Source organism: Staurois parvus, unplaced genomic scaffold, assembly GCF_062004578.1.
Source record: "Staurois parvus isolate SC_StPar_1 unplaced genomic scaffold, SC_StPar_1.0 ptg000063l, whole genome shotgun sequence".
Classification (NCBI taxonomy): domain Eukaryota; kingdom Metazoa; phylum Chordata; class Amphibia; order Anura; family Ranidae; genus Staurois; species Staurois parvus.
In genome coordinates this window covers 2394402-2466490 of record NW_028317859.1, presented here as the reverse complement: position 1 = coordinate 2466490, position 72089 = coordinate 2394402, and the positions used below count along the sequence as shown (strand labels likewise).

Here is a 72089-nt window from a genome sequence, read left to right as displayed (position 1 = left end):
AAAAAAAAAAAAAAAAAAACCCTCTGTGCATATTGCTCCTGTGATGCTTTGAGTCCTCTGGAATTTTCTGTAGGCAGATTTTCTGTTACCACACTTGGGAAATGTGTATGCATGGACACAGGTATCTGTAACCCACAAAAGTCTGTGGATTAACCTGGAACTTGTACATATCTTTTTGCTCCTTCTAAACTTAGACTGCTGAGTGGAGCAGATCACTGGAAACAGACTTCCATTATGACCAACCAGATAAGTGGACGAATTTCTACACCATTGGTCTGCATACACTTCCTGTTTGCCCATCCCATTCACTGACTTCTTGCAACTTTCTGGTCTCTAAAGGAGATGCTGGTGAACTCTGGAATCGCAGCATGAACATTCGCGTTTAATGACATTCTGTGAAGATCTGTATATCTAAATGGTTGGTCTTCTCTCCATTAGGAAAAGGGGGGGTTCCATTGCTGCTTTCAGGAGGGATTTGAAAGGGGGAGCCTGAGCAATGTAGACCGTCAATACTGATTACAGTCACCAATGTAATATACTAGTAGTAGCATTTCTTAATGTAATCCAGCACTGCTTTTATTGTAGATGAAACAAAGGAACTGTACATTCCTTCTAAAGTGTTCACTGTCACCATTACCGAAAGTAAATTTAAGCGCATTCAGAGGATCACAGCTGTCATACCTAAGGGCCCTTTCACACTGGCAGACCGATTGGGTCTGCCTATCTATTTTTCAGGTGGACCAGCTATTGTTCTCTATGGGGAGGTCTATTGAATGGACATGTTTCCGTTTACACCCGCCTGCATCTGATCCACTAAAAACAGAAGGATGGGGATCTGATCCCCATCCGTCAATCGGATGACAGTCGAATGTAAACATACAGGCAGTCCATTTATATCTGACTGCTCCATACAGCAGGCTGTCTCCATGTCTGCTCTGCACAAGCTGAGCGGACACAACCCTGTCATCCACCTGCTCAGCGAGGGTCCGTGGACAGATCTGATTGGCGGAGTCTGCCCATGTGAAAGGCTCCTTGGGTATATCTATCAAAATGCTAAAAAAGGGAAAGGTTAGAACAGCTGTCCATGTCTTTATTGCAAGCTGTATCTCTAATTAGAGTATACATTTTAATTGTCCTGCTAAAAATTAGACAGAAATAGAGAGTATTGGACTCGGTTCACAAAGCTAACACAAAAGCTTAGGGATAAGGTTCTTTGGGGTTAGAGCCATTAGATTTGAAAATTACAATCACATGGGTGAAATAAAAAGATCCCTATCCTGGTATTAAAGCTTTGTGAATTGAACCTAATGTGTGTCGATGAGTAAGGCCTCTTGCACATGGAAATTAAAGGGAAAAAAATGCCCTTTTTTTTTTTTTTTTTTTTTAAACTGATCTGAATTCTGGTTCATTGGTATCTATGGAACAAAGCACACAGCTGCATAAAGATCAGTAGTAATACAGTGATGCGTACAGAGCCATTAAATAGAACATTTTATGTTTGAGTGCAGTGATTTCCGTGTGTAAATTGCAACATAGGCAGCTATATGAGGATGAAGAATTTTACACGTGTACACATCCGCACATTTACACAGCTATACGCAGGATCTTTATGGAACATTGTACTCGGAATCTTTCTGTCAACAAGATCCTGAATATAAACGTCAGTAAATTACTATGTCTGTATGCAAGAGGCCTAACTGCTTTTAGTTTGTTTTTTGTTTTACCTACCTTACCTAAAGGAAACTTTGTTCCATCAAATTGATACGAGATGCAGATCATCAGCAGCATAATAAATTACAATTACAGATGCTTAAATAACATCTTTCAAGGCAAATGTGTATGAGCTTTATAATGTTTTGAGGTCGTGCTCATCTGGTAAATGGTCTACATTAATTTCGGGTGCTGGTGGCAGAGAACCCTTTGGAAAAAAAACACTGTTACGTTGTGTCATATACTGTGAAAGGAGGAACCCTCTCTATTGCTACATGGAGCAAATGGTGTTATGTGCAGTTCCATTTCATCATTTTCCAACCTAATCCGTATAACTAAATATGTATTCCAATTGGTATTAGAAGAGTTATTTCACTTTTTACATCACTGTCCTTGATTTTGGCATGGTGGAAAAATGATAAAACTTAACCAGGTTCTCTGTTTATCTGGCTTAGACTTTTTGTTTGTTAAAGAAAAAAAAAAAAAAAAAAAAAGATTAAACATTGTAATTGCATTGGCTGCAAAAAAGTAAAGCAACACACAAACGTATTTGTACATTAAGATTCTATCTGTTGGAGAGTTTTAGTAGTTAAATGTCAAAACTGGCAGTTGGATTACAGCTTCAGGAAAATAAATGCTGCTAAAGGACCACTAAACCTAAAACACAAGTTGCCATAAAATATATACCGCAGAACTGTAAAGGAAGACTCTCAAATGCCTAAGTTGAGCATGATTTTTTTCAAATGTTATTTACATTTTTCTGTGCAACTAATTTGTACGTATTTCAGACATTTCAAGATTAGTGAGGCTAGAGGACATGTCCTATGGGCTCACGCAACAGCATGTGTTCTATGTGTAGTAAAAGATTCCTCCATTATTTACATATAGCATTCTCTCAGAATCAGCTTTCATAAGCTCATGGAGTGTTTACACACATATCTGTAAATGACACTGCTATCTTTTATATAAATCTAGATTTGTTTTAGGTTTACTGGTCCTTTAATGCTTACCATAAAGCATCTTTTTGTCTGTCCATTAAAAGCATCTGAAGTGAAAAGTAGCCTTTGTAAATATGAAGTATTTCAATAAACCCATTTAAACCGTAGCACTGCCTTGTGAATGTGGTTTTGCCCAGTGTATAATATGCAGTGCACCCAAGCAATACAGTAAAAGTAAAGTCAAAGAATGATGCATTTTGTGGGCTGAACCATTTTGCCAATTAAAGAGGACTTGAAAATCCTAAAAACAACATTTTCAAAGAGTTCAAAAAGGTTTTCATGATTCAGGATAAGAGAATAAGAAGAGTTCAAAGGATGTTTATTGCTGTCTAATGAGAAGCATGTTTATGTGCAGAATCACAGTATATAAATAAACCCAAAAGGCATAAACTGGTATTATACCCAAAACCAAATAATAGGTTGCAGTTTACCAATCCTTAGATGGGGTGGTTGCATTTTTTTTAAGGCTTTTCCCCCCCCCTCTGGTTTCACCTGATGATCTGGCCAGTAACACACCTCCTGTATAAAACTAGCCATAGATAGATTGCATCTCTGCCGGTTCAGCTGGGACAGGCTGTGTTGTACTGAAGTAGATCCATTGATTTACTTGGGTACAACCAGCCTGTTGGATTGTTAGCATGCAATTACTGCCTGTGACTCTACCCGCTAGCTGTACTTATTGTGTTCTGCCAGCCGGGAAGGTTTCCCCCAGCAGCAGAACACAATAGAGCTGCAGGAGATATTCCCCCATCAACACTAACTGTGTTGATGGGTGAACTGATTAATTTTTCTTTCTTCCCACCCTTGGTGGAAGGACAGAAAATCAATTAATCTATGATGGCTTGCCTTAGAGTATCCTACACTCCGGATGAAGGAGCAACAGAGACATCATTGCACAGCAGCATTGGTAATCTGGGGAAGGGGGGCGGGGATGTTAGATGTTCTAGCAGATTTAGATTCACTCAATGTGTACTGAGAAACATTGACAACAGTACAATAAAAAAAATCTGTACTGAAGATGACCTAAGTTTACTGAAATATTAAAGTCAAGATGAACCTTAACACTTGTTCTCCTAGTTTAAGTATGTACACTGCTCAAAAAAAAATTAAAGGAACACTCTTTAATCTGAGTATAGCATAAAGTCAAACTCGTGGGATATTGATTTGGTCAGTTAAGTAGCAGAGGGGGTTGTTAACTTCATTAACATTAAGCAGCTAACAAACTGAACTTAACAGGTGCACTAGATGGGCAAGAAGGAGACGACCCCGAAAACAGGAATGGTTTTACAGGTGGAAGCCACTGACATGTTTTTCCCTACTCATCTTTTCTGACGGTTTTTCACTAGTTTTGCATTTGGCTAGGGTCAGTGTCACTACTGGTAGCATGAGGAGATACCTGGACCCTACAGAAGTTGCATAGGCAGTCCAACTCCTCCACGATGGCACATCAATACGTGTCATTGCCAGAAGGTTTGCTGTGTCTCCCAGCACAGTCTTGAGCATGGAGGAAATTCCAGGAAACAGGCAGTTACTGTAGGAGAGCTGGACAGGGCCGTAGAAGGTCCCTAACCCAGCAGGACTGGTATCTCCTTTGTGCAAGGAGGAACAGGATGGGCACTGCCAGAGCCCTACAAAATGACCTCCAGCAGGCCACTGGTATGAATGTCTCTGACCAAACAATCAGAAACAGACTATATGAGGGTTGCCTGAGGGCCCGACTTCCTTTAGTGGGCCCTGTGCACACTGCCTGGCACCATAGAGCTCGATTGGCATTTGCCATTGAACACCAGAATTGGCAGGTCCGGCACTGGCGCCCTGTGCTTTTCAAAGATGAGAGCAGGTTCACCCTGAGCACGTTATTGACGTGAAAGGGTCTGGAGAATCTGTGAGAATGTTATGCTGCCTGTAACATCGTTCAGCATGACCGGTTTGGTGGTGGGTCAGTGATGGTCTGGGGAGGCATATCCATGGAGGGATGCACAGACCTCTACAGGCTAGACAATGGCACCCTGACTGCCATTAGGTATGAGGATGAATTCCTTGGACCCATTGTCAGACCCTACGCTGGTGCAGTGGCTCCTGGGTTCCTCCTAGTGCTCGACAATGCTTGACCACATGTGGCGAGAGTATGCAGGCAGTTCTTGGAGGATGAAGAAATTGCTACCATTGAATGGCCCCCACACTCGTCTGACCTAAATCCAATAGAACACCTCTGGGATATCCCGTTTCTGTCCATCCGACGCCGTCAGGTTGCACCTCAGACTGTCCAGGAGCTTAGTGATGCCCTGGCCCAGATCAGGGAGGAAATACCCCAAGACACCATGCGTTGTCTCATTAGGAGCATGCCCTGATGTTATCAGGCATGCATACAAGCACGTGGAGGCCATACAAACTACTGCGTACCATTTTGAGTTGCTGCAATGAAATTTCAGCAAAATGGCTAGCCTGCTGCAGCATTTTTTTACTTTGATTTTAGGGGTGTCTGAATTCAGTCCTCTGTAGGTTGATAATTTCCATTTCCATCAAATGAAGGGGCATCCTTACGTTCCTAACACATTACCCAGTCCATATCAGTATAGATATCCAGCATGAGATTTTTCCCCATTGACATCTGATGTGTTTTCAAAGTGTTCCTTTAATTTTTTTTTTTGAGCAGTGTATTACTACTACTAGTTATGCTGGACTATGTTTCTGAATTAATGAAAATGATTGAGTTTTCGCTTAAATAAAATGAGTCAGCAACTACTCAAATTATTTTAGGATGCAGTTTGGAAAGTGACGAAAATAGGGAAAGTAATTTACAATAACTATCTTTTACAGGTTTATGTCAAAAACAAAAAACATTCTGGCCAGGGGCATGGCTGGCCATGGATCTGTGGGGACAGATGAGCTGGAGCTCTGTACCAGAAAAGAGTGTAATCCCAGATTATGCAAAAGGACGAACCCCGGTTAAATCTATACATGTCCAAAAGCAGGAAATCAGAGACTGTCTAGTGACACTTTGGAAGCAGATAGTCAAAACTATTTACTACAATTGCTAGAAGAGAGAAAACAGCAGGTCCCAAGATGATGCAGACTCCAAACAAAGTATACCAACCTCACGTAGAGAAAGACTAGGGAGTTTATTCTGGGTTGAGGGCACCCAATTCTCTCTCACTCTTGGAGGGTTCAGACATGCTGCATGAGACCTACCCATCGCCTTGCAAACATAGTTCGGGAAGATTGAGTTGCTACGTACCAAAGCAGGCTTAGACTGTCTACACTCTTTACCCACCAAGAAAACCCTAAAGCAGAAAATTGAGAATCCGTCAGGCTTTTGATCTCAAATCAAAGGTCACTGACCTTGAGTCTACATCCAACACCTTTGAGACTTGGGTGGCAACATTAGAGCACACTTCCCTAATGAATAAGTGAAAAGACACCACATCAGTGTTAACGTGTAGTGAACCAATGGATTAATCATAAGACAGAAGGATTGGTTGGCTCCTTGTTATAGTACACTTTCCAGATAGACTTTAGGCCTTGCTGACCTCTTCAGACTGGGGCAAAGGAAAGACATTCAGGGCCCGTTAATGGTCCTTCACATCCTAGGGGGTCTGCCTGGCATTGGGTGAAGGTGGTGGGGGAGATCCCAGAACGCTGCAGACCAGACCAGAAGTCTCTGTAACCAGCATGAACCACAAGCCTGGGTGGACATGACGTCACAAGGAGGAGAAGAGTGGTGTGCTGAGGAGAGGTATGGCTGCACGATTGGAATTAGCTGCACTTTCCAAAGGCCTGGAGGTGAAGTGCCACAAGCCCTTCATATATAGAGAGGAAGAGGACCAAGTAAGGGATAATGATAGTGATACTTACTAATATGTCCCATTGACTCCCCCCATGGATCACTGTGGTCCTTTTCAGCAAAAGAAAAAATATATATTTTCCTTCCAGAAGACCTTATGGGTCCCCTACAAAGCTGAAGTTAAAATAAATAAATAAATACCAAAACATAGAGCAAACATATGCAGAAGGAGTGGGGACAAATGGGAAGGATTATAATCCCTATTGATGCAGAAAAAAGGGGGAGGGGGGAGACTACTATTTTATTATAAAGCTAAAATAGAGTATGGATTTCCAGTTCTTTGTTAAGGCCTCCCGGGTTCAGAGTCCCCAAAATGTAGATCCAGAAGGTCTCACAGTGGCACAACCGCTTGAAGCATTCTTCCATAAGGTGAGCCTTGGGAATAGATTCTATGACCCAGACAGATAACCCTGTGGTGGATTTGAAATGGTTGAGAAAGTGTTTGGGGACACTATGTTGGTCATCTCCATCCTCAGTGAGGCGTCTGTGTTCCCCAATCGCTTTCTAAAGGTTCTAATAGTCCTGCTGGCGGTAGACTGCATAACCAGATGAACAGTTCCAGAACTGTTTACATTTATAGGGAACCCTTAAGGTCTTCTGGAAGGAAAATATATATTTTTTCGTGAAAAGGGCCACAGTGGTCCATGGGGGAGTCACTGGAACATATTAGTAAGTATCACTATCATGTTTTTTAATTAATTATATTTTATGATAGTTTATTACCCACCCTATACATGGACTCCATTAATCTCGCAACTTGGTATGTCCAGTCTTTATCTTGTAACTGTTTGGTATCACCATACCCACCTCCAAATTTATAACCTGAGAAAGTATGCTGAAAGAAACTGGACTGTCTGCTGTTAGAACTTTTGTTCAGAAACCATGAAAATTGAATATAACGTACAAAATGGCTTCCAGCATGTTCATGTAGAGATAAGTTCAGGCCTTCCAGTTTAATTCTGTGAGCCTAGAACAGTTCCAACAGTGGCACACAGTCTATGCTTACCATTCGTCCCCATCTTCCAGGTACAGCCCCCATTGTGAGTGGTCTGTTGCTAGAAAAGGATCATCTCTGGCAAAAGTGCCATACTTAAGTGGGTCCCCCCTTTCTGACTGCAACTCCCATACAATACCCTATGCCTGTCAGGAGAGGGGGCATGTCTAGTCAGAGCTTGTAGCATGGGAAAAAAGGTAAGGTTAAAGTAAAATCTTACACAATGGCTAAAAAGATTGGAGCGATATAGTCGTCATTGTTTAAGGACCATAAATGTAGCGGATGACTATAAAAATGGTGTATTGCAAACAAGAAATACATGTAGAATTTAAAGACGACCAGCACGACTATCAGCTCAGATCTGGCAGAAACCACAAGGATCCTGCTATACTCCTTTACATTCCTGAGAAGTCTGTTCAGTAGTGCTCTTCATGGATTGGCACCAAAAAGTCATTACTTTGAGGTGGAAACAAAGCCAAATGACTTACCCTTGCACTAAAACACTTAAAATGAATTGAATGCAGAAAAATTTGAAATGTAGAGCATTTACAAAAGGTAGTTTGTCATTTGCCTGAGGAATGGTACATGGATGAATATCAGTAGTCAACAGTAAAGCACATTGGAAGTTCTCTGCAGCTTTGGACCTGCCTTTCTGCAAATAGTTTTGGAGCTGCATTTCTGAAAATGCAGTTGGAGATTAAATCAAAATTGTTTGCACCCTCACTGCTGAGAAGTACTGGAAGATTCTAATCCATTGTCAGTTACCATTTGGGAAGTATCTGATTGGTCTCAACTTCATTGTGCAGCATGGAAATTACCCTAAATAGATGAACAAAATAATTTTAAAAAACGTTTACCCCCTTCGTCTTTCAGGACAGCACCTTGAGAGACTTCGGCTCCTCCCCACCTGAGGAAACACCTCCACCCTAAACAAAAAGCACTATCAGACATCTGGAGGAAGCCTCTCAGGTGCTGTCGGGATGGCAGAGCCTGAGTTCCAGAAGTGGTCCTGCTCCCCAAGGGCCCTCACGTTTAAAACTGTATTTTTGGTGGCAGTCACCACAGCAAGGAGGATGTGTGAACTGGAAGCCCTGTCGGTCAGGGCGCCTTATTTGCAAATTTTTCCGGATAGGGTGGTGTTCATGACTGACCTATCCTTTGTTCCTAAAGTGGCCATAAATTTTCATAGAAAACAGGATATAGTTTTGCCTTCGTTCTACCATAATCCATTGGGAGGAAACAAGAAATTTAATTTGTTAGATGTAAGAAGGTGTGTGCTCCTTTACCTAGATAGGACTAAGGAATTTCGAAGCACAGATTCATTTTTTATTTCTTTTGCGGGGGCCAGAAAAGGGCAAAAAGCCTTCAGGCGCACAGTACCTAGATGGTTAAAGCTAGCAATTGAGCAGGCATACCGGACCGAGGGTCTAGAAGTCCCAGAGGGAATCAGGGCTCATTCTACATGGGCCATGGCGGCAACTCAAGCGGAACTGGCAGGAGCCTCCCCCGGACAGATTTGTAGGGCCGCAACCTGGTCCAGTTACGGGATGTTTGTGAGGCATTACAGACTTGACCTGGTCTCGGTGCAGGAGCAGGCCTTCGGACGTAAGGTACTGCAAGCAGTGAGCCCACCCAAAGGGTAAGTACTTGCTTATCCTCTCGAGGTGCTGTCCTGAAAGACGAAGGGGGAAAATCAAAGTTACACTCACGGTAACGCCTTTTCCAGTAGTCTTTCAGGACAGCACCGGTTACCCGCCCTTTGTTGCAGAATTGTGTGAGATGTCTTATGGTTATGTTCTGGTGTCTCATATTATGTCTCCCCAGGTGACCAGAGGTAAGATTCCAGGAACTGAGGTCACAGGGGAGTGATAGTGCTTTTGTGTAGGGTGGAGGTGTTTCCTCAGGTAGGGAGGAGCCGAGGTCTCTCAAGGTGCTATCCTGAAAGACTACTGGAAAAGTCGTTACCGTATGTGTAACTTTGAAAAGCACAAGGAATGGTGCAACAGATGGTATGGTCCCCACAGAGCCATGATCTCAACATCATCCAGCCAATTTGTCATTACTTGCGGAGACAGGAGCAGCAAGAAAGCCACAGTCTACAGCTGAACTGGGGCAAGTTCTCGGGGATACTTAGATAAACCTACAACATTAGCACTTTCAAAAACTGTATGTAAGTGTATTTACCACTTCAAGGCTTTGAAAGTAGGAGATATGACCTAAAAACCACATGACCTCCAGAAAGTTTTACCCCATTTATGACAAGGCCATTTTTTTTTTGCTATTCAGCACTGTGCTACTTTAACTGGCTATTGTGTGCTGCTAATAATAATCTAAAAGTGCTAAAAACAATGGTAAAAAACAATTGAGAGTAAAGTCCACCATAAATGTCCATGCTCAAATTAAATCCAAAATACAACATGCTTCTAATCATGAAAGGGAGGAAAAGAAAACCCATACATCCGGGACCGGAATAAGAAGTGACACATCAGAGTTCCTGGTGACAACAAAAAGTGTGCGGGAGCTCTTACCAGAGCTGTTGGGCTTTCAAATTAATGAAAAGCCAACAGCGCTTTAGGGGTTACCCCAAACCAATCTACGATGGATGACATTGCAGGTCCACACTTGCAGGTCCACTCGACCTTCACTTCCCACCAAATGAGGGCATGTAAAATATAAATACTAATAGTGCAGTATGTTCATATGTAAACATTTATTAGAAAATATATTGCACTTACAATTTAATAAAATCAGAAAAGACATCATAAACAGTCCCGGGCCTGCAACGTTTGTAATGCAGAGTAACACTTGTTCATACTGCACTATAGTATTTACATTTTCATATATTTATTTTGTATCATTTGGTTTTACACAAATAGAGCTTTCTTTTGCTATATAAACAAAAAAAAAATAAATTTCCTACTTTCTGTTCTAAAACATATCCAATAAAATCACATTTGTCATACATTCAGGTCAAAATGTATTCTGCTACATGTCTAAGAAAAAAAATTAAAAAAAAATCCAATAAGTGTATAATAACCACTTGCCCTCCAGAGGATTTACCCCCTTCCTGACCAGGCCATTTTTTGCTATACAGTGCTGCGTTATTTCATCTGATAATTGCGCGGTCATGCAATGCTGTACCCAAACAAAATGTATGTCCTTTTTTTTCACATAAATAGAGCTTTCTTTTGGTGGTATTTGATCACCTCTGGGTTTTGAAAAAAAAAAATATTTTTTACTTTTGTTATAAAAAATACAGTGGGGCAAAAAAGTATTTAGTTAGCCACCAATTGTGCAAGTTCTCCCACTTAAAAAGATGAGAGAGGCCTGTAATTGGCATCATAGGTAGACCAACTATGAGAGACAAAATGAGAAAAAAATCCAGACAATCACATTGGCTGATTTGGAAAGAATTTATTTGCAAATTATGGTGGAAAATAAGTATTTGGTCACCTACAAGCAAGCAAGATTTCTGGCTCTCACAGACCTGTACCTTCTTCTTTAAGAGGCTCCTCTGTCCTGCACTCATTACCTGTATTAATAGCACCTGTTTGAGGTTGTGGACAGGTGTCTTTTATACTGATAACAAGTTCAAACAGTCACACTCCAAACTCCACTATGGTGAAGACCAAAGAGCTGTCGAAGGACACCAGAAACAAAATTGTAGACCTGCACCAGGCTGGGAAGACTGAATCTGCAATAGGCAAGCATCTTGGTGTGAACAAATCAACTGTGGGAGCAATAATTAGAAAATGGAAGACATACAAGACCACTGATAATCTCCCTCGATCTGGGGCTCCATGCAAGATCTCACCCTGTGGGGTCAAAATGATCACAAGAACGGTGAGCGAAAATCCCAGGACCACACGGGGGGACCTAGTGAATGACCTGCAGAGAGCTGGGACCAATGTAACAAAGGCTACCATCAGTAACACACTACACCGCCAGGGACTCAGATCCTGCAGTGCCAGACGTGTCCCCCTGCTTAAGCCAGTACATGTCCTGGCCCGTCTGAAGTTTGCTAGAGAGCATTTGGATGATCCAGAAGAGGATTGGGAGAATGTCATATGGTCAGATGAAACCAAAATAGAACTGTTTGGTAGAAACACAACTCGTCGTGTTTGGAGGAGAGAGAATGCTGAGTTGCATCCAAAGAACACCATACCTACTGTGAAGCATGGGAGTGGCAACATCGTGCTTTGGGGCTGTTTCTCTGCAAAGGGACCAGAACGACTGATCCATGAACAGGACAGAATGAATGGGGCCATGTATCGTGAGATTTTGAGTGCAAACCTCCTTCCATCAGCAAGGGCATTGAAGAGGAAACATGGCTGGATCTTCCAACATGACAATGATCCCAAACATACCGCCCGGATAACGAAGGAGTGGCTTCGTAAGAAGCATTTCAAGGTCCTGGAGTGGCCAAGCCAGTCTCCAGATCTCAACCCCATAGAAAACCTTTGGAGGGAGTTGAAAGTCCGTGTTGCCCAGTGACAGCCCCAAAACATCACTGCTCTAGAGGAGATCTGCATGGAGGAATGGACCAACATACCAGCAACAGTGAGTGCCAACCTTGTGAAGACTTACAGGAAACGTTTGACCTCTGTCATTGCCAACAAAGGATATATAACAAAGTATTGAGATGAACTTTTGATATTGACCAAATACTTATTTTCCACCATAAATTGCAAATAAATTCTTTCCAAATCAGCCAATGTGATTGTCTGGATTTTTTTTCTCATTTTGTCTCTCATAGTTGAGGTCTACCTATGATGCCAATTAAAGGCCTCTCTCATCTTTTTAAGTGGGAGAACTTGCACAATTGGTGGCTGACTAAATACTTTTTTCCCCACTGTATATAGTAAACTCAAATTTCATCATACATTTAGGCCAAAATGTATTCTACATGTCTTTGGTAGAAAAAAAATTCCAATAAGTGTATATTAATTGCTTTGTGTGAAAGTTATAGCGTCTACAAACTATGGTATAGATCAGGGGTATTGGATTAAAATACAAGGATGTCCGGTCACTAAAATCCTCTTCTGGCTGAGGTCCGAATAGGGTGTGTCCCTCAGTGTGCCCCCTTACATTACGTGTCCCCATCAGAGTGTAACTTTACATCATGTATTCCGATCACATCAGGTGTGCCCATCAGAGTGCCCCTTTACATCAGGTTTCCTTATCACATTGTCACTTTACATCAGGTATTCCCATCAGAGTGCCCCCTTACACTCAAAGTACCCCTTTCCATCACATTTCCCCATCAGAGTGCCCCTTTATGTCATATTCCCCATCAGAGTGCCCCTTCCTATCATGTGCCTATCAGAGTGCCCCCTTAACATAAAATGTGCCCATCAGAGTGCCCCTTAACATAAAATAAGGGGCATGCTGATGTGCACATTTTATGATAAGGGACACTCTGATGGGCACATTTATATTAAGGGGCACTATGATGGATACATTTTATGTTAAGGGGCACTCTGATGGATACATTTTATGTTAAGGGGCACTCTGATGGACACATTCTATGTTGTGCCCATCAGAGTGCCCTTAACATTAAATGTGCCTGTCAGAGTGCCCCTTAACATAAATTAAGGGGTATGCTGATGAGCACATTTTATTTTAAGGGGCACTCAAATGGGCACATGTTATATTAAGGGGCACTCTGATGGGAACATTCTATGTTGTGCCCATCAGAGTGCCCCTTAACATTCAATGTGCCCATCAGAGTGCCCCTGCAAGACTACAGCCTACCTTGAGGTAGACAGGAGCTGTGTCGGGATCCTTGCTGGCTGCTTGTGTACAGCAGGGAGCGGGAGCCGGAGAGAAAGTGAGCTGAAAGGGGCGGGGCGCACACGTGATGTCATGTTGCCATGATGACCACCCTGCTCAGTGGTGAATCTGTCATTGCAGGCTGGCGGTCTGGTTGGCAGCGCTGCTGGGGCCGTTCGTGGACCGCGGTCCGCCATTTAGTGACCGCTGGTATAGATACTGCAATTTATGCCATTTTTTGGTGGTATTTGATCACCTCTGGGGGGGTTGCGCTATAAACAAAAATAGACCGAAAATGTAGAAAAAAAACAATATTTTCTCATTTCTGTCATAAAAAATATGCAATAAACTCAAATTTCACCATAAATTTAGACCAAAATTTATTTTGCTATATGTCTTTGGTAAAAAAAAATCCCAATAGGTGTATATTAATTGGTTTGTGTGAAAGTTATAGCGTCTACAAATGGCAGTATAAATATTGGAATTTACACCATATTTTTCTATACGGCGCTTCGATAGTTTAAATGAAATTTATGGTTTTTTTTCACACAAATAGAGCTTCTTTTGGTGGTATTTGATCGTCTCGGGGTTTTTTGGGGTTTTTTTGCGCTATAAGCAAAAATGTCCAACAATTTTGAAAAAAGTCTCTCACATGTGGTATCCCCATACTCGGGAGGAGTAGCAAAATGTATTTTGGGGTAGAATTACACATACAGTATACCCATGGCTTGTGTGAGCAATATATCATTCAAGTGACAACTTTGTGGAAAAAAATTTTTTTTTCTCATTTTCCAAAAACTTGTGGTAAAAAATAAATTCTTCTATTGACTCAACATGCCTCTCAGCAAATAGTCTGGGATGTCTGCTTTCCAAAAAGGGGTCATATTGGGGGGTGGGGGCATTTTAGGCCCAGCATTAGCATACTGCTAGGGTTAGCATAACACTAGAATTAGGGTTACCATACTGCTAGGTTTAGAATTACCATAACGCTAGGTTAGCATACTGTGATGGCTAGGGATAGGGTTGCTAACCCTAACCATAGCGGTATACTAACCCAAACCTTATGCTACCCCTAATCCTAAGTGGATAACCGTGTGTGCTCTCCAGTGTTCCAGGAAATAGAATGCCAAAGGGAGACCAAGGGAACCAGGGCAGGAGTGGCCCAAAGACAATGCCTCAGGGATGCAGCCCTCATCAGATGGGGGATATCAACCACTGGAAAAAGAGCAGACAGTGCATTGTCCAAGATTTATTCACAGGAGTACAAGACAAAAACATACTCACAGATATAGCATGTATCAAAAGCTATTGTATAATGGAGATAGCCGCAACAACGGGCAAGGTGTTCCAACTGTCAGTGTGGTCAAATGGCAGACGTGTTCCTCAGAGCTACTAGTCCCGGAAACACGCCAGCAACTTGCCTACACTTTTTACCCCTAATTCTAACCCTAAAACTATGCTAACCTTACCTCAGCAATATGCTAACCCTGATCCTAGCACTATACTAAGCCTAACGCTAACCTTAACCCTAGCGGAATGCTAACCCAAACCCTAGCTGTATGCGAATCCTAACCACATGCAAGGATTAGGGTTTGGGTTGGGATTAGCATAGCCCTAAGGATAGCATAGTGCTAGGCCTAGGGTTACTATACTGCTAGAGTTAGGGTTAGAGTTACAATACTGCTAGGGTTAAGGTTAGTATACAGCTAGGATTATTGTTAGGATTGGGATCAGCATAGAGCTAGATTTAGGATTAGCATACTGCTAGTGCTAAATTTAGGGTTAGCACACTACTAGGGTTAGGGTTAGCAAAGCGCTAGGGTTAGGATTGGCTTTCTGTTAGGGTAAGGGGTTGCATATTGCTAGGATTAGTGTTAGGGATAGGATAAGCATAGTGCTAGGTTAGAATTAGCATAGTGTTAGGGTTAGCATAGTGTTAGGGTCAGGGTTAGCATAGTGCTAGGGTCAGGGTTAGGATAGTGCTAGTGTTAGGATAGGGTTAGCATAGTGCTAGGGTCAGGGTTAGCATAGTGTTAGGGTCAGGGTTAGGATAGGGTTAGCATAGTGCTAGGGTTAGGATAGGGTTAGCATAGTGCTAGGGTCAGGGTTAGGATAGGGTTAGCATAGTGCTAGGGTTAGGATAGGGTTAGCATAGTGCTAGGGTCAGGGTTAGGATAGGGTTAGCATAGTGCTAGGGTCAGGGTTAGGATAGGGTTAGCATAGTGCTAGGGTCAGGGTTAGGATAGGGTTAGCATAGTGCTAGGGTCAGGGTTAGGATAGTGCTATGGTCAGGGTTAGGATAGGGTTAGCATAGTGCTAGGGTCAGGGTTAGGATAGTGCTATGGTCAGGGTTAGGATAGGGTTAGCATAGTGCTAGGGTTAGGATAGTGCTAGGGTCAGGGTTAGGATAGAATTAGCATAGTGCTAGGGTCAGGGTTAGGATAGGGTTAGCATAGTGCTAGGGTCAGGGTTAGGATAGGGTTAGCATAGTGCTAGGGTCAGGGTTAGGATAGTGCTATGGTCAGGGTTAGGATAGGGTTAGCATAGTGCTAGGGTCAGGGTTAGGATAGTGCTATGGTCAGGGTTAGGATATGGTTAGCATAGTGCTAGGGTCAGGGTTAGGATAGTGCTAGGGTCAGGGTTAGGATAGGGTTAGCATAGTGCTAGGGTCAGGGTTAGCATAGTGCTAGGGTCAGGTTTAGGATAGGGTTAGCATAGTGCTAGGGTCAGGGTTAGGATAGTGCTATGGTCAGGGTTAGGATATGGTTAGCATAGTGCTAGGGTCAGGGTTAGGATAGGGTTAGCATAGTGCTAGGGTCAGGGTTAGGATAGTGCTATGGTCAGGGTTAGGATATGGTTAGCATAGTGCTAGGGTCAGGGTTAGGATAGGGTTAGCATAGTGCTAGGGTCAGGTTTAGGATAGGGTTAGCATACTGCTAGGGTCAGGGTTAGGATAGTGCTAGGGTTAGAGTTAGCATAGTGTTAGAGTTATGGTTAACATACTGATAAGATTAGGGTGAGGATTAACACACTGCTAGGGTTAGGATTAGCATCATGCTAGGTGGGCGTTAGAATAAAGCTAGGATTACAGTTAGCATTCTGCTAGTAATAGGGTTACAATAGTGTTAGGGTTAGCATATTGCTAGGGTTAGGGAGAGGGTTAGCATAGTGCTATAATTACAGTTAGCATACTGCTTAGGGTTAGGATACTGCAATATTTAGGGTTAGGGCTGCTAACCTAAACCCTCAGCCTAGCAGTATACTAACCCAAACCCTATGCTACCCCTAATCCTAACCCTAAAGCTCTGTTAACCCTAACCCCAACCCTATCAGTACAAAGGATAAATAGTGGCACACAGAAAGCATTATGTAAATTTCTGCACCACAGACTTAAGCGTTCATCAGTAAGAAGACCATAAACAGTCCATGGGGCACTAGAGACATAGCAGCAACTGTTCCCAGAGTAGGCAAGCTCTGTATAAAAAATAAAAGAAAAAAAAGGGAAGCACCCACTGAGTACAGTATTAAAAGCAGACTTTAATCTCAAACGTTTAAACACACTCAGAGTGAGATATACAGGATCACTCATCATAAAGAGGCCCCCGTAGCTTGTCCTGATCCTGCTGGATCCGCCAGTGATCTCCCAACCGCTGATGGATTAAGGATAGGGCGCTGCATGGCAACCCAGAAGTTTCTTGGGCCAGCTTGGGGAGCACACGCAGACAGGATGTGACATCAGGGAGGGGGAAAGATAGGGGCTACAGACAGGCTACATGCTTGGAGCTTTACTGCTCCTACAGATCTGGGTTGGTATTGCTATATCTATAAGGAAATGGCAGCTGTGGAACTACAGGTACCAGTGGCTCTTCTTTGTATAAAATGTACCACATTTTTGGTAAACACTTTTTTAACCACTTGCCCTCCTGAGGATTTACCCCCCTTCCTGACCAGGCCATTTTTTGTGTTATGGCGCTGCATTACTTTAACTGACAATTGCACGGTCATGCAATGCTGCACCCAAATGAAATTTGTCCTTTTTTCCCCCACTAATTGAGCTTTCTTTTGGTGGTATTTGATCGCCTGTGCCTTTTTTTTATTTTTTACGCTATAAAAAAGAAAAAAGACCAACAATTTTGAGAAAAAAACAAAATTTTTGAGTTTTTGCTATTAAACATGTCCAGTAAAAAAATTTAAAAAATCTTATTTCCTCATAAATTTAGGCCAAATGTAGGAAACATATTCTGTGACATGTCTTTGCTAAAAATCCCAATACATGTAAATTAATTTATGTGAAAGTTATAGTGTTTACAAATATATACAAGTATATATACTGGGATTTAAAAAAAAAAAAATTCTTACTAGTAATGGCAGTAATCAGCAACTTATTGCGGGACTGTGGCGGACATTCTGACACTGGGAGGAACTGACTTGGTGTCACTGACATCCCCAGTGACACCAATACAGTGATCAGTGCTAAAAAAAAAAAAGCACTGACACTGTACTATTGGCACTGAGCAGGAAGAGGTTAACATGAGGGGCTATCAAAGGGTTAACTGTGTGCTGGATGTGTTTTACTAGGGGGCGGCATCTGTGTGCTTCACTGTAAGCACACAGCTTTGGATGGCTGTGCTGTGCACAGCCATCCAAAGCAGTGTGCCCGAGGTGACAGGGAAGGGAACTGTTAGTAAACAAAACAGTTCTCCTCCCTGTTGGAGATCATTGGAAATCACCGGCGCCAGCTAGTAATCACCAGCCGGAACCCGGTGATTGACAGCCGCAGCCCCAAATGGTGGCGTGGGTAGGGCGCACTCACGAGCTCTACCTGGAAATGCAAAATCACGTATATATATATATATGATTTTGTGCACCCGTACTGCAAAGTTGCACATCTGTATAATGTATAGAATCTGTTTCAGCAGGACTGACATTTTTTTTTTAAATTAAATTTTAATTAAAAAAACAGCATAATCTATACCAGACCCTTTAGGTCTGGTAGGAAGGTTAGGAGGGACCCCACAGTAAAAATTACTTTTTTAAAAAGTGCGTGGGGTTCCCCCTAATAGCAAGGCCAGGCCCTTTAGGCCTGGTAGGACTCTTACGAGGAACCCCACACCCAAAAAATGGGAATAAGCTTGTGGGGGTCCCCCCTAAATTCCTACCAGACCCTTGAACCGAGCACAGGCCTGGCAGGCCAGGAAAGGGGGGGGGGCAAACAATTGCTCCCCCTCCCTGGGCCTTACCAGGCCACGTGCCCTTGGCATAGGGATGGCGTCCCCATGCCGATGAGGACAAGGGTCCCTTCCCCACAACCCTGGCTCAGTGGTTGTGGGGGTCTGAGGGCAGGGGGTCATTAGCATCAGGGTATCCCAGGGTCTCCCTTTGAATAAGGTTGCACCCTGTTGCTGCCCCGCCCCCCGTGAATGCGTAAGGGATACTTGTATCCCTACCCATTCACTAAAAGGTTAAACGTGTGAAAAAATTAAGAGACCAAACTTATACCCCCTTCCTGCCCAGGCCAATTTTCAGCTTTCAGCGCTGTCATACTTTGAATGACATTTGCGTGGTCATGCAACACTGTACCCATATGAAATTTTTATAAATGTTTTTCCCACAAATAGAGCTTTCTTTTGGTGGTATTTAATTGCCACTGGGCAGCACTGCTGGGCACTGATCATCAGTGCCGATCTGTTCTCTGACAATTGCCGGTTATTGGTAGTACTTTCCTCGTGCTGTGACAGTGTGAGGAAAGTGCAGCCGATAACGGGCAACTGTATTTACCTGGTGATCTGCTTTGTCATTGGACACAGCTGATCACGTGGTAAAAGGCCGCTGTGTTTGGCCTTTTACCACATCACGTGTTCAGCTGTGTCTGTAGGACACAGCTATCATGGAGATTGCTGGGTGCGCGCCGCTGGGGGCGTGTGGGGGGACGCGTTCTGGGAGGACGTCATATGATGCCCTCCCAGAACTGGAGAACTGTGCTGTAGCCGTAGCCAAAAAAAATGGTTCTAGCATTGTAATCCATTGTCAATTACGGCATCCACGCCGCCGCCTCACCAAAATAAAAAGAAAGGATGCCTGCCAACCCTCCCGAACCCGCCAAGTACTCGCCGCTATCTGACATTTGTGAGTCAGAGGTAAATAATTGGTTCGACCAATTGTGTATGTCTGACCGGCAACTGTCAGAACTGTCATTCACAAATGGGTGGAGCTAGTGGTGATGTCACCGCTATCTCTGCCCTGTTATTGATAGGTCTGAGAGTTGCCGGTCAGACGTACAATTGGGCGGAGCTAGCGGACTTAACCCCCGAGCCATGATTGGCCAAAGTCACCAAGACTTTGGCCAATCATGGCTATTCCTGTGAAGCTGTGACTGGCCAAAGCATTGCACCTGACCTGTGGTTAGGTGCAATTCTTTCACCAATTACAATGTGCAGCCACAGCACATTGCATTGTGGAGTGCACGGGGTGAACGGACTGCCGAACATGCAAACATCCGATGTTTGAGTCGAACATATGTTCAACTCAAACATATAGACCATCCCTGGTTAGCATATTGCAAGGATTGGGGTTGCTAACCCTAGCAGTGTACTAACCCTACGTTAACCCTAACCCCATGCTAGGATTAGGGTTTGGGTTAGGGTTAGCGAAGCCCTATGGTTAGAGTTAACATACTAGTTAGGGTTAGCATGCTAGGGTTACTATACTGCTCTGGTTATGGTTAGCATAGCGCTAACTTTAGGGTTAGCATAATGATAAGATTAGGATTAATCATTCTGCTAAGGATAGCATAGTGCTATTATTAGGGATAGGGTTAGCATAGTGCTAGACGTACGGTTAGCCTACTGCTAGTAATAGGGTTAGAGTAACATACTGCTAAGATTAGTGTTAGGGTTAAGATTAGCATAGCGCTAAGCTTAGGGTTAGCATTCTGCTAGGTTCATTGTTTGAGTTAGGCTTAGGGTTGTGATTAGCATAGTGCTAGAGTTAGAGTTGTTAGCCCTAGTAGTATCCTACCCTAACAGTATATTAACCCTAACCCTAGCCATATGCTATCCTTAACCCTATGCTAACCCAAACCCTATGCTATCTCTAACCCTAGCAGTATGCTAACCTTATAGTAACCTTAACCCTAACCCCAATCCTAGCAGTGTGCTAACCCTAACCCTCAGTGTGCTGACCCAAATCCTAGCAATTTGCAACCCAATCCAAACCAAGTATTGCCACTTACGTTAGAATACTCATCCGAGTAGAACGGTTTAATTTTTCTGAATGAGCTCTTAGGTCCTCATATAATAAACAGAATTGACCCTTGGAATCATGGAACCACAATATGGGATGGACCCAATATCTTCTTTGGTGCTTGTGCTTCAAAAGACCTTCCCAATACATTAGTACTAGTGTAAAGATTAGCATACTGTTGGGTTAGGTTTGGGATTAGCATTACACTAGGGCAGGGCTTGAAATCTCTGTCTGCCCACTCACCAAATGTGACAGGAAATCCCTTTGTGGTGAGCACAGATGGAGTGGGTGGCTTGCAATGTGATCCCCAGGCCCCGGGGATCGATTTGCGTTCCAGTTGCTCGCCAAGCCTCTTTGTGAAGCCAACTTACGGTTTCCGATTTCCGGCTTCTTCTTTGCCGCCGCGGGGGACACAAGGAGAGGCCCGCTCTCCACTGCCTTGGGGGACACGAGGCCCACTCTCCACTGCCTTGTGGGACAAGAGGCCCGCTCTACACTGCCTTGGCGGACACGAGGAGAGGCCCACTGTACACCGACGTGGGGGACACGTGAAGGAGAGACCCGCCAACGGTGCACATCCCTACACCCGCCAGCTTAAGGTAAATGACATTTTTTTGGTGTTAAATGTAATTCTATAAGCTTTAAGGGGGCGTGGTTAGGGCAGGGCTGGGGGTGGGGTTGGGGGCAGACCTGGACAAGGTTGAGTGGGGCAAATGGTGAAGAGTAAGGTTTGTGCCTGGCTAGTAGGTCTAGACTCGACATTTTAAGCCCTGCACTAGGGTTAGGGTTTGCATACTGCTAGGGTTAGAATACTGGTAGGATTAGCATAGTGCTAGGGTTCAGGTTAGCATAGAGCTAAGGTTATGGTTGGCATACTGCTAGGGTTAGCATAGCACTAGGGTTAGGGTTAGCATACTGCTAACCCAAACTCCAACCCTAGCAGTATACTAACCCTAACTATATGCTGCCCCTAATCCTAACCTTAACCCTAAACCTATGCTGACCCTAACCCAATTCTAACCTTAATCCCAACCCTAACAGTATGCTAACCCTATGATAGGATTAGGGTTTGAGTTAGAGTTGGCATTAGCATAGCGTTAGGGTTAGCATACTGCTAGTGCTAGGGTTAGCATAGCGCTAGGATTAGCGTTAGGGTTAGCATACTGGTAGGGTTAGGGTAACATACTGCTAATATTAGGGTGGATATTAAGATTAGCACACCACTATGGTTAGGCTTAGCATACTGCTAGTTAGAATACTGGCAGGATTAGGGTTAGGATTAGTATAGTGCTAGGTTAGGGATAGCAGTGCTAGGGTTCAGGTTAGCAGAGCTAGGGTTAGTGTTGGCATACTGCTAGAGTTAGCATAACACTAGGGTGAGCATACTGCTAACCCAAACACTAACTCTAGCAGTATTCTAACCCTAACTATATGCTACCCTTATTCCTAACCTTCATCCTAAACCTGTGCTGACCCTAACCCAATTCTAACCGTACCCCAACCCTATCAGTATGCTAGGATTAGGGTTTGAGTTAGAGTTGGCATTAGCATAGTGCTAGGGGTAGGGTTAGCATAGTGCTAGGATTAGAATAAGAAAAATGCTAGGTTAGGGTTAGCATAGAGCTAGGGTTAGGGTTTGGTTTAGCATACTGCTAGTAACAGGGTTGGGGTTACCACAGTAATAGGGTTAGGGTGCAATTTGTCATTTAACTGCTTCCCATCTTTATAATGTACCCAAACTTCCTCAGATGGGAAGTGTGATATTTCATTCATCATTGCAGCAATAATCGAGGTATAATTTTTTTCTGCTAGTGAAATCCTACACAGTAAAAGTAGTGTGAGTGGCAATATGATAGGGTAATGTATTCCAGGGGGTTACGACTGGTCAAATGCTACCAACTACTCCTGTATATACTACAGTCCAAACCTGGAATAGCTAACCTTCCAAAAGAACTGCGACAAGCATGCGTCTGTCCTGATCATCTACTAAGCTGTGAAAACAGGCAGGGACTCCTTGGAAGAGCTCCTATATTCTACCTGAAGCTAAGTCTCTTCATATATTCTTTTTGATATTATTATCTTTGTATGTCTATTACTACAGCCATCATTATCTAATTAAATGTTATATACAGTTTTATTTTACCTACAAATGGTTGCGTGATTTCTCTGCACATCTTGGAAAAAACACAAAAAAACGTAAACTATCACGTAACCGTGTTAACACACTACACTGCCACTTGACCACTTTTACAAGCAGTGAAAAAAGGTCCCCTTCCTCCCACAGCTGCATTTACTGGGTTTTCCCGTCCCATCAGGGAACCTGGTAAAGATGCAAACAGCGGTATTGGCTTCCCCAGACACAGTGAGAGGAACTGATGTTGTTCCTTCCTAGACATGTGCAGAACGAAAAAATTTGTTTAGTTTCAGATCAATTCATTAAGTTACTAATTTTGTATCATTGCATTCATAATGAAATTTGTTTTGTTTCTTCGTTTTTGACCAGATTTGAATTTTTCCAATAGATTCTAGTATTCAAGCCAAACTCAGAATAGCTGATTCTATTCTAATCGAAATTCGAATTTTGGAAGACGGGTATATTCTGTTTTACTCTATTCTATTTTTTATTCTATTCTTTTATATTGTTTTATTCTGTTCTTTTCAAAATTTTAATTTCTCCTTGAAAATCTTATTCTGTTATATTTGATATTCAGAATTTGAAATCCAGAAGACTGCTATATTTTATTTTATTCTATTAAACTTCTCTCTTCCTTTCTTTACTATTCTTTTGTATTCTAGAAAATAATGGAATATATAAGAAAATTATTGAATAGTCTATTATTTTATATCTCTTGAAATTCAAATGTCAGAAGACAGCTATATTCTACTACACTACTACTAGTTTTTGAAGGAAATCAGCAATAGTCAGCAATATGTTTACATTTCAAATTTGTTTTTGAATTCAATTTAATTTTCAAGTTCATTTTGTTTCATTATTTCAGATTCGTTTAAATTTGTTACTACTGTAATTTGGATACATTGAAATTTTGATCTGGAACAAAATAAATTGCCCATATCTATTCTTCCCACTATTTGACTTCTGAAACCGGAAGCGACAAGGGTGTCAGCACTTTCGGTTTCAGTTTATTTACAAGCTGTTAATGGCTTGTGAAAGCTCCTGACCAAACTGACCTTCATAAGGGAGGAGGAGGGATCTGCTTTTGCTAGCTACAGCAACAGAATGGATAACTGTTGTAGTGATGATAACCCATGTAGTACCATGCTAGGCAGGAAAGGAGGGGATGAAATGGTTAAAAACCATTTGCAGCAACTGCTCCAGAGACTGTGATTGGGAAACTAATGCAGGACTTATTCATTCATTTGTTCCCTCCCCTTTTACAATTGTAAAAGGAAGGTGTGGGCTCACACATGTAAACTTACACATTACATCATGTGATCGCTGTGATGGGTCTCTCTATGAACAATCACAAATGATTTGGATGCATAGAGCTGCTCAGATTGGCTCTGTACACAGTAATTGTGGACAAAGCCATTTCAAGCTGACTGCGTTCACAGACATTACCGACCGTAACAGATGCTCATCAGAGCTGTATTCAGTACCGTTAATAAAACATACGATGATAAGGGCATCGTAAAGCAATACTAAACATGCGCGGTTTAATTTACAATTGTCCCTGTTATATCTGTATATGGATGGTGGCACGTTAATTTTCTTATTAAAAAAACCCCATCCAAGTACCTTTTTTCTAATCGATATATAGCTGTTACATTTGCCAGCCTGTCTGTAGGGAAACAGTGGCGGAGAGCTTCTAGTCCTTTTCTGCTGGTCACATGTTCAAAGTAAAATAAAAAAACAGCCTTTGGGCTACAGAGTAAAAATAAAATATTTATGATCATCAAACTGTTTCAAATTGTCACACATACATCTTTGAAATGAAATAATATTTTTTTGGCAGTAACATGGTGTGGTCACACCCCTCCAGCCTGTGTCTTAGAATAACAGGAAGGTGAAGCCTGCATCAAGACTTAATATCTCACCCCCATTGTATTTAGCTGGTTAGTGGGCATGGAGGAGCAGAACTGGAGTGTGCTGTAATTTACCACTGTGTATGTGTCCATGTGTGACTATGGGTTGCTCAACTGTGATAGAGAGAAAATGATCAAAACTGAGCATGTGCACTAACTGCCAACACTTCTCTGCAAAATCCCCAACTGAATTGGGGATGTGAACAGGAGGGAACAGAGAACAGCAGGATAAACCAGGTTGTTTTGTAGCATACATAAAACAAATCCCATAGTGATTGAGTATGGATAGCATGTAATACAACATTTTTTTGATAGATTTTAGTGATGTGGGTTTAATGGCACTTTAGGTTTCTGACCTGGAACAAGTATTATGGTGAATTTTTAGCTTTTTTTTAGACTTCACTGGCTGCATACTTTTTCCAGGTTTGTGACTTACTGGGTAGTAAAGCCAGGAAAAGGATGAAAGCCTGTACCTTTAAACATACACAAGTGCAACTCATTTTTTATGTGACAACTTATTCACTTAGTGTTACTAAACCCAGGACCCTGCATTCAGTATCTGGTCTCCCACAGTAAACTACACACAACATGGAAATGCAATTATGTTAGTAAATATAAACTGCTAAAAATACCTTTTCTCATCAGCAGTTAGAGCAGTCTTGTGACTTTCATCAGTGTTCAGCAGAGCACTGGTTAAAGCTTGTAGGAGATTTCACTTTGCTCTAGAAGGATGTAGAACCCCTGACCTCTGTCTGGACAGTGCTGATTGGCCTTGTACTGATCACATGCACTCTCCCAAGAAAAAAAAAAACCCTCTAGCAATACACGCCAAACGGAGCATGTGCAGAGTGATTCCACACGATATGTCTTATCAGGAGATAAGAGGGGGACAGTGAAGGATCAGAGAAGTCAGGATCAAATAGCATTTTTACACAATGCAGAGGATTAACCCCTTAGGTTCCACAGTGAGTATAACAAGCATGCTTTACTGCATATACAGTGCCTTGAAAAAGTATTCATACCTCTTGAAATTTTCCACATTTTGTCATGTTACAACCAAAAATGTAAATGTATTTTATTGGAATTTTTTTGATAGACCAACACAAAGTGGCACATAATTGTGAACTGGAAGGAAAATGATAGATGGTTTTCAACATTTTTTACAAATAAATATCTGAAAAGTGTGGCATGCATTCGTATTCTGCCCCGTGTACTGATATCCCTAACTAAAATCTAGTGGAACCAATTGCCTTCAGAAGTCACCTAATTAGTAAACAGAATCCACCAGTGGATAATTTAATCTCAGTATAAATACAGCTGTTCTGTGAAGCCCTCAGAGGTTTGTTAGAGAACATTAGTGAACAAACAGCATCATTAAGGCCAAAAGGAACACACCAGACAGGTCAGGGATATAGTTGTGGAGAAGGTTAAAGCAGGGTTAGGCTATAAACAAAAAAAAATCCCAAACTTTGAAAATCTCACAGAGCACTGTTCAATCCATCATCCGAAAATAGAAAGAGTATGGCACAACTGAAAACCTACCAAGACATGGCCATCCACCTAAACTGACAGGCTGGGCAAGGAGAGCATTAATCAGAGAATCAGCCAAGAGGCCCATAGTAACTCTGCAGGAGCTCCAGAGATCCACAGCTCAGGTGGGAGAATCTGTCCACAGGACAACTATTAATCATGCACTCCACAAATCTGGCCTTTATGGAAGAGTGGCAAGAAGAAAGCCATTGTTGAATGAAAGCCATAAGAAGTCCTGTTTGCAGTTTGCCAGAAGCCATGTGGGGGACACAGCAAAACGTGTAAGAAGGTGCTCTGGTCAGATGAAACCAAAAATTTACCTTTTTGGCCTAAAAGCAAAACCCTACGTGTGGCGGAAAACTAACACTGCACATCACCCTGAACACACCATTACCACCGTGAAACATGGTGGGGGCAGCATCATGTTGTGGGGATGCTTTTCTTCAGCAGGGACAGGGAAGCTGGTCAGAGTTGATGGGAAGATGGATGGAGCCAAATACAGGGCAGTCATAGAAGAAAACCTGTTAGAATCTGCAAAAGACTTAAGACTGGGGCAGAGGTTCACCTTCCAGCAAGACAACAACCCTAAACATACAGCCAGAGCTACAATGGAATGGTTTAGATCAAAAGCATATTGATATGTTAGAATGGCCCAGTCAATATCCAGACCTAAATCCAACTGAGAATATTTGGGAAGACTTGAAAATTGTTGTTCACAGACGTTCTCCATCCAATCTGACAGAGCTTGAGCTATTTTGCAAAATAGTATAGGCAAAAATTTCACTCTCTAGATATGCAAAGCTGGTAGAGACATCCCCAAAAAGACTTGCAGCTGTAATTGCAGTGAAAGGTGGTTCTACAAAGCATTGCCTCAGAGGGGCTGAATACAAATGCACACCACACTTTTCAGATATTTGTAAAAAAAAAATTTGAAAACCATTTATCATTTTCCTTCCGCTTCACAATTATGTGATGTAGCAATTGTACGTAGAGATGGACACGGTCGCCCATCTTGCTACAGATCCTCCATCTTGTATCATTCTCTCCCCCTCCAATCCCCCTCCCTCAGGAATGTGGTCTGTATGTATGCTGAGATCACAGACATCAGGCACAGCAGCATAGCTTCATGGTTATAAATCCCAATTAGCCTGGGCCCAGTATGTCTGTGAGACTCTTGCTTGGAGGTGATTGTAAAGCTATAAACCAGTCCTTCACTGAACATGAAAGACATTCCGAGATAGCCATAAAACAGACATCACATTTAAAACCCACTTTTCCATATAATTTCATATCTTAAGATAGGAAATAATTACAATGAAACAAAGCATATATTCGGATAGCTCAGTTTAATTCGAGTCGCCTGATATCTTACACCCCTAGTTAAAGTCTACAGGAGAGCAGAAAGCCATATACTTCTAGCTGAAATAGGAAGGTTTGGCATATTTGATGTCTGGACGTTCAGAATATCATTCTGCATATTAATCTACTAGTGGCTAGGCTGCTACATGTACCTAGGGAAGGTTATTGCCCTGGTATAACTTGTGAGGGATTTGGTCATAGCCTGAGTTCTCCGCCTAAAACACCCCTCCCCAAATGAGGCAATTGGTTCTCTGCTTTAAGGAGACACCCTGCTGAGTTCCTAGAAAAGAGGTGGTTATGCTTGGAGCAGTAAGATGAAGAGATCTCCCCTTTAACATCAGGAACAAACTTTGGGAGAAAGGGCACCCTTTTGGCTCAGGACCCTTGAAGCTGCTTAAACCAGGATTTCTGCAAGTATTCTACCTTCTTAAACTTTTCTTTCCTCCCTGTTGTGTTATTGCTCTCTGTATTTTATATATATATATATATATATATATATATATATATATATATATATATATATATATATATATATATATATTATATGCTACATCTTTTTCTGTAAATACTTTTATTGCACCATTTTTAACTTTTTAGTAATAAATCTTATTTTCTGAAAAGTGTTGAACTGTTTCTAAAGCTCTTTAATGCAAACTAAGAATCCCTGGGTCTGAAGAGCGCTGCTGTGTTTTAAAACCTCTGGATACATCTGCCTGCGGTGACAGTGTGTATCCAGACACTGATTCAAACATCATAGTGTTACTGCTAAGATTGGGGAGTTTCCTCTCTCTGTACAAAAAGGAGGTGGTGGCAGTGTGAAGGGTTAATTGCGTAATTAACTTGACCCAGTAACAAATCGCTCTCAGACTGCGGTACATAGATTGTGGTCCATTAGCTGGAAAATCTTTGTGCAGGGTGCAGCGGAGCGTGGTGTTGTTACGCACGTGACAGCGCAGTTTTAGATTGGCTAGTCCTTCGGTCACGAGTTGGTGAGAAGGGCTGGGGTCTGACGCCGCGACTGTCACATGTGCCACTTTGTGGTGGTCAATCACATAAAATCCCAATAAAATACATTTACGTTTTTGGTTGTAACATGACAAAATGTGGAACATTTCAAGGGGTATGAATACTCTTTCAAGGCACTGTACAGACTGATTTTACGGTTGTGTGTTTAGTAATAACTTCTGTATTGACCATGTGTAATGCTGCATTATTAAAACCACCATGTAAACATCCAGAAGCACGAACATAAAACTCACACACTTGTTTTATTAAAAATTTGGTAAAATTTTATTTTTTTAATGTAAAATACAGTTAGCAATATGTTACATTATCTAATCCAGTTTATAAAATGAAAGCTAATACACAAGGTAGGAGAATAAAATGCTTAGATACATTTGTAGAATTATAAAAGCAGTTTCTAAAAAAAAAAAAAAAAAACACCCTGGGTATATGTAGTCACAGTTTGTATAGGGCAAACCCAATGTTTGGTCCATTTTTGGGGCTTGCCACACAAGATCAGGCAGTAGGCACAAAGAAGTAAACCAGTGCATTGAGAATGAAGTCTAGGAAATGGACCTGTAGCGACATCAAGATGTGGCATTGGGGTGCAACTTATTACTAGCTTTTTGGGAGACACAAACAATATATATAGGATGTCATAAAAGCAAGACAAGAAACCCCATTTTGTAGAAAGTGTTTTTACACTATTCTACAATATCTGGTGTAGAGTGAACCAATCACTAATACTACTAGCTGGGTAAATGGAAGCAGATGTCGGTAGGGTCTGGACACTGCTAGCTCACTTTCTCCCAATCATTCAGCCCTAGAAGCTGTGTAAAATCATATGCATATCTGATTAAAAGCAATGTATACTGCCACTGCAGCCTCCTGCTTAAATGCCAAATGCCTGGATGTCTCTGTTCCTAAATACTGACCTAAAACAAGCACATGGACTAGATATCCAGAGGAAGTCAAGACTACTGATATACAGGCTTACCCAGGTCAGTGATGCAAGCAAGCTGAATCTCATGTGTACATGGCCTTGTGCTCTGAACACAGGGGTATGGTAGTTCTAGACTAGGAAGCATTAGCAAAACATCTGATACCCTTGTGACAGCTTTCTTGAGGACCCTGAAGCACCAGCCAACTATAGCCCAAGTGTATTTATCAAATATTAAAGGTGCGTAACACAAATCTTAGGCAATACAGTGGCTCAGTGGTTAAAATGTCTGCCATTCAGCACGAGGACCTCAATTTGAAGCCCAGCTAGACCGCTACCTCCCTGTGCTTGTGTGAGTTTCCTCTGGTTGCTTTCCACACTCCAGACATGCTGGTAGACTAACTGGCACTGTATTTCTGTCAAATGGCCCTAGTACTGTATATGTGTTACCTGGAGTGTCAGTGTCCTCCACTGTGAACTATGGCTTAATCCTCTGACCCCCTCCCCACATTACTGCTGTTTACTTAATGAAATAGGGGTTGGAAGACAGAGCCACAGTATGTAACAGGCAAAAACAGGTATCTATCACTCATGGATAAGTCAAATGCCAAACAAACTTGAGACATCTTCAAAAAACTTGAATGGGGGGGGGGGGAGATGCATGAGGCATGGCCAGGGTCAATATAATCCCTTACCTATTGCAGGAAACAGGCCTAGCTTCAAAAAAAATTATGATATACTTTCAGTGATAATACCTGCTCTGATTGACAAAGGGAAAGGCACTGGTGTGAAATTATTGTATTGAGGGAGGAGAAACATTACCACAGGTTTTTTTTTCATCTGTGTATTTTGAGGTTTGTATTGATTTGGCCATAAGTACAATCAATGCACGAATAAACTGGAGATTACAGGTCTATACTATAGGAGGAAATGAATGTTAAATATGAGTTTGTCTCATGCAGTTTACAAATATATTAGTTTTTGTACATTTTACACAGGAAATCTGCAGTTTATATAGAATGTTTCCCTTAGTTTACATATTTATAAATGCAGTACTGTGCTTATTGTTGCAGAAATAATTTGACAGATGTTTATGCTATAGAGGAAATACCCTCCTTCAGAACACGGACATGTCTCATTTCATGCACAAGAAGTGAAAACTGTGCTGGAAAAGTCTCTTCACTCTTTCCTTTATGTGAACTATACAATTTTACACTGCAAAGGGAAATAACATTTATTTTGAATGTTTTGTATTTAGTTGCATTAGTTATATATCAGACACCTTGGGTCTGTAACTGAATATCCAAAACATGAAGTTTATTTATGAGTCTACACTACTACTGATCTATCAAGGGTGGGATGGAAAAATTGTACTTCTTTGAGGAGGTCCTTAAAATTACGGAATGCTAATCTTGACTGGAAATGGGATGTCCACATCCAAAGTGAAGGCAAATGGGGAGCAAGTCTGTCCTATATCTTGGGTTTCATAGTTAAAAGTATCAGTAGATGCTAGTGAAATAAAATCCCGCTGGCTTCTCATCGGAAGTCTGGTGGTGAGATATCTCCATCAGAATTTCTATGAAGCTTCATCATCATACTCCAACGGTTGCATTTCACAGAGGAGAATGAGACCCTAGTAATGGCTTTAAAGGAGAAGTTTAAACAAAAAAAAATTATAAATGCACATCTTTTTGTATTTAAAAAACTTGAATATGGGTGTAACATGTAACATGTTACGAAAGGTGAGCTTATTCTTTAATAGTTTGGTGGAGCTGGGAATTCTGGTGCAGAAATCTGACAGAGCCCTGCAGGAAGTAAAGGCCTTGTTTTCCCCCAGAGAGATGATTTGCTTACTTAAATATATTGATTAATTGCATAAATCAATGTTTTTGAGAAAAAAATGCCTACAGTTTTCAGGTTTAAAAAAAATTACTAGAAACATTTTAAACCAAAACACAGTTGTCTATTTTTTTATATGTGGATAAAATGCAAATATTCTGAAATGTCGAAGGTTATAACAAAAATTTTGCATAGATATTCAGTTTATGCAAGTGAACAGCATGTGTACAGATTTAGTCCAAACAAAAAAAAAGATTTACAAAAAGCATTAGCACCATTCTCACCTTTATTGAGGCATAAAGCCAAATACTCTTGGATAATTTAGTCAATGCATAGAGTGGTACATATTAGAAGCTTAAAGACTATCAAGTGGATATTGATTCAATAAGAAAAAGCAAATAAAATGAGAATCACCAGTACCAATTTTTGCCTCTTAAATGTCCTGGGGATGTATTGGGCTCTCTCTCAATTCCTAAGTCTTAATGGCACAATTCCCTGCAAATGCCTACAGGTTGATATGTAGTGCAGAGAGAAACCAAGGCGCAGATTGGTGGGACCGGGATATTGCTTGTTTTTGAGGGACAGACTGAAAACATGGAGATAACTACACTCACCATCACCTCTAACAGACCCAGCTTGATCCATGTACAGCCACTCAATCACTGTACAGCCAATGAAATCACTTCTGCTTTACGGGGCATTGGCTGCTGTAAATTTTGGTACTGGGATGATACCTGAAGGTGCAGGCATTATTCCGGTATAACCCCTTCACTCCCAGAACCTCATATGATGTCCACCTGGGTGAAGTGGTTAAAGCCTCTGACTTCTATACATTGCCATTTTATATTTAAACTATAAAATACTGTGGAAAGTAGTACTTGTAGTACATGCTTTAATTAGTAAATAGTGAGGGCCTTCATATACATCAGTCTTTTATTATTAAATACTAAATGTTAAGTTCAACTGAAAAAAAACAAAAATGAAATTTATTTGGACCCAAAGTGTTTGGTTACCTCCAGTCACATAATGTGACACTGATGTAATAAACCCTTTTTGCTACCACGCAGGGGGACATTGACACCTGGTTTGCCATAGTAACCAGAAAAGATGGACTTCACTTCAATCTTTCTGGACAGGTTTACCATCCACAAGCCATTATCAAAGTAGGAGACTTTACCAGCAACTGACCCGGTCAGCTCACCCAAACTCTCCCCCTCCCTGCCAGCTTGCTGTAGCTTTATAAACTCCAGAAGGTCAATACCAGTTTGAACATCCTGGACCTCAGCTGCAGTGCCCAGGGTGACGTGGGCACGGCTTCCCCGGGGGAATGTATCCTTGGGCATCACTTCTCTCTCAGCATCCAGAGGCCAGAGTAAGAGCTGCTCTTCTGTGAGTTCTAATCTTGCTCCCACTGTCCTGGGGGTGGCAAACAGAGCTGTGATATGCAGGGTGTACCCTTTGGAGTAGCTCTTCTTCACAACCTAAGAAAAAGAGGAACAGAACAAGTGCTTAGAAATTCACCAAGGCTCAGGTAAATACAGTATGTGCCACTCATTTATTATATACAGAAGATTAATTTCAGACCCAAATTCCTCTATGGTATCTTGCAACACTTGGTACCCACGATGGTCATTACGAATTACCCGATTACAGGTACAGCCATGAACATTATACTTCAACAGGTCTCTTTATAAATGTTTTCACATAAATGCACTCAGCTTTCACACATTTCTCTAATTGGGTTTACCAGGAAAAATGCATAAATCCTGGGTAAAATATATATATATCCCAAGCTTTTTCTTTTTTTAGTTTTGGATAGCGTAGAGGCTGGTTAACACACCATTTTTTATTGCAGTCTGTACTATTAGGGGAATTTCCTTTCACTTCCTGTCACGGAAACCCAAAGGGAAGGGAAATCTCCCAAAGTGAGGGGACTTATCCTCTTAGAGCATTGTCACCAGAACAGTTGTCCCCATTGTAAAATATCACTCAACTCTTGTTTTGGGGGCAAATCTAAACTTTTGAATTTCTGCTCATCAAAACATATACAAAGGGTGAATAGTCCCAACAGGAACACTTCTGCCTGGCAGTACTAGGGTCGTTGGTTCGAATCCCAGCCACGGCACCTGCTGCCTGGAGTTTGCATGTTCTCCCTGGGCCTGCGTGGGTTTCCTCCGGGTACTCCAGTTTCCTCCCACACTCCAAAAACATGCTGGTAGGTGAATTGGCTGTCTAAATTGACCCTAGAATGTGTATGTATGAATGTGAGTTAGGAAACTTAGATTGTACACCCCCAGAGGGTTAGGGACTGATGTGAATGTACAATATATATGTAAAGCGCTGCATAAATTGATGGCCTTTGTCTGGCAACACCTGTACAGCAGTGGAGGCATCCATTAGGTCTTCTTATGAGATACTACACAACATTGTTTATAGGAAGAAGGTACCAGCGGGCCCAGATATTTCCATGCTATGCAGCTCTCTTGTTCTGTTTTCTCGAATCCAAAAATGCAGGAAACCTCTTGACAATGTTCTCCAAATAACCCAATCCTATTTTACCAGAACGCCTCTCTGTCTCAGATCGCCAACATTCGTCGGGGGGGGGGGGGAAATTATACACCAGCTTTATGCTGAGCAGGAGTTCAAAGCATTCTCACAACTTAGGGAGGAATTCTGTCTCCCAGCTAATGGTCTGTCTGTTCTATTATTACCAACTATGCCATGCCATCTATGGGCAGTTTTGTTCCCTTGATAACCCAACACAAGTATCGCCACTGAAAAAACTTTTGCGCACTTCGGGCCCTAATAGTTGGATATCTGACTATTCTTTACAGGCCCAGTTAAAATGGACCTCACCAGACCTTCCCTTTGATAAACAAGATTGGTCAGAATTCAAACACACTTACAATAAAATCAGTCACCTCCTCTAGAGACAGAATTATCCATTTATTGCTATTCCATCATAGCTATCTCATTCTGGCCAAATTGCACAGACTAGGCCGGGTGTCGGCAACCCGCGGCTCCAGAGCCGCATGCGGCTCTTTTTCACCTTTGCTGCGGCTCCGGAGCACACTGCCCACCAGGTGACAGGCAATAGGGTTGCCGTAGCTCAGTGGTCGGCAAGCCGCGGCTCTTTTAACCTCCCTGGCGGTTTTCCCGAGTGTAGCTCGTGGTAGAATTTCTATACCACAAGCTACACTCGGGCTTACCATGCGGCGCTGCTCTGGGGGTCCCTGCAGCACTTACCTTGTCCTTCGTTCCCGCGATGTGTCCCCTGCAGCGTCCCCGGCCATCTCCTCCGGCCGATGCCGGCATCCGGCTTCTGTGTTCCGGTCCCCGTGACGTCGGGACGTACGGGCGCCGCCGGCGGCGGGAAATTTAAAAAATGTCTTTTTTTTTTTTCAATTTTCAATAGTAAAACATTGCTGTTTCATCCCATTTCACATACATATTGTCCCTAGTGCTTTGTCCTGTGCCCTGCCTGCATTTTGTCTGTTCTTTCTGCCTGGAAACTTAGAAAAGTCCATGGCGTCCAAAAAGCGTCCCTTTAGGTCAAAAGCGGTTTTAGACCGGCTAGAGAACAGCGATAGTAAATCAGAACCACTTGCAGAATTGAGTGATAATGATTTGTGGGGAAATTTTCCTAAAAATTACAGCCTACAATAAAAAACTATTTCCATGCGAAAAAATGGTACCGCTTTCAGCACAAAAAATCGGAAGGAATCATACCGCCAAGGAGGTTAATGCAGCTCTTCTGTGTGCCGGGCGCCCGCTCCCCTCCCTCCTCTCGGGCGGCCGCCCCAAAAGTCAGGACTCTGCAGCTAGCCTAGCAATGGGCAAACTACGGCCTGGCGGACCTTATAATCCGGCCCGCGGAGCGTGGCAAACATTGGCTGTCAGGATGTAGGCGGGGCAGCGTGACGAACTCCTCTCCTCTCACAGTCCGCCCTGAAGACCAGAACTGCGCGGGAACACGGCGAGAGGAACGCGCGGAGTACAGGTAAGTGAATTGACACAATATGGGAATGAATTACTATAGGGGGGATGAATTACTATAGGGGGGATGAATTACTATAGGGGGGATGAATTACTATAGGGGGGATGAATTACTATATGGGGGATGTATTTTCAGTTTTAAAAATGTGGCTCTCAAAATAAATTTTAATCGTGGTTTTGGCAAGATTTGGCTCAGTTGAAAATGTTGCCCACCACTGACCTAAGGCTATGATTGTGATTATGACGATACACTGTGGCCCTGATTAACCCTTTGCTTACTGGGCCCTTAAACCCCCTTCATGACCAGAGCGCTTTTTGCAATATATGCAGTGTCGGATTTGTTTTAAATGTTGCAATGGTTTTGCGGCTCCCAGTCTTTTTTTCCCTCTCGGAAACGGGTCCAAGTGGCTCTTTATGTCTTAAAGGTTGCAGACCCCTGGACTAGGCCTATGCCAAACGGCAGCCTATTTCAGAGGATGCGGCGCAAACTCTGATTCTATGCATTGTACAGTAGGTGGAGCTGCCCTATTGTTTCAGCCTTCGGCGTATTTATCTCTACTGCACTTGGTCTGCCCAATATTGTATACCCAAGAACTGTCTGTTGGGGAGCTTTGGTGAACTTAAATTTCAAACTGAGCATTAGAATGGGGAAGAAAGGGGATTTAAGTGACTTTGAACATGGTATGGTTGTTGGTGCCAGGCGGGCTGGTCTGAGTATTTCAAAAACCACTGATCTACTAGGATTTTAATGCACAACCCTCTCTAGGGTTTACAGAGAATGGTCCAAAAAAGAGGAAATATCCAGTGAGCGGCAGTTGTGTGGATGAAACTGCCTTGTTGATGTCAGAGGAGAATGGGCACAATTGTTGCTGCAACATTCAGATGGTAGGGTCAGAATTTGGCGTAAACAACATGAAAGCATGGATCCATCCTGCCTTTTATTAACGGTTCAGGCTGGTGGTGGTGTAATGGTGTGGGGGATATTTTCTTGGCACCAGTACGGTGTACCTAATAAAGTGGCTACTGAGTGTAGTATGGGACCTCTGGACACAGTCCTCACCACAGCTTCTTCAGATCTGGAAATGTAATACCAGCTTTGCTGATATACGATCTACTCTGGATTGAGCTGTATGCTCACTATATTGTTTTTGTGTATTATTGTCTAAGTGTAAGACATTTGTTGTTTCCGCTTTACTTTTTGTTACAGCTCACTGGAGCTGCTGTGCAACTTTTTGCAAAGAAAAAAAAAATTATACGTTAAAAAGGTATCACGGCCATATAAAAAAAAGAGAAGTACAAAAAAAAAAAAAAACCTGTTACAAAAGATATTTTTCTACTAGTAGCCAAAAAAGACAACCTTGAATTAAAAAGACCTAAAGGAAAAAGGCACACTTTAAAGGAACTGCTTATGTAGATCATAATACTCCCCAAAAATGTGCATGAAGATTGTTGTATTAAAAGTATCTTAAAAGTACTAGCTCTGTCCCAAAATAATGTGGTAAAGGGGAACTACAGTATGTAATTGGGTGGAGTTAGAGCCCAAATAAGTGCCAGGATGGGAGAAGCCTTTTCTGGGACGGGGAATAGGAGCCAAACACCTCAGAGCAATTTGGATGTAGTAAGCTACTGCCAAGGGCACTGGACAAAGCTGAAACTGAGTGAGGTGGTTCAACACCCAGTAGGATCAGATGTAGTCACCCTGACACTTTTTATGGTTTGCTTCAGGCTGTGAGTGGGATGCAAAAGGCTTTTAAGGCCAGGTTAGGAGTCCTCTGATGTGAGTACAAGTACACCTGGGAATAAGTGTGTCATCTCGGAGTGTGCCCAGCTAGGCAGAGCCATAGAAAGGGAGATGGAGAGAGAGACTGGCATACTAAAGAAGGCACCTATGTGCTGTAAATTGTTCCTGTTTCTTCTTGCTGGAGGCTGCCATTTTGCTGAAGTCCAGAGTCCCTGAGCAGCAGTAAATCTTTAAACTGTCAGCAGATTGGCCTCCACATTTTAAGCACAGTGCCAAAAAATAGAGAGCAACTGAACATGTGCAGAGCAGGGTGAGGCAGTGCGTTACTGTACATTATTTTACATAGCTACATATCTGAAAAAGGGGCCAGCCTGAAGTGATCTAGCAGGACTTAATTTTCTGACTAAGGTTCAACTTTAAGGCCTACAACCAGGGATGTCAGTAGGCCTAGGCCAGGAGTTGACACAAGATGGTGAAGGGAATCATCAGCAGATGGGTACTTGTCCTATCCAAAAATAAATGGGCGGTGACCTGCAAGGTTCTGGTGCCAACACACAGCCAGTTGTGGGCCTTCTTAAATTCAGACCATCGTCAGTAGGTAAGTGTAATGTAAAAATCTTGCTTTCAGGATTCCCAGAGGGATTTCAATGATTCACAGTTATATCATCAGAAGTTAGGAATTACATCAATTTAGGAGCATTACATGACCAAATCCTCAGTTTGATGACATCTTAATAAATGTTGCAGGGATATTTGTCTCTTCATGAGATTGCATTAACAGTTTGATGGTAAAAGTATGAGATTATTCTGCATGTGTAATCAGACAATATAAGGTAATTATTTCAGGTTATAATTAGCAGATATAAGCACAGGGCCATATACGATCTCCTGGACATCCTGGAGTCACAGCAGTATTGAGTGAATCACAAATAATTAGAATAAAGTGTTAACAACCAGTCCTCCAACATAGAGCTATGCAAATCAAATTCATGCATCGGCACTCCTAATGAGTCACACTTATCACATTATTAGGGCCAAATATGCCCAAGATGACAGACATGTAATGAAAAGTTGTTCAAGTTCTGTACATTACTGCAAAGCACACAACAGGACATCACCCAACTCCAGTCCTTAGAAGGAAGGTATTGCATTTCCTGGCTAGGGTCCAAATATGCATTTTCCAATTGTCAAATATGTGCATCACAAGCAGTGACACCCCTGTTTCAGACAGTTGCCATTTAGGCAACAAAACATATTACATATGCAGTGCTATTGTGCCACACTTCAACCCCATCAGATGACATGTGTACCATGCAAGCAGCAATTTCTGAATCTGTCTGGTAAGGGTACTTCTGCTGGAACTGCCTGTTGAGGGGACGCTTATCTCAGCTGGGCGATTGTTCTCTCCCCTCTTTGTAGTTCTAATTTATCACACACATCGAACACTGGCTGAAAGATCAATCGCAGGATGGAAAAGAGACAGTGCTTCTCCCAGATCACCTCTGCTCCACTCCTGCAGACCTAGCACCTCTTGGTCTCTCCATGTACTTCCTTATATATAAAAATATATATATTTTTTTTTTGTTGGGCGCTGCTTTTATTCATCATTGTTTCATGAGGTGATTATTGCATTATTCACTATTAGGGCAGCTGCATGCTTACACATTCTATGCACTCATTTATTGACTTAGGCGAGTGATTTATTATGCATTTTTTCAGATGTTAAATGTTTTATTTTCACATCTTTATACTGATTTTGAAAATCTTATTGTAGGGTTCCTGTGATTCACACTGCTCTACCAATGCAAAACACAATTCTGCCCCTTAGTGCTGATTCACAGGTTCCACAGCTAATTGACACAGTAGCTGCTCACTGGTTCAGGTCAGGTTTACATCAGGTTCAGCTCAGGATTTTATCTTGTTCACACGTCAGGTTTATAAACGGTTCCCATAAAAGTCAGGCACCATAGAAAGCAATATTATTTCACATGTCATGCGGACTGGATGCAGTTCAAACCGCATCCAATCTGCATATATGTGAACCGGCACTTAATGTCCTTTCCCAAACTTACCTCAGCTATTATGGCTAAGCATGCTATCAGCTGAGTTCAGGGCAGCATTGTTTGCAGAGACAGAGCCATCGACAGGGCAGTGCTGATCACAGGAATCACTAGGGTCATGACATAATGCAGGCCTCCTCCTGTAGCAGAGTAATGCTGCCAGAAACAACAGGCAATCTCCCCTGTAACCACTCGGCCTACACTTCCAAGTGCCCATCCAGACAAATGCAGTAGTATAGCCTGCAGACCCCCTCCCCATCAACCCATGATAGCATGGCATTTTTACATTAACAGCATGACATCACTGGGGACAAAACTTTTTTTTTGTAACAGGACAGGGAGGTTTTTGGGGTAAAAAGGTTTTAACTTTAAATGCTTGAGCTTGAATTGGAAGCTCTTGTTTTTACCACTGTATAGGCACTCCTACAAAGCTAATCCTAGTTCCCTTTATTGTAGCAACACAGACAACACAACATGCAATATTGTGTGTTGAACTCTACTGTACAGTGCATTAGGGTGCCATTCACAATGAACGGCACTGCAATGTACAGACAACTGGCTATTCAATGTCCATTATGACACTTAATATGGATTTCAAGCTCACAACTAACTAGCCTTAAAATTTTCTCCTCCCCTCTCCCAACACCTATTCTAACTAACCTGTGTAAGAAAGAGGTTTGCTAATATGAGACTGCTCCCATCTGGTGCGATCTCCCCAGTGGCTGCAGAGGAGAGAGCACATTGACAAAAGGTGTAGGAGATGGAGTTGTGTTATTACACCCATGCTTTAATATAAGCTTTACTGATAACAAATAACATTCTTTAGCAAAGAATATACATTCCAACTAATAATTATTGTGTGCTGTAAATTGCCTCCAGCATTGTTCCCGTTTCTTCTAGCTGGAGGCAGCCATTTTACTGAAGCCCAGAGCCCCTGAGCAGCAGTAAATCTTTAGACTGTCAGCAGATTGGCCTCTACATTTTAAGCATGGTACTGAAAAATAGAAAGCAACTGACCCTGTGCAGAGCTGGGTGAGAGTGTATTACTGGATTTTAAACAGTATAGGCACTTATTTTGAATGCTTTACATAGCAATACCTGCAAAAAAGGGGCCAGCCTGAAGTGATCTAGCAAGACTTAATTTTCTGACTAAAGTTCCACTTTAAGGGTGCCAATGGGATCTACTGTGCAGGGAAGTAGACCATGTAGTGCAAGTACACATATCACCTTAAAAGAGGAAAGAAATAGTATGGATTCAGGGTAACCAGGTTTCCCTCTCTAACCACTTCAATGCTGTGCACTTGTACCCCTTCCAGTCCAGGCCAATGTTCAGCTTTTAGTGCTGTTGCACTTTGAATGATAATTGCATTGTCATGCAACAGTGTACCCAAATAAAATTTTTATCATTTTAATTTTTGAGACAGAGCTTTTTTTGGTGGTATTTAATCACCACTGAGTTCTTGCTAAACAAATGAAGACTGAAAAGTTTTTTTTTTGGTGGTGGTGGTGGTGGTGGTGGTGGTGGGGGTTTGTTTCCTAGTTTTGATTATACAATTTAGCAAATAAGTAACTTTTCTTCTTCACTGATGTGCACTGATGAGGCTGCACTGATAATTAGTGCCCTATCAGTGTAAACCATGTACCAACAGCCTTGCTGGTCATTGGCTCTCATTTCCTCACACAGGCACAGCATGTGAAGAAAGAACTGTTGATAACCGGCAAATCTGTTTACATTTGATCACACAGCGGTCACAAAGAATGCCCAATGAATACCCTGGGGATGGGGTTCTGGGAGGACATCAATGGACACCCTCCCAAAACTAGACAACTGCGCTGTAGCCGTATTTCAACTATAGCATGATATTAAGGTGGTTAAGGTAAGAGCCCATTTTTTTATTTTTTTTTTTTTGAGTACTTTGAGGGGAACAGTATGACTTTTATAATTTTCAGTTATTAGTGTGTATGAGGACACTGATGTATGCTTTTTACTATGGTGATTGTTTATTGGTTTGAGTATACATTACGGTTTCAACAGGGTTTGGTGAGTGCTGCATTTAATTTTTGTGTTTGGTTGATTTGTGTTAAAATGGCACAAAGTGCTGGCAAAGCTCACAATTATTGAGATCATATATTCTTGCAGGAGGATATTTTATATAATTTTTGCTCTGACAAAAGCTCAGAAAGCCTGAAGTGGTGATGTCACTCATAGGCTTCAAATGGCCCATCCGTTGTCAGCGATCCTCCCTTTTTTCTGCAGCTGTGCTAGCTGATACAGGAGAGCCAAATCAGATGACCGGAGCAGCCTGAAAATAGGGAAATATATACAGTTGTGTTCACAATAATAGCAGTGTGTTGAAAAAAAGCAAATAAAGCTCAAAATCCTTCTAATAGCTTTTATTTCCATGCACACAAATGCATTGGGAACACTACACATTCTATTCCAAATCAAAACATGAAGAAAAATATATCAAATTTGTGTTGTTCCTCTAAAAACATTGAAGAAAAGTGAATATTAGACTGTTCAAAAAAAAAAAAAAATAGTGTTTGTATTCTTCTTTACAAACTCAAACATTCACTATATAAACTGAATTTTTTTTTAAGATTTTGCTTTCCTTTGAATCACTAAATTAATATTTAGTTGTATAAGCACTGCTTCTGAGAAATACTGTACATCTGTGTTGCATGGAGTCAACCAACTTCTGGCACCTGTGAACAGGTATTCCAGCCCAGGATGATTGGACTACATTCCACAGTTCTTCTCTATTTCTTGGTTTTGCCTCAGAAACTGCATTTTTGATGTCACCCCACAAGTTTTCTATTGGATTAAGATCCGGGGATTGGGCTGGCCACTCCATAACATCAATCTTGTTGGTCTGGAACCAAGATGTTGCATGTTTACTGGTGTGTTTGGGGTCGTTGTCTTGTTGAAACACCCATTTCAAGGGCATTTCCTCTTCAGCATAAGGCAGCATGACCTCTTCAAGTATTCTGATGTATTCAAACTGATCCATGATCCCTGGTATGCGATAAATAGGCCCAACACCGTAGTATGAGAAACATCCCCATATCATGATGCTTGCGCAACCATGCTTCACTGTCTTTACAGTGTACTGTGGCTTGAATTCAGTGTTTGGGGGTCGTCTGACAAACTGTCTCCGGCCACTAGACCCAAAAAGAACAATCTTACTTTCATCAGTCCACAAAATGTTGCGCCATTTCTCTTTTGTCTTTTTTACAACAGTGGGAATTTGCGGGGGCTTCTTGCAGATAGCTTGGCTTCACATAGGCGTCTTCTAATTGTAACAGTACTCACAGGTAACTTTAGACCTTCTTTGATCTTCCTGAAGCTGATTGTTGGCTAAGTCCTTGCCATTTTGGCCATTCTTCTATCCATTCGAATGGTAGTTTTTCACTTTCTTCCATGTCTTTCAGGTTTTGGTTGCCATTTTAAAGCATTGGCGATCATTTTGCTGAGCAGCCTATCATTTTCTGCACTTCTTTATATGTTTTCCCCTCTCCAATCAACTTTTTAATCAAGGTTCTTCTGAGCAATGTCTGGAACGACCCATTTTCCTCAGAATTTCAGAGAGAAATGCATTGTAACCAGCATGTACAACATTTGCTGCCTTCCTTCCTTAAATAAGGGCAATATTTGCCACCTGTTTTTCAAAGAATGAATGACCTCACTAATAGAACTCCACACTGCTATTATTTTGAACATGCTCCTTTCAATTAGTGATTCAATTTCACAGAATCAGCAACATGCATGTCATGACTGTTGGGTCTGTTGGATTTCTATTACTCTACTACACCTGCTAGTAAATTATTTGCCATGTAGAAATATGTCTACCAAAAACAGTGATTGATCAGGTTAGTGATGTCTGACTGCTATTATTTTGAACACCGCTGTACATCTTTCTTACACAGGTTAGTTAGCATTGGTGTTAGGAGGGGGTAGGGGACAGTTTTAAAGCTGGTTATATGCTGGGTTTAAAGCTGGAACTCTACTTTATGTAAGGGTTGTCAAGTTTAGGGTTCACCTATGGAGCAGCAATAGGTGCTTTCAGCCATTGGCAGTTTTCATAATGACTTTCAGAGATTCACCAGTTTGTCAGAATGTCTCCATGTGATCTAGCCAATGCTTCTCTCTGCTTAGAAGGAGCCAACTATGGCTTTATGAAGTATGTGAGCAGAAACACAAGCAGAATCAGACAGTCCCAGAACTACAGTCAGGGCAAATGTTCTCCCACTCTCTAGCCTTTGGTGAATTTAGTCAGTTGTTACTTGTCCGACAGCAAGAAGTGCTTGGAACATTGTCATTCTATTATATAAAAGTGGTTCCCAAAAGTGTATGCCTTCAAATTTACACATGTACAAACTATTCTCAATGTGGGTGAAACAGCCTTGATTTTCAATATCTGGAACCACGAGACCTTTTGTGAATATATTGCAGCACCTATGCCCAGTGGCAACTTTCTGAGCACATTGAAAAATATGCAGCCTCCTAACCCTTTCGGGAACCATTAAAACCAACAATACATTTACGGCATTTTAGTGTATTTCAAAATGGAGGGGTAATACAGTAGAACATTGCAATAAAAGTTTGAAAATAGATATAATTTTTCATATTAGTTATATTATCAGTACATGACTTTTACTCTTCAAACCCCACTATAGAGAGGTAGCTCCACTGTGCTATAAAAGTATGTAGCACGGAAAACAGAGCTGGCGCCAGCATGTGAGCAGCAGGGAGAGACTGCTCCATCTGAGACATAATACATTTTATTTTTAGGTACCCATTTTAATTCTAGGCGCCTTTCAGAACACTCAAGAGAGCAAAAAAGTAAATAAATACATTACATAACCATTAAATTACAAAAACAAATCAAGGATGCGTGCAGCAGAGTTCTGAACCAGTTGCAGTTTATAGAGGGACTTAAAAGGAAGAACAAAAAGAAGGGAATTGCAGTAATCTATGTGGGAAGTGACCAAATTGTGAAAGAGAACGGCAGTGCTGTTGGGTGTGAGGAATAGACAGAGGCGAATAATCTTATGTAGATGGAAATATTCTGACTGGCTTTACTGATGTGAGCTTGGAAAGGTAGTGTACTGTCAAGGATGACACCCAGACTCTCTAACTGAGGGGAGGGAAAGACTGTGGACTTGCTAATATTAACTGAAAAACTGTTAAGCTTTGTCAAGGTGGATTTTGTACCATTGAGGAGAACCTCGGTTTTGTCATGGTTTAATCTGAGAAAGTTGGAAGAGAGCCAGGATTTGATTTCCTGTAAACATCTGGTAAGGGATTTGGGTGGAAGGGTGGTAGTAAGTTTAATTGACAAGTAAAGTTGGGTGTCATCTGCACATCAATGGAAGTGGATATTAATGTTACGAAATATAAGACCAAGAGGAAGAAGATGGATTATGAACAGAAGGGGCCCCAAGACAGAACCCTGAGGGACACCAGTAGAGAGTGGACATGGATGAGATTTGCTGATCCTGTCTAGATCCTCTGCACTGTGTCCACTGGATCTGCTTTCTTTTTGGCCCAGAGGCAAATGGGGAGCATCAAGCCCCTGAGAGAACGGCTGACGCAGTTAGCATGGGGATCCTAAGATGGCAGTGGCAGCCATGCAGACTGGGGAGAGGAAGGCTTGCCGCAGAGCTCTGAGGCCAGTGAGGGAGGCACTTCTGTGGCTAAGGTGAGCACACTGCCCAGGAGAGAATCCTTGGATTGCCTAAGTTTACTGTCTGAGCAGGAGGGGTGGCGAGTGGACAGAGACCTGGAGCCCTCACTTAAACAGATTATGGCTGCCATACACTCCGATCTTCATTGACTGATCACTTAGATGTTAAGGAATCACACAGCTGCAGCTGAGCATAGCATTAGTGACCTAGGGGATAGTGTTCGCCCACTGGAGACCGGGGCCCAGGTCATAAGGAATGCACAAGTCGAACACTCTGCTAAGATGGCAGATATGGAGGATTGGCTGAGAAGTAATAACATCAGGCTGCTGGGCTTTCCAGAAGAGGCGGAGGGGAGGCACCCAGAGGACTGTTTGGAGCTCTGGCTCAGAAATAATATGGAGGCAGGTACCTTCTCTCGGCTGTTTGCGATTGAGCAGCCTCACCGTATACCACCCCCCCCCCCATCCTGCAGGGACAATTCCTTGGCTCATGATTGCATGAGTGCAGCACTTCCGTGACAGGGAGAATATTCTGTGAGCTGCTAGGGCCAAGCCTGATTTGATGTAGAATGGCAATCATATTTCATCATCTGGACTTTTCCATTGTTGCAACACAGAACAGCTAAATTCCTGTATGTGAAGAAAAGCATGCAGCCCATTAACTCACAAGGAAGTACTGAAAACCCTAGACCAGCCTCTCTCAACTAGGGTTCCTCCAGAAGTTGCTTGGGATTCCTTGAGCAATTTCTGCCTCTAGATATGTAACCACTGGCACCAATGACTTTTTTTTTTTGTTTTTGTTTTTAACCATCTGTAAACGGGTTTTAGTTCCCACTGATCACCAATGTAAGGAATGTAAAGGAGCATTCTTCCCACTTGGACCTTTTCAACCTAAAAAGGTTTAAATAGATACTTTGCAGAAAGTGGCAGATAACACATTTGAAACACATTTGAAACCTCTACAAACAATGTCTTGATAGTGAACATTTTTTTCCCCCCACCAGCTTACAGGGACCACTCACCTCTTGGCGGGCATACTCTTCTGAACCTGCAGCCTTCCCATAGTCACAGAATTTGGATGTACAGTGCAGTATATTAGGCGTTTTGGCAAAATGTTTCAAAAGATCCAACTTGTGTTTATCTTCATAACCATCTGGCACCATAAAATAAAGAAAGAAATAATTATATTATATTAGAAAGGAATTTATTGCTTTAAAAAAGGGATCTGTTGAGAAGCAAAATACATTTGCAGAAAGCCTTAGAATCAAAAGAGACATATAGGATTTAGAAAAAAAAAATGTATTCTAAATGTTATAGCTGACAATCCAATATAAGCTTACTTGAAAAATCTCTTCATGATGTTAATTCTGTCGGCTGGTCTTAACTTTACAACTTCCTGGATCCCCTGCATGTTTGCAGCTTCTCCTCTGTTTACTTTCAATTTCTAAGGGCTACATATCCCATGGTACCTTGCTGCCTGCAAGGAGTGATTCTTGTACAGACACCTCCTCCTGAAACTCCTCCTCTCATCACCTCTGTAGTTCAGAAGGCAGGCACTGTGAAATGTGTGACACAGCAGTACCAACTCACAGGGCATAGTGACTACATGTCACAGAGTTCAAGGAAGTAAATGTGTGGGGAACTTCACAAAGTAAGTTTACAGACTTCAAGAGCATTCTGAGGAGTAGGCTAGAAATAATAAATATACAATAAAACAAACTTTGTCTGTACTTTTCCTGTGGATCACGGGGGCTGGCATCACTCAGCCTCTCCAGACTGGGAAAAAATCCCAACGTTAATGCCGGGATCCACCCAGATCCCTGGAACAGCAGCTGGCTTAGCCCCTAAGCAATGCACAGAGAGCCTGAGCCAGCCACTTCTGACCCCTCTACAGCCCAGCACTCCAGTGAGTTAGGAAGGTAAATAGAATTACAAAAAAAAATAAAAAATAAAACTTCTCTTTTAAAACACAATGTGGAAATGCTGTGTTCTCTCTCTCACATATCTACACACACACACTTTTTTTTTTCAGGTATTTACCAAAAGATATTCAAGCTATAGTTATATAATGGATATGAGCTGAACTCTGCACACTCTCAGGTTTAATTTGAGATTATGTACATCCAAATTAGAGGAAGGGTTTAGGAATTACAGCTCTTAAGAGTAGCCATCCCCCCTTTTTCAAGGGGCCAAAAGTAATTGGACAATTGAATCAAAAGCGGTTTCATGGCCAGGTGTGGGCTACTCCTTCGTTATTTCATCAATTAAGCAGGTAAAAGGTCTGGAGTTGATTCTAAGTGTGGTAATTGCATTTAGAATATATTGCTGTGAACCTACATCATGCATTCAAACGAGCTGTCCATGCAAGTGAAATGCTTCAAAGACTAAACAAATCCATCAGAGAGATAGCAGCAACATTAGGAGTGGCCAAATCAACAGTTTGGTACATTTTGAGGAAAGAAGAATGCACTGGTGAGCTGAGCAACATAAAAAAGGCATGGATGTCCACGGAAGACAACAGTAGTGGATGATCGCAGGATCCTCTCTATGGTAAAGAAAAACCCATTCACAACATCCAGACAAGTGAAGGACACTCTCCAGGAGGTGGGTGTATCATTGTCAAAGTCTACAATCAAGAGAAGACTTCATGAGAGCAAAAACAGAGGGTCCACCACAAGGTGCAAACCATTCATAAGTCTGAAAAATAGAAAAGCCAGATTAGACTTTGCCACAAAACATCTAAAAAAGCCAGACCAGTTCTGGAAAAGCATTCTTTGGATGGATGAAACGAAGATTAACCTGTTCCAGTAATCTGGTGGCATACAGAGCCAAAAATATGAAAATTGTGCCTGTGTTCAAATATATATGGACCTAACTGGGCTTTTTTCTGTGAGCCTGCATATTTACATACCTGTCCTTCTGCTGGGAGCACGCCGCACGGCGCGCTCCCTGAACAAAGACTGCGGTGTCCATGAGAGCACCGGGTCCCGTTCTAACGCTTGGGACCTGGGAATCCCAATTCCGGGTCACATGATTGCTGTGATAGCCTCTGCTCAGTCACTGTACAGCCCGGCCCCCTTGTTTTATTTTGCGCTATGAATGGAGGAGAGAGATACACTGTATCTCTCTAACTCCTGGCCTAGAGAGGAAAAAAAAATTTTGAAAAAGAAAAGATAAATGTTAAAAGTGCCAGGGTAAATGTTTGGGTCAAGGTCAGTATTAAAAAACAAATTGGTATCAATATGTTTTAGGTAAAAAAAAAAAGACCAAAACAAAGTGTGCACTATTGATTCTGGGCTGTACTACGGGTACAAACAACAAATAACATACACATATATGGTATCGCTGTGATCGTCAAGAGCTGGAGAATTTATTTTGGGTTGTTCTTTGGTGGTAGGTTATGGTAGTAACAAAAAACGGCTAAATAAAAAAAATTTTTTTTTTACTATTTTGGGACAGTTTTCCTTTTATAATAATAATAATAAAAAAATTAAAAAAATCAGGAAATATCCATTACCATTTACCACTAAATGAAAGCCCAATTTGTCCTGAAAAAAACAAGGTATAATTCACCTGGATGTACAAAGTAGTTGTGATGATATGTATGGTTTTACTAACACATGTCAACGTTGCAAAATTGTGCTTAGGCATTTAATTTGTTTTACCCTTAGTCGTAAAGGGGTTTAAGAATTGAGCTCTGTCATTTCAAAGCCATTGTTTCCAATTTTTATGGACTCTTTAATGACTGGCATAGTACCACTGGATTGGCGTAAGGCCAATGTGCCAATATTTAAAAAAGGGGTCAAAATCTTCAAGTAATTATAGACCTGTTAGTTTAACTTCAATAGCTGGGAAGATACTGGAGAGTTTAATAAAAGACCACATAGATGAGTTCTTGCTGGAAAAATATATTTTAAGCAACCGGCAGCAAGGATTCATGAACGAGAGTTGTCAAACAAATCTGATTTTTTTTTATGCGGAGGTGAGCAAAACCTTGGAGGGGTGGCAGTGGACGTGGTATACTTGGAGTTTGCAAATGTTTTTGACACAGTTCCTCACACATGGCTAATGTGTAAGGTAAAGTCTACGGGCTTGGAAAAATCTGTATGTAAATGGATCGAAAACTGGCTAAAAGACCGAATTCAGAGACTAGTGGTTAATGATTCATACTCTGAATGGTCTAGGGTTGTCAGTGGTGTACCCCAAGGTTCAGTGTTGGGACCCTTACTTTTTAATTTATAAATGATATAGGATCTGGGATTAAAAATCCCATTTCAGTATTTGCATATGACACTAAGCTGTGCAGTGGAATAACATCTTTACAGGATGTCTCCAATTTACAAGCCAACCTCAATGCTCTGTTTAATTGGGCAACTATGTGGCAAATGAGGTTTAATGTTGATAAATGTAAGGTTATGCACTTGGGAGCTAAGAATATGCATGCATCATACATACTAGGGGGGAGTACAACTGGGGGAACCAATGGTGGAGAAGGATCTGGGAGTTCTGGTAGATCACAAGCTTAATAATGGCATGCAATGCCAAGCTGCAGTTTCTAAAGTGAGCAAAATCCTCTCTTGTATTAAAAGAGGTATAGACTCCAGAGAGAGATATCATATTATCCCTGTATAAATCATTAGTAACACCTCATCTGGAATATGCAGTTCAGATTTGGGCACCAATTCACAAAAAGAACATTGGGGAACTGGAGAAAGTACAGAGAAGGGCAACTAAACAGATACGAGGCATGGAGGAGCTCAGCTATGAGGAAAGATTAGAGGAACTGAATTTATTCAGTTCCTCTAATTCAGGAGATTAAGGGGGATTAAGGGGGGATATGATCAACATGTATAAATACATCAGTGGTTCATATAGTGAACTCGGTGTAGAGTTATTCACCCTGAAGTCACCACAGAGGACATGGAGGCACTCTTTACGTCTGGAGGAAAAGAAATTTAATCTCCAAACATGGAAAGGTTTCTTCACAGTGAGAGCTGTGAAAATGTGGAATAGACTCCCTCAAGAGTTGGTTCTGGCCAGCTCAGTGGATTGCTTTAAAAAAAGGCCTGGATTCTTTCTTAGATACACAGAATATAACTGGATACTAAACATTTATAGGTAAAGTTGATCCAGGGAATATCCGATTGCCTCTCGGGATTAGGAGGATTTTTTTCCCTGCTGGAGCAAATTGGATCGTGCTTTGCTGGGTTTTTTTGCCTTCCTCTGGATTAACTGTGGGTATAGGATTATAACTTTTTTTTTTCAAATGGTTGCACTTTTGTCTTTTTTCAGCCAGACTAACTATGTAACTATAGACAGACACACACACACTATATTGTCAAACGTATTGGGACATTCCTCCAAATCATTGGATTCAGGTGTTCCAATCATGCAGACTGCTTCTACAAACATTTGTGAAAGAATGGGTCGCTCTCAGGAGCTCAGTGAATTCAAGCGTGGTACCGTGATAGGTTGCTACCTGTGCAATAAGTCCACCCGTGAAATTTCCTTGTTACTAAATATTCCACAGTCAACTGTTAGTGGTATTATAACAAAGTGGAAGCAACTGGGAACAGCAGTAAATCAGCCACAAAGTGGTAGGCCACGTAAAATGACAGAGCGGGGTCAGCGCATGCTGAAGCGCACAGTGTGCAGAAGTTGCCAACTGTCTGCAGAGTCAATAGCTAAAGACCTCCAAACTTCATGTGGCCTTCAGATTAGCACAGCAGTGCGTAGAGAGATTCATGGAATGGGTTTCCATTGCTGAGCAGCTGCATCCAAGCCTTACATCACCAAGTGCAATGCAAGGCGTCGGATGCAGTGGTGTAAAGCATGCCGTCACTGGACACCAGAGGAGATGTGTTCTCTGGAGTGACGAATCCCACGTCTCTGTCTGGCAATCCAATATATGTGTCTGGGTTTGGCATTTGCCAGGAGAACAGTACTTGCCTGACTGCATTGTGCCAAGTGTAAAGTTTGATGGAGGGGGGATTATGGTGTGGGGTTGTTTTTCAGGGGTTGGGCTTGGCCCCTTAGTTCCAGTGAAGGGAACTCTTAAGGCGTCAACATACCAAGACATTTTGAACAATTTCATGCTCCCAACTTTGTGGGAAGAGTTTGGGGATGGCCCCTTCCTGTGCCAACATGACTGTGCACCAGTGCACAAAAGAAGGTCCATAAATACATGGATGAGTGAGTTTGGGGTGGAGGAACTTGACTGGCCTGCACAGAGTCCTGACCTCAACCAGATAGAGCACCTTTGGGATGAATTCGAGCCGAGACTGCGATCCAGGCCTTCTCGTCCGACATCACAAATGCTCTTCTGGAAGAATGGTCAAACCTTCCCATAGACACACTCCTAAACCTTGTGGACAGCCTTCCCAGAAGAGTTGAAGCTGTATAGCTGCAGAGGGCGGGCCAACTCAATATTGAACCATACGGACTAATGCAGGCCATAGATGGGTCGAAAATCGGCTGATTTTTCGGCCAAAAATAAAATCGGCCGATTTTCGGATCGTTAGTGGGCGATTTGGTCGGCCGTTTTTCGGTATTTTGGCCGTTTTTTTTTTTCGGTAAAGTTGGAAAAAAATCGGCCGATTTTGCCGATCGGCCGATTTTCGCGGCAATTAGTGGGCAAATCGGCCGATTTTTTACCGATAAAAAATCTGCGCATGAGCAGTGACCTGCAAGAGGAAGACAAAAAGAAGAAAAAGAAGAAGAGGAAGACGAAGAAGAAGAGGATGAAGAAGAAGAAGATGAAGAAGAAGAGGATGAAGAAGAAGAGGATGAAGAAGAAGAAGAAGAAGAGGATGAGGATGAAGAAGAGGATGAGGATGAAGAAGAAGAAGAAGAGGATGAGGATGAAGAAGAAGAAGAAGAGGATGAGGATGAAGAAGAGGATGAGGATGATGATGAAGAAGAGGATGAGGAAGAAGAAGAAGAATAGGATGATGATGAGGAAGAAGAAGAGGATGAGGAAGAAGAAGAGGATGAGGAAGAAGATGAGGATGAGGATGAAGAAGAAGAAGATGAGGATGAAGAAGAAGAAGAAGAAGAGGATGAGGATGATGAAGAAGAGGATGAGGATGAAGAAGAGGATGAGGATGAAGAAGAAGAAGAGGATGATGGAGAAGAAGAAGAGGATGAGGATGATGAAGAAGAAGAAGAGGATGAGGATGATGAAGAAGAAGAAGAAGAAGAAGAAGAAGAGGATGATGAAGAAGAAGAAGAAGAAGAGGATGATGAAGAAGAAGAAGAGGATGAGGATGATGAAGAAGAAGAGGATGAAGAAGAAGAAGAGGATGATGAAGAAGAAGAGGATGATGAAGAAGAAGAGGATGAGGATGAAGAAGAAGAAGAAGAAGAAGAGAATGAGGATGAAGAAGAGGATGAGGATGAAGAAGAAGAAGAGGATGAGGATGAAGAAGAGGATGAGGATGCAGAAGAAGAAGAAGAGGATGAGGATGAAGAAGAAGAAGAAGAAGTAGGATGAAAATAAGAAGAATTCCAGTCCAGCAAAAAGTGTCCCTGCAGAGAGCTCTGCTATTTCTGACAGTTCTCTGACAGTTCCTTGACATTTACAGCAGTTGAAACATTGTATCTATTTGTTTCCGAATAAAAACATCTGTATCCTAAATGGAAACAAATAGATACATTGTTGCAACTTCTATAAATGTCAAGGAACTGTCAGAGAACTGTCAAAGAAATAGCAGAGCTCTCTGCAGGGACACTTTTTGCCGGCTCTAGATGGGTAGAAAATCGGCCGATTTTTTTTACCATTGATGGTAACGTCGGCCACTTGAACAACCGATTTTTCGTTTTTTAAAAGAAAAATCTGCAGTTTTTCTCCCCATCTATGGCCTGCATAAGACTGGGATGCCATTAAAGTTCATGTGTGTGTAAAGGCAGGCCGACCAATACTTTTGGCAATATATTGTATCTTAGTTTAAGTAAAATATCAAAAATACATGTTTACTTGCCCAGTGTGTTGCCACATATAGTATGTATGAGGTGTGTTAGAGATGAGGATATGTCTGGAATACCTCTAAATAATAGGCAGTTAATAAATGTTAGGTTTACTTCTTTTCTGCTAAAAAGTGTTAATTATAGTAAAGATCTCTTTCCAGGTGGGAGCTAATTGTGTTCATTTCCACAAGACACGCAAAAATGTACCAGGAAAGGAACAGCCAGTGAAACAAGAGGGGTAGAAAATATGTAGGTTAGACGAAGTGTAATACCATCTTGTAAATAATTTTACTGTTTCACGTATTGTAAGGCTCCATGCACACTAGCGCTTTTTTAAGCTCCTAGAAGCTATTAGCATTTTTTCTGAAGCTAGAAGCTAAATAGGGTTATCCTATGTGTTCATGCACACTACTTTAGGCTAGCAGTGTTTTTTGAGCATCAGCATCTAGGAGCAGGAAAAAAAAAAAAGTTTTTGTAGCGTTTTACCGGCAGAAAAAAAAAAAAACTGCTGAACACTACTAAAATGCTCCTAAAAGCTTTTTTCTACATGCACTGTAAAAACGCTAATGCTCCTAAATGCTTCAAAATGCTACTGAAAACGTTCCTTAACCAGTTGCCGCCCGGCCAATAGCCAGGTGGCGGTCGAGCGAACAGCTCGTCCCTCTGGGTGGATGCCATATGGCGTCCTGTCAGGAACGCGCATTGTGCATGCCTGCAGGGCCACGCTGCGGCGTTATCTGTCACCGTCTGTGTACCTTGGACACGGCCGATGACAGATCTATGTACTGGCCCCATTGCCAGTACCCTGTGACCTGCTGTGACCAATCACAACAGGTCACATGACAGCTGTATACAATGGATGACTTCCTTTCATGCCATCCATTGTATACAAGTGTGTCTAGCTGTGAATGGTCAGAGTGATCACATGCACAAGCTGTGTCACGTGATTAGCCGTGGCCAAATCACAGCTAAGCGCAACAAAAAAAACCCTGAATGAATCGATGTCATTCAGGTAAATGCTTGCTTATAGCAAAGTAATTCTTTCCCATAAGCAAATTGTGTAAAGAAAAAAAAAAAATTACTGATCACTTCCCCAAAGTAGTACAATGTTACAATAGCAACATTGTACTACTTCGGTCATAGTGAAATATGAAAGAAAATCTAAAAAAAAAAAAAAAAAAAAAAAAAAAAAAAAAAAAAAAAAAAAAAGAAAAAAAAGTAATAAAAACTAAAAATAATAAACATAAAAAAAAAAAAAAAAAAACATCATTTTTTTTTGTCATACGGTCACCAGTCAGTGTCCCTGATCTCCGCTATGCCAGTTATATGATGACGCTGTACTGCACTGGTGACAGTATGTAAAAAACAAATAGTGAAAATCATTTTTTTAATTTCTTCAATTTCCAAAAAATGACAAAAATAATTACAACTTCAAAAAACTCGCCATGCCTCTTATGAAATACGTCGGACTGTCTACTTTGCAAAAAGGGGTCATTTGGGGGATATCTGTCCTGTCCTGACATTCTTGGACCTCAAGAAATTAGATTGGCTGTCAATACTTCAGGATTGATCAATTTTCAGATATATACCATAGTTTGTGAACTCTATAACTTTCCTACAAACTAAATAATAAATACTAATTTGGGTTATGTTCACCAAAAGAAATGTAGCAGAATACATCTTGGCCTAAATTTATGAAGAACAATTATTTGCAAACTTTTATAACAGAAACAAAGAAAATCGTGTTTTTTTTTTTTTCAACATTTTTGGTCTTTTTTATTAATTTAGCAAAAAATAAAAACCCCAGTAGTGATTAAAAACCACCAAAAGAAAGCACTAGTTGTGTGAAGAAAATGATAAAATTTTAGTTTGGGTACAGTGTTGTATGACCGCGCAATTGTCATTCAAAGTGTGAGAGCGCTGAAACCCGAAAATTGCCCTGGGCAGGAAGGGGGTAAAAGTGCCCGGTATGGAAGTGGTTAAAAAAAAGGCTATTAACATCATTTTGTAAGCTAAAACAAAACAAAAAAAAAAAAAAACTTGGGTGCATGGAGCCTTATGTATTCTGTATGATGATTAGACCACATAGAGCCCCACTTAAGAAAATGTAAACCTAATTCAGCCTCCCATCTTAACATATACGGTAATCTGTCAACTAAAGACAAGAATTGAGAACATTATATAAAACTGAAATAAGACCTTTTGCTCTGGGGGTTTTCTGACATATATGTTCATAGATAATGAAGGAGGTAGCTGGAGGTTTAGTACAACGGGTATTATAGAAAAGTCTTAATTGTAAGTAAATTTCAAGTTATGAAATGGGAGCTGTTTTAAGTTCTTGTATAAAATTGAAGGGCAGAAAGGAGTCCTTTTTATAAAAATATACTATCGGAATCACTTTCTCTATCCACCACAGGAGAAAAAAAAAAAAAGAAAAGCAAACACACAAAGAGACTCACCCAAGCTCTGCTGCAAAATCAGAGAAATGTGAGTGGGGGTGCTGACCTTTCATTCCAGAATATGTAGCAAAATAGCTGGCAACTCATTTCTTCATCAAAATGTCTTTGTTGGCACACAGTAGAAGATATAAAATCCATGAAAGCTGATGTGTTTCAGCCACAGCCTCTAAAAGCTTTGGATTTTTTATCTTCTACTGTGTGCCAATAAAGACATTTTGATGAAGAAATTAGTTGCCAGCTATTTTGCTACATTTTTCAGAAAAAAAATCTAGTACCTCCCAAGAAAGAGGCTCCAGGTGAGGGACTGGATGTCAAATTCCAGTCTTTTTTACACTTATTGCATGATTTCAGAGTGCACTGCTAACGTATTACAAGTTGCGATAGAGCGCATTGGGATAGAATTAGCCCAAAGGAGACCTGAAAGGTAAAAAGGAGAGAGAGGCGGTTTCAAATATCATTGAATAGATCGAATTTCAGGTTTTGCAATGTTCCACTGGACTAATTGTGTTAGCCTGCAAGTAACAAAATATACCCATACTTGTGGGAGTTCTAAAACCTCCAGATTTGGGCGATTGGTATAGGATTTTTTTTTTTTTTTTTTTTTTTTAAAAGAGTTTCTTGAGGGTTTATCATTTCATATAAATGTATTAATGGCTGATTGGAGTTTAGAAAGATAATTTTTAGAAATAGGGAGTGCTCTAAAAAGATATAGTAATTTGGATAATACAGTTCATTTCTGTGGGCTGCCATTGCTCACCTCTCCTCCTGAAAATGATGACTGCCTGTTGTCAGGCTTCAGTGGGTTCAACACTTTCAGAAACTGAGCTGGGAAAAGAATGCAGATCAGGAATGCCGACTTCATTATTCTGGGTCTGGAGCTCAGTTTTGAAGGCAGATACAACTGGCAGACAACTAACCATTTGAGAAGGGATGTTGGTAATGGTAGCCTGTATAGATTGCTTTGGATATTTCACCATGACAAATACAATTACAAAATTAGGTTAGTGAGAAATACTGAAATGTTGCTTCTGTAAAAGGAATACCTGTTTTATCAAACCTGGATATATCTAAAAACAGCAGTACAGTGACATTAAATTTACAGGCAGATCGATTTTTTAGACACGGAATGTAGTTCAACACACTAAATCTCACCAAACACAGAATGTTCCAGAGTCAAATGGTGTTAATCTTTAAATAATACATTTATATTGATCTCCTCCTCAAATCCTGATAAAGCTGATGGGTTCAACATCAATGAAGCAATCTACTGGTCACAGTTTACTAAGACAATAAGTCCTCATGCACACTGGACGTTTTTACAGCGGCTGGTTTTGGCTTTTGACATTTTTTTCTACAGCCAGTAAACTCCCCAGCATGTTATCCTATGTGTTCATGCACACAGACTGTAATCAGCGTTTTTTGGTTGGAAAAAACCCCCCGGAACTAGTGGTTTTCTAGAGGAGTTATTTAGCTGTAAAAACGCTTTAACTCTGAAAAACAGTATGCTACGCAGTACACCTGCGTTTTTGGACTTTTTTTGACCCAAAAAAATTTTTTTTGGTCAAAAAAACTTCTAAAAACCGCTAAAAAATACAAAAACACTGAAAAACTCACATTAACGTGACTTTACACAGCTAATGTTACCAGCGTTAAGTGTGCAAGTAGCCTCAACATGGTTATGGATGAAGGCCATTGGCCTAGGCTAGGAGTCTCCAAACTTTATAAACAAAAGGGCCAGTTTACTGTCCTTCACACTTTAGGGGGCCAAACTGTGGCCATTTGGAGTAGAAATTGTCATGGTGTCAGTGGAAGCAAACAATGCATCGTTGGCGTCAGTGGGAGGAATAACGCCCCATCGTTGGCGTCAGTGGGAGGAATAACGCCCCATCGTTGGCGTCAGTGGGAGGAATAACGCCCCATCATTGGCGTCAGTGGGAGGAATAACGCCCCATCACTGGTGTCAGTGCATAATTGCTGATGTCAGTAGCAGGAAACATGGCCCCCTTCTGAAAAAATTATCCACTAAGGCAGAGGTGGCATTCTCTTCCATCACTCCTGTTACTTGACTTGTGGTTTTCCAATTTTTGTCATGATACTTTCAATCTGCATTAGTCACTTACATATCCTGCTCTACACTTCTTCTCACATAGGTTTTACTATTTTTTCCCATCCTTCCACTATTTTTGTTACATAGTCTGGCCAAAAAAAGACAAAAGTCCATCCAGTTCAACCATTAAAAAAAAAAAAAAAATGTGCCAGCACACAGCAGTGAAGACTTATCCCAGAGTGTCTCTTCTCTTTACTTTCAATCCAAAGGAAAGCAGTAAATGAATTGCATCAGACCCACACTGGTTTGCCTTGTGTTTACCAGGAGGTCTATTCATAGTTATAAAGGTGCATTAGTGACTTACAATGATGTGGTGCTGTCTTCATCCCATGGCGCTTAATAAGGTCATGTTAACATGATGTTGCTATAAATATCTGAAAAGTATGGCGAGCATTTGTATTCAGCCCCCCGGAGTCAATACTTTGTAGGACCGCCTTTCGCTGCAATTACAGCTGCAAGTCTTTTTGGGGATGTCTCTACCAGCTTTGCACATCTAGAGGGACATTTTTGCCCATTCTTCTTTGCAAAATAGCTCAAGATCTGTCAGATTGGATGGAGAGCGTCTGAACAGCAATTTTCAAGTCTTGCCACAGATTCTACATTGGATTTAGGTCTGGACTTTGCCTGGACCATTCTAACACATGAATATGGTTTGATCTAAACCATTCCGTTGTAGCTCTGGCACTATGTTTCGGATCGTTGTCCTGCTGCAAGGTGAACCTACGCCCCAGGCTCAAGTCTTTTGCAGACTCTAACAGGTTTTCTTCTAAGATTGCCCTGTATTTGGCTCCATCCATCTTCCCATCAACTCTGACCAGCTTCCCTGTCCCTGCTGAAGAAAAGCATCCCCACAACATGATGCTGCCACCATCATGTTTCACGGTGGGGATGGTGTGTTCAGGGTGATGTGCAGTGTTCGTTTTCTGCAACACGTAGCCTTTTGCTTTTAGGCTAAAAGGTTCAATTTTGGTCTCATCTGACCAGAGCACCTTCTTCCACATGTTTGCTGTGTCCCCCACATGGCTTCTTGCAAACTGCAAACAGGACTTCTTATGGCTTTCTTTCAACAATGGCTTTCTTCTTGCCATTCTTCCATAAAGGCCAGATTTGTGGAATGCACGACTAATAGTTGTCCTGTGGACAGACTCTCCCACCTGAGCTGTGAATCTCTGCAGCTCCTCCAGAGTTACAATGGGCCTCTTGGCTGCTTCTCTGATCAATGCTCTCCTTGCCCAGCCTGTCAGTTTAGGTGGACGGCCATGTCTTGGTAGGTCTGCAGTTGTGCCATACTCTTTCCATTTTCGGATGATGGATTGAACAGTGCTCTGCGAGATGTTCAAAGCTTGGGATTTTTTTTTATAAACTAAACTTTTATCATTTTCTTTAAACTTCTCCACAATTTTATCCCTGACCTGTCTGGTATGTTCCAAGGCCTTCATGAAGTTGTTTGTGCACTAATGTTCTCTAACAAACCTCTGAGGGCTTCACAGAACAGCTGTATTTATACTGATTAAATCACACACAGGTGGACTATTTACTAATTAGGTGCATTCTGAAATCAATTGATTCCACTATATTTTAGTTAGGGATATCAGAATAGAGTGGGCTGAATACAAAATGTACACCACACTTTTCAAATATTTGCAAAAAATTTTGAAAACCATTTATCATTTTCCTTTCACAATTATGTGCCATTTTGTGTTGGTCTATCACAAAATACATTTACAATTTTGGTTGTAACATGACAAAGTGTGGAAAATTTCAAGAGGTATGAATATTTATCAAGGCACTGTATTTAGATCTGGCAGTCTTAGGGGAAACTATAGAAGCAAACACTACCCCCCACTCATTATCCCACTCCCACCAATGATAGTACATCCTCCTGTAAAGGATGTACTTCCCTGCTGGAGCAAATTGGATCATGCTTTATTGGGGTGTTTTACCTTCCTCTGGATCTTCTGTGGGTATTGGATAGGGTAAATAGAGGGTGTGTGTGAGTTTGTTTTCTGTATTGGTTGAACTGGATGGACTTTAACCAGACTATGTTAATACTGTATGTAACTGTGTAAGAACACAAAAAGAAAGCTAAAGAACACACACCATCCTATTTTCTTCAATTCCTGTGCATATTGAAAGTTTCTTCCAAACATCATTCAATGATCTATTTGCGATCTATTAGCAAGGCCCACCAAACTCCCCAACTGGTTAAAGAAACTCAGCACAACACGACTAGCAAGAGGAAATTACTACGGATCTTATACAGTCTGAAATTTAGCTTATTGATTCACAGGGTTTAGAAACAACTTCAATACATTTTGTAATATCTGCCCTACCCAATTTTACATAAATACAATTTCACAATATTTGCATTGGCTTTGCCAAGCACAGGCAGACAAATGACAAAGATAAGACTGGAAAAGCAATTTCCTGCTGTAAATCAACACCAAACATAGTAAATGAAAAAGTGAAACTGTTTTGGGTGTAACAAGCTGATACAGTTAGCTGAGCCAACAGGTTGAATAACAAAACGAAAAACAAAACAAAACAAAACAAAACAAAACAAAACAAAACCTTGCAGGTTCACACACCCACCCAATGAAATTACCTGTGACACACCTGCTCCAAAGTCATGCTAAATCTGCTCTAAATGTCCAATACTGAAGATTACAGTTTGGACAAACAGGCAGTCAGTGGTGCAACAACTACAACAGATACCCTTCACTAGTATATTACAATTTTATCTGAAATATCTGTCCAGAGGTAAACCAGAAACATGGAAAAGAGCTCAATGCACGCTTATAGAACAAGAAACTGTAGGTTAATATATATATATATATATATATATATATATATATATATATATATATATATATATACACACATACATACATACACACACACACAGATATATATCTGTCAAAAATTAAAAGGGAATTTTTCAGCTGTTACATTATTTCTAACCATACAATGTGCTTGGTGCTATAAAGGCCACCTTTTGAAATAAATAAATGCAACCCTTTTGGTAGCAAAAAAAAAAAAAAGAAGTGCACTTGTTATTTTGCAAATGAGCCTGGAAAGCATTGCAACAGTGATCAGCTCCTGAAAATTTTCCCTCCAGCTCTGTGTTTACAGATAAGTAAGGACTTTCACTACTGAGCTGAAAAAGTGTCAATGGACAGCGAGTGCAATAATCACCACACTTGTGTTCCACTGAGAACTTCAAAATGCGTCTGCCGCGGTGCAAGAGAGGTCTTGTAGTTCATTCATTCACAGATCTGCCCTCACAGCCATGTCAAAAGTGACAGCCTCTGTGGACCAAAAGTATCGCTGCATGCTGTCAGAGGGGACTGTTTAGGGGTCTGCTTGCAACCATGTTACACCATCAATATAGGCGTAACATGTAGTATGGTTCAGAAAGTGGACTTTATTAGCCTTTATTCCTATGAACTTTTTTTTTTTTTTTAATAAAAGTGTAAAAGGATCAGCATTAAGCCACGTTGACTTTTTTAGCCATTAGTCTATTGTTCATTACCATGGAGGCATCCGTTGTGCACAAATGCACCAAGAAACTTCTTAAGCTGGCCATAGAGGGTTCAAATCTTGGCCGGTTCAGCAGGGACTGGCCAAGAGTCGAACCATGTATGGGCAAGGCTGAATGTACCAAGTTGATTGATCAACTGTATAACCAGTCTGTCAGATTTTACATATGATTATTGCTAGTGGATATTATAGATGCTAGCAGATATCACTGTCTTCTCCTGATGGGGATGCCCCCATGCCAGGAGAACACAATGGCTCTGCAATTTTTTTTTTCTCCTGCAGCCTGTGGTTGCAGAAAAGAAAAATCCCTCCATGTATGGCTGGATTTAGAGAAACAGACACTCGCTAAAGTTATAATAGCATTAAACACCCACATGCTTTAAGAAATACAACTCTTGTTCTACACTAAATTATCTTACATTCTTACATTTTAGTCCCAACAGGTATGATAAAATATTTCTACATCATAATAAATTATTTTATACCTACATGCTTGTAAACGTTTTTTAAAGGCCTTTAAATTTCCCAGCTGTTCCAGAAATTCATGGCTGGTCTTCCTCAGGGAATCCTCATCCCGCTTAGCTAGGAACCATCCAAAGTACAGAGGAAGCAGATCTTTTTCCAGGGAGGGCCTTAGGTTCTTAAGCTCTTCTAATGATAACTTCCAGTGGTTTCGATCTTTCAACTGTGCACAATCCAGTCTCCAAGGTGTCTTGGGTTCCAGGACAACTACAGTGAAATGGTACTTGTTGGCCAAATCAAACAACTCGTCAAGGCGCTCATGATCATGGTGTGTATCATCAAGGATAACCAGACTGGCTTCACGCCTTTCAAAGCAAGTTGTTAATTCGTCATCCAATTTAGTGTAATCTCCTCCACTAGAACTCCTAATTACCGGTTTGATTTCATATTGGTCAGCAGAGATGAGACGTGATGTTTCTTTATATTTTTGCTCAATTTCTTTTGCCAGTGTTGTCTTTCCACTCCCAGGAAGGCCCCTTAGAAGAACTAGAATTTTTGATTCTCTGACAGTAACTACAGTGTGGTCATCAACTAACAGTGGGGACTTCTGGCCTTCTAGGTGATCCTTTGAGGCTTGCGAAGACATCCTGTAGTTTGGAGGCTTCTCTTTACTTGACTTGGATCTCTTGAAAATAGCCCCAACCTAAAGAAACCAAGAGATAAGATATTGTCAAAAAAAAAAAAAAAAGACTTCAGGGAAAGACGTTGCTTTAAAAAAAATAAAATAAATATGTTGTGGTGAGAGAGGTTAAAAAAAAAAAACCCCGCTAATTAACATAGATCTTAAAATCAGATGCTGCATACTTGTGGTTATTGTTTCAGTCCTCTATGGATTTAAAATACTGCAGAATTTTTCGGAGGCAGAGGAATGTTATCAGTTCTGTGTGCAAATGAATCTATTGTTCATTTTGAAAACCCAACAACTAACTCCCACTTCAAACAAAACAAAGGAGTAGTTGGTGAGCCTCTGACACTATAACCAATACCATTCACTGCTTCCCACTGACATCTCCACTCTGCTTAACAGGCTAGCTATTGTCCTTCGGGATAGGCATGTGCAGGGGATTTTAAAAAGGAATGAAAAAAAGTTTTTTTTTCTTTGGCAATTTTGAATCCAACAGAATTTTGATTAGTGTGGGTGGTTACTATTAGTGGAAATTTGTGCTCCCATAAAATATCATATTATTGCTGACACCGAGAAAATGTGGAATGACGACTGTTGAGCAGCATTTTAGCAGCATGTTTTAAAACAATCCTGCTTGTTACATCATTGGAGCAGTTGCCAGCAAAACGCACTTTAAATAGTGATGATCAGAACTGTGTAAATTACAATGCACATTAACTGACATATGAAACTTAAAATTTGGATCCTCACACTCTTCATTCCAGCAACTTCATGTGGAAGATGTCAAAGGGTAGAACAGTGGGAGGCTCTGGCACCATGCTTTCCCATCTCTCTCTTTCCTACTCCTTCTGTCCTCTATGGGACTATATGAGGTCATTACAATTACATTAATGTTGCATGCCCGGTATGTTACAGGAAAACTTTAGCTAGCCACACATGAACTAAAATTCAGCCAGTTCAGCAGGAACCAACCAAGTTTCAATCCATGTGTGGTCATTCACGTTCATGAGAAATCGTTCTACTGCTCAATGCTCTCACAACCGGGATTGCTGGAAATTTCCAGTTCCATCTGCTGGCTGCAGAGCTGGTCTGTGGATTCTGGACAGCAGGGAGGTGGGGGAATCTCGCCTCTGTCAGAAAATAATGACAAAGCGGGGAGGATTCCTGAATTCACACCAAATGTGTGGATGGGGGAATCATTTCAGTTTTTTCATCCAATTGGATGGCTGAATGACCACGTATGGTCAGCTTTTAACATCAAAGTCATTAGCAATAATTCAAGAGAGATCCTAATTCAAGTGTATTTAGGCAGGTCCTTACTCTACATACTTGTTGATAGATCTAAGAGATTGTACGATTAGATTGTATTTTGTGTGGGAAACGTTAATCTTCAACTATAGAATGAATCCCTTTAAATTTAATGTATTTCTTTACACTGGTCTGTTGCACTTCCCTTGCGGTGTTAAAAAAACCTGCTTGCCGCATTTTTGGGCAGTTAAAAGGGAAAAAAAAAAGTTTTTTTTTTTTGCAGAAACGCATAACAGTCAATTTAACATGGTTTCCTATGGGACATGTTCACATTTATGCTTTTTTGCTGCATTTTTGGAAAGGGTCAGGGACTGTTTTAAATGTAAAACGTTGCATTTTTGGTTCAATAGACTTCAATGGAGATGCTTTAGAAACCACATGTAGTGCGGTTTTGAAGCATTTTTTGATGCGGTTTTGCGTTTTTAATCTGCCCGGTAAAAACTTGGCCCAAAAAAACCCATTAAAGTGAAAAACGCATTAAAAGACGCGTCAAACAAGTGTGCAAAAAAAAAAAGTACAATGCACTGCAGAGAGCACTGCAAAACGGACAAATGCAAGCTGCATTTGTGTGAACCAAGCCTGAAATGCACTGAAAACGCAACAAAAAGGCATAAAAAATGCACATGTTGCATTTTAAATGTGAATTTTGAGTCACATGACCTACAAAAAACAAACCCTAAACGTTGCAAAATTGCGTGTTATCACTGGCCTTTATTGGCACCTATTTTCCTATCCGCAAAATGTCGATAACACGATTTTTGGCTGATACATTTAGTTTTTGGTCACACCATGTACAAAAAGTAGTGCATGAAGGACTTTCAAAATTGGTGCGACTCCATCTCAATTGCATCGATATGACCGCTTCCCTGTGTTCTCTCCCAAAAGCCATAAGTCACTGGTACCCCTCATTTTCTCCTCTCCCGATATCAGAGTCAATGATGGCACCTCTCTATTCCTCCTTTCCCACCAACGAGTCAGTGATGGCACCCCTCCATTTCTCCTCTCTCAATACCAGTGAATCAGTTATGGCAGCCCTCTATTTCTTCTTTCCCTCTCCCCATAAGTCAGTGACTGCATTGCTCCATTTCTCCTTTCCATAAATCCATGACTCCTGGCCATCCTCCATTGCTCCAATCACAATACCCATGAACAAGGCCAGATTTCTATCACTGGAGCTGTAAGTACACAACATTTGGTGTCCAAAGCATCCACCTATATAAATGTTTGTTTGCCTGGTCCTATTTTGGCTTTGAATATCATGACAATGTTTACATAAGCTCATATGAGACACCAGTATTCTTCCAGAGCATGGGAACATGAACACGTGGTCAATGACTATGCAAGGAAAAGTAGCCTCTCGGTCATATAGGCATGGGCCTACCGTTCCTAATGCCAAGTCCAGCCTTGCCCATCACACTAGCTACTTTTCGTTCCTTCCTGATCTAACCCGTGTGAATCAAGGAGCACTCATTTTTTTTTTTTGCTAAAATACACATAAAAATTTATACATTTGCCTCCTTCTAAAACAGGACATGCACCTTGCAGGTACAATAAATTACTTTCTCCAGCAGACCATTGCTAAGGTCATCTTCCTAACACACATATTGCTGCATACCATGTGGAACCAACTTACTTAATATAAATATATACTAAAAGTGACCTTCATATACACTCATTAGTACCCAGTCCACCGAACTCTTGATAACTAAACCAAGGCTGGTCATACATGGGTCGAATTCTGAAAAAAAAATTTTTTCTAAATAAAATATCGAAAATTTTGTGCCTTTAATCCGATGGTGCCACCATTGATTTCGAAATTAAACCAACCAAGCCTTCAATTGCACCTCATGTTGGGAACCTTCTTTTCTTTCCAGGTCGCATGCTTATTTGTTTTTTGAATATATTTCTCATACAATTCTCCCATCATTAATTAGAAATTCATTCGCTTTTTAAACATTTTCAAACATGCCCGGTCACTCAAATTTGATGGCCGCATGAAAATCAACCGATGCTGTAGCCCACTAATGGTGCGAAATTCGAAAGAAAATTCTTAGCTATGATTTTCGAAAGAAAATTCATTCAGAACTCGACCCATGTATGGCCTTGCATAAGGCTGGCCATACAGTGAACAAATTTCAGAGATAATATCGCTTAGTGGCTGGCCCTGTTCTGTTCAACAATAATGTGATTTGGCCAAACAGCAGTTGCATCTGATCAGAATATAATAGCCCAGCAGGGGGAACTGTTGATCCGCCTGTGTAGGCTGAACGAAAAATATCTAAGGGCTCGTTCACACTTGACTAATTTCTAACTCTTGCCAAAACACCCCTATAGCGTTTTACAGGCGTTAGGCAAGCGTTTTTAACGCTTCTCTAACGCACTATGCGCGTTTTTTTAGGTGTTTGCCAAGCGTTAATACTGCACCACAAGACTTGAATGGGAGGCTTCAACTCCTCCTGACTCCACGAGGTGTCAATTTTGCCGCAACGCTAAAGCTTCAGTTTGAACAGCACTGTGTGCTGCCATGTATAGAATTTTCATAGCTTGAGGAGTGTTAAAAACGCTTCCCAAACGCCCGTCTAACAAAGCTATTGTGAACTTACCCTAACAGTGTATGGCCAGCTTAAAGAAGCATTATAAACAAAAAATGTATTCTGTTCCAGCTTAAATGTGGTAGCTGCATTAGTTCTAGTTTTCCTTCATTTTCAGTAACAAACTTCCTGTCTTAGGGTGTCCGCACTCTGGACAGAGGAGAAAAGGAGACACCTTTTAGACAGCAGCATTGTTACATGTACACTAGCAACTCCTAAAACTTGAGTTTAGGAGCTTTTGGTTTTTGCCAAAGGTCCTAAACTCAACTCCATAAAAGCCTGTGTCCATGTACAGATAGGCTTTTAGCAGAGTTTAGGAGCTGCAGCATTTAGGAGAGGTTAAACCTCCTACTCCTGAACGTAGATGAATCGTGTTCAGGATAGGAATGTTTTGACCGCTGGCCGTGGGAAAAAAAAGTGTTTTGCATTTTCACGCGACCGGCAGTCAAGGTAGGCTGGTGTACATGTAGCCTTACTCTTCTCCAGAGAGAATAGGTTTAATATTTGTAATCATATCTCATAAGGGAGGTCCTCCAGAACCCTTATTAGTTTTGTTGCATTCATATTTAGCTCCAAAGTACAAACATTTATATATTTCAATTATATCTGCTTTATAGCTGTCCACCCCTCTGTTTTAATTAGGTCTTCTTGTAAAGTTTAGGGTTGCCAGCTCATCCCTTTAAAACTGAACAGATATTAATTACACAGGTTCTGGGGCTGATTAAAGTGGTAATTAAACTCACTTAGTGCCTTACCTGCATTAAAGTAGCCTAAGAACCTGTGTCATTAATATGTGTCCGGTTTTACAGGGATGAGGTGGCAACCCTAGTAAAGTTGCTATATCCTTTTGTGAAGTTATTGTATCGTCAGCAAATAATGGAGATTGAACTATTTATAGGATTATCATTTTTTTTATTTTTTATGGTTGAACTGGATGGACTTTAGTCTTTTTTTTCAGCCAGACTAACTATGTAACTATGTTCCAAACTCTATTTATGAACAAGTTAAAACAGAACTGGTCCCATGACAAAACCCTGGAGTATCCCACTTACAACTCTAGACCAGGGGTCTCCAAACTTTCTAAAAAAAAAGGGCCAGATTACCATCCTCCAAATTTTAGGGGGGGCCAGACTGTGGCCAATGGCAGTGGAAAATATCCTGGCGTCAGTAAACAATGCCTCGTTATTGGTATTAGTGGGAGTAATATTGTCAAATCATTGGTGTCAGTGGGAAGACAAGTGCCCGATTGTTGGTCAGTGGGTGTCAATTTGAGAAATTGTGCCATTTGGTTAATCAATGGGAGGAATAGGTGCCCCATCGTTGGCATCAATGGGAGAAATGGTATCTCATAGGTGGTGACAGTGGTAGAAAGGGTGTCCTATCCTTGGTGTCATAGAGGACTAGTGCCTATTGTTGGTGTCAGTGGCAGGAACTATGTCCCACTGTTGCTGACAGTGGAGGGGAAAAAAAAATACCTCAAGGGCTGGATAAAAGCAAACAAACAAACAAAGGGGCCACAGTTTGTAGACCACTGCTCTAGACCATTTAGAAATTTTGCCATTTAAATCTCTGCTCTGTGGATGGGCTCGTGCGATCTATTTTTTATCCAGTTGTATACAATCTCATCAATTTGTAACAGGGTGGATTTGATTTAAATCAAACTATTGTACTTAGGAAGGAGAAAAATAATCATTACCTTAACAATAACAATTTAAACAGATTTATTCAACTGAAACAATAACATTACAGCATATGTTATTTGCTTAAACAAACATCCATGTTTGTTAACTAATTTGGCTAAACAAAATATATATATTTTAAGAAACTTAGGCTGTCAGCCCCTTCCTCCTCACACTTAGTTTCACTTTCTTCTTGTGCAGATCTATTCCACTCCAAACAATCAGAAAAATATTGTTTCTATTCTATTCACTGAACTTCTTGAAGCTTAGCACTGAAGGGGTTGATTCTGTATTCATAGGTTTGTAGAAGTTAGGATTAAGGTCTTTTTCTTAACTCTGTTCATGTTATAGCATTTTTGCTGTGAAGAAGAGGCATGTGATCTCCGCTGAGTCAAATTCAGTTTTGAGAACTGCAAAAGTAAACCAAGCATCTGTGATAATATCTTGTGGCAGAGAAACTGCCCAATAATCTTACAAAAACCTCTGGAAGAGCATGACATTGTGAATGGATTCATGGAATTTATTTACCAAAAAAATTAAACATATACAGCCTTATTCTACATAATTAAAAAACTAATCTTTATTTCATGATGGAATAACCTTTGGATGGTAATATATTTTCTTCAAAAAGCATTTTAAATAAAAAAAAATCCGATTTAAATAAAAAAAATCCGATTTAAATTAAAAAAATCCGATTTTTTTTATTATTATTTTTTTTTTTTAAATCATTGATTTTTATCCACCCTGATTTGTAAATGAAGTGTTTATGGGGTACTGCAACACAATCTAGCTACATTACGTCCACCTCTATCCAAATTACAGCTCACCTCCTCACATTTTCAGTGTGGGGACAGAGTAGTGTTAGATATACTAGCAGATTTAAAAAGACTTAAGGCTCGTACATGCAATGAGAATATTGTCTGTTTTTTGTTTGTTTTTTTGCATACGGGTCTCACATCGAAAAGAAGTTACGAAACTTCTCATACAACAGATTAAAAATTTGGAAGTAATGTATTGTATTTTATTTTTGGACGAACACTGTAGCAATTAAATGAAAATCATACAAAAAAAATATTTGTGCTTGTCCCTTCCAATAATTTCAGAAGAAAGCAGTGTACTAATTGGTCAGATTATCATACGATCGCTTTGAATCCAGTATTTTAAGTGCGATTTTCTGATCATGTGTACCAGGCTACAACTAACAAGATGAAAGCCAAACTTCAGCTAACACTTTTTAAGGTGCAACAGTTTTTTCTCCTTGTGGGATAAAAGGTTTTACATAAATAAAAGCTGATCATTGTAAGCACCACTTTCAATGTTAAATGGTTTGTCTCAACCCTCCAACTGACATTTGTTGCTGGACAGCTTTGTCTGTTGAAGTTGAAAAATTAACAGACTTACTGGCTGCAGCACCAGGTAAAATTAAGGAGAAAAGACTGCAAATAAATAATAGAAAAAAAATGCAGCCATCACATCTAATAGGATTGGTAAGCTGTTTTTGAGTTGAGCTCATTTAGAAGGCAGCTTAGTGCTCTTCTCCATGCAGAGCTGCTGGCAGATGTGTCTATAGCCACTTGTGGTGCCTGTTTGGATGCTGCTATGAGATGCTTAGACAGCAGATTAGTGCCACCCTCCATGCAGAGCCACTGACAGATGTATCTGCATCCACCTTAGAGCTGAGTGCAGGCAGTCCATAGAAGTGGAGGCACATGCAGCACTGCAGACACAATCACATGTCAAAGTTTGACATGCAGGTAGAAGTGGGTGCTCGGGTCCCAATGCAGATGTTCTGTGTTGGGATCTGTGCACTCACTCCTGCCTGTGTATCAAACATTGCAATGTAGTTGCATTCTATGCTAGTGCTGCATGTGCATCCACTTGTATGAGCTGCCTGCGTGCAGCTGCAACTGCATGGAGGACAGCACTAATCTGCAGTCTAAGCATCTCAGAGCAGTATGCAGACAGGTACCATCCTACTTCTACAGTTCTCACCTCCTACACACAGACATAGTAAATAGAGAACACGCAGCACGGTCCCTCCGCGCACACAGTAAATGGCGAATGTGTGGCACTATCCCCTCCATACACATAGTAAATAATGAACACGTGGCACAGTCCCCTCCACACGCGTAGCTAACACGCAGCACAGTCCTGAAACCGCAGCACAGTCCCCTCCCTCCACACGCGTAGCTAACACGCAGCACAGTCCCCTCCACACGCGTAGCTAACACGCAGCACAGTCCTGAAAACGCAGCACAGTCCCCTCCACGCGTGTAGCTAACACGCAGCACAGTCCCCTCCACGCATGTAGCTAACACGCAGCACAGTCCCCTCCACGCATGTAGCTAACACACAGCACAGTCCCCTCCACGCGTGTAGCTAACACGCAGCACAGTCCCCTCCACGCGTGTAGCTAACACGCAGCACAGTCCCGAACACGCAGCAGTCCCCTCCACGCGTGTAGCTAACACGTAGCACAGTCCCAAAAACGCAGCAGTCCCCTCCACGCGTGTAGCTAACACGCAGCACAGTCCCGAACACGCAGCAGTCCCCTCCACACGCGTAGCTAACACGCAGCAGTCCTGAAAACGCAGCACAGTCCCCTCCACACACATAGCTAACACGCAGCACAGTCCCCTCCACACGCGTAGCTAACACGCAGCACAGTCCCCTCCACACACGTAGCTAACACGCAGCACAGTCCCCTCCACGCAGCAGTCCCCTCCACGCGTGTAGCTAACACGCAGCACAGTCCCCTCCACGCGTGTAGCTAACACGCAGCACAGTCCCCTCCACGCGTGTAGCTAACACGCAGCACAGTCCCCTCCACGCGTGTAGCTAACACGCAGCACAGTCCCCTCCACGCGTGTAGCTAACACGCAGCACAGTCCCCTCCACGCGTGTAGCTAACACGCAGCACAGTCCCCTCCACGCGTGTAGCTAACACGCAGCACAGTCTCGAACACGCAGCAGTCCCCTCCACGCGTGTAGCTAACACGTAGCACAGTCCCAAAAACGCAGCAGTCCCCTCCACGCGTGTAGCTAACACGCAGCACAGTCCCGAACACGCAGCAGTCCCCTCCACACGCGTAGCTAACACGCAGCAGTCCTGAAAACGCAGCACAGTCCCCTCCACACACATAGCTAACACGCAGCACAGTCCCCTCCACACGCGTAGTTAACACGCAGCACAGTCCCCTCCACACACGTAGCTAACACGCAGCACAGTCCCCTCCACACGCGTAGCTAACACGCAGCACAGTCCCCTCCACACGCGTAGCTAACACGCAGCACAGTCCCCTCCACACGCGTAGTTAACACGCAGCACAGTCCCCTCCACACGCGTAGTTAACACGCAGCACAGTCCCCTCCACACGCGTAGTTAACACGCAGCACAGTCCCCTCCACACACGTGATAAGCACAGGTGAACGCCACACACATAGCGAACACGCAGCACAGTCCCCTACATAAACAAAAACCACGTGATCAGCACAGGTGCCCGCCACTTCCTCCACTGACAACCCCTGAAGGCCCCTCCCCCCCGTGCAGGCAGTAACAGGCCGGTGGCCTAGCAGTTACCTTAGGCCAGGTGAATGCTGTCGGTGTGTTGCACAGCACAGGGGAAAGGCACAGCCAGTGTGACAGCCCGGACAGACGCACAGTACTGGGGAGCCTACTACACATTTCTTCCCTTGTCACTGCACCTCCCTGACTACAGACACGCCCCCTGTACTAGGCAGGCCTCCTGGGTGTGTACAGCCCCGCCTCCTCTCTCCCCCATGTACTGTGTATTGTGCTGATCACACAATGCCTGCCGTTATAGACACATACAGGCACTGCTCCGGGCACACTCAGCAACGGACATTACTAGAAGCCCGGAGTATTTTGTGACCAAGGGAGATGCTTCTAGATTGCTGGCAATCCCTGTCTGTTCCTAGCCTGGTACACACATGACAATGTCACACAAACGATCGTCCGAGTTCTGTTGTTGCATGCTAGTCTCATATCGATAATAAAGAGGCGACTAGAGTCATTCCTGTACGACAGAATACAACTCCCGCAGTGACGTCATGCAGCGCTTCCCAACTGGGGGGGCCTACTGGGCTTGGCGGGGGTGCCACGTTCTGTCCCTTAGTTTTGTGCAGTGCTGGAGATGGGCCGACTAAGGACTCTGATGTGAAGGATTTAAAAGAGGGGGCTGAGGAATGTGATTTAAAAGAGGGGGGCTGAGGACTCTTGTGATGCAGGGGGGCTGAGGACTTTGTTGTGATGGAGGGGGGCTGAGGACTCTGATTTAAAAGGGGTGGACTGAGGACTTTGTTGTGATGGAGGGGGGCTGAGGACTCTGATGTAAAAGGGACGGAATGAGGACTTTGTTGGGAATGGGGGGTGTTGATGACGCTAATGTGAAGGGGGGGGGGGGACTGGGGACTGACATAAAAGAGAGGACTGAAGACTCTGGTGTGAAGGGGGCATGAGGACCCTTAAAAGAGGATGACTGAGGACTTTGCTGTGAAGGGAGGACTGAGGACTC

At 41.7% G+C, this 72089-nt stretch overlaps 2 protein-coding genes across 3 annotated transcripts in view; one reads left to right on the top strand and one right to left on the bottom strand.

Annotated features, from left to right (window-relative positions):
• The window catches only part of DNAJC7 (DnaJ heat shock protein family (Hsp40) member C7), a 34109-nt gene extending 31294 nt beyond the window's left edge, over positions 1–2815 (top strand). Inside the window, exon 9 of the mRNA XM_089668788.1 lies at positions 1–2815. This exon is cut by the window's left edge and continues 406 nt beyond it. The gene's annotated coding sequence lies outside the window, so the exon portion shown is untranslated.
• Positions 2816–28756: 25941 nt separating this feature from the next.
• Positions 28757–71288, bottom strand: CNP (2',3'-cyclic nucleotide 3' phosphodiesterase). Of its 2 annotated transcripts, none has more exons than XM_089668786.1 (4): positions 71135–71288; positions 61319–61994; positions 45781–45911; positions 28757–32755 (listed from the first exon to the last, which is right to left on the bottom strand). In XM_089668786.1, the coding sequence occupies exons 1-4, from the start codon at positions 71237–71239 to the stop codon at positions 32294–32296; spliced, it is 1374 nt and encodes a 457-aa protein (XP_089524912.1). In that variant the 5' UTR covers positions 71240–71288; the 3' UTR covers positions 28757–32293. The 2 variants fall into 2 exon arrangements, with proteins under 2 accessions (XP_089524912.1, XP_089524913.1); XM_089668787.1 differs by lacking the exon at positions 71135–71288 and adding an exon at positions 62156–62302.
• Between the last annotated feature and the right edge of the window lie 801 nt (positions 71289–72089).

Bases quoted from the DNA above. Each gene is read 5' to 3' on its own strand.
- CNP (XM_089668786.1), bottom strand. From the start codon at position 71,239: ATGTGTAGTAGGCTCCCCAGTACTGTGCGTCTGTCCGGGCTGTCACAC. The intron at 45,912-61,318 runs GTAGGTATAAAA...TTATGGTGCCAG, and splicing joins TAAAAAACGTTTACAAGCAT to ATGGTTATGAAGATAAACAC. The intron at 32,756-45,780 runs GTGAGTGGTCCC...TCTTTTTCTTAG, and splicing joins AAGAGTATGCCCGCCAAGAG to GTTGTGAAGAAGAGCTACTC.